The sequence below is a fragment of the Ovis canadensis genome, chromosome 11 (assembly GCF_042477335.2).
Source record: "Ovis canadensis isolate MfBH-ARS-UI-01 breed Bighorn chromosome 11, ARS-UI_OviCan_v2, whole genome shotgun sequence".
Classification (NCBI taxonomy): Eukaryota; Metazoa; Chordata; class Mammalia; order Artiodactyla; family Bovidae; genus Ovis; species Ovis canadensis.
Genome location: NC_091255.1, coordinates 12,048,523 through 12,120,611, shown reverse-complemented (window position 1 = coordinate 12,120,611; position 72,089 = coordinate 12,048,523).

The following is a 72,089-nucleotide window of genomic DNA, read 5'->3' as shown; positions in this document are numbered from 1 at the left end:
TCATTTTTAATATGGTTATTCAGTTCAGTTCAGTTCAGTCACTCAGTCGTGTCCGACTCTTTGCAACCCCATGAATCGCAGCACGCCAGGCCTCCCTGTCTATCACCAACTCCCGGAGTTCACTCAGATTCACGTCCACCGAGTCAGTGATGCCATCCAGCCATCTCATCCTCGGTCATCCCCTTCTCCTCCTGCCCCCAATCCCTCCCAGCATCACAGTCTTTTCCAATGAGTCAACTCTTCACATGAGGTGGCCAAAGTACTGGAGTTTCAGCTTTAGCATCATTCCTTCCAAAGAACACCCAGGGCTGATCTCCTTCAGAATTGGACTGGTTGGATCTCCTTGCAGTCCAAGGGACTCTCAAGAGTCTTCTCCAACACCACAGTTCAAAAGCATCAATTCTTCGGTGCTCAGCCATCTTCACAGTCCAACTCTCACATCCATACAGGACCACAGGAAAAACCATAGCCCTGACTAGACGGACCTTAGTCGACAAAGTAATGTCTCTGCTTTTGAATGTACTATCTAGGTTGGTCATAACTTTTCTTCCAAGAAGTAAGGATCTTTTAATTTCATGGCTGCAATCACCATCTGCAGTGATTTTGGAGCCCAGAAAAATAACGTCTGACACTGTTTCCACTGTTTCCCCATCTATTTCCCATGAAGTGATGGGACCAGATGCCATGATCTTCATTTTCTGAATGTTGAGCTTTAGGCCAACTTTTTCACTCTCCACTTTCACTTTCATCAAGAGGCTTTTTAGCTCCTCTTCACTTTCTGCCATAAGGGTGGTGTCATCTGCATATCTGAGGTTATTGATATTTCTCCCAGCAGTCTTGATTCCAGCTTGTGTTTCTTCCAGTCCAGTGTTTCTCATGATGTCCTCTGCATGTAAGTTAAATAAGCAGAGAGACAATATAAAGCCTTGACATACTGCTTTTCATATTTGGAACCAGTCTGTTGTTCCATGTCCAGTTCTAACTGTTGCTTCCTGACCTGCATACAGATTTCTCAAGAGGCATGTCAGGTGGTCTGGTATTCCCATCTCTTTCAGAATTTTCCACAGTTTATTGCAATTCACACATTCAAAGGCTTTGGCATAGATTAGGAAATTTAAAATTATACATTTGGTTTCTCTTCTATTCTATTCATTGGGAAAACTCTACTCTAGACCTTAGGGGAGCAGCACGTGGGGCCTCTAGATCTGTAAACTAAATTTTGAGCATTTTGACTAACCTACTGCCTAGGGGTCATGGCCTGCTTTACAGTTTGTCAATTCAAGAGAAAGTCAGAGAAGGTATCATGAGAAACCATGAGACAGTTAGCATGCTCCTCTTGGGAAGGGATCTTTAACAGAGCAAAGAGAAATGTAGCAGGTAAACTGCTACAAGCAAGACTCCCCTTGCTTCTTCTTGCAAACCTCCTTGTCTATTTATTAGGAGACAGGAGATCATACTGAGCTAATGCAACCTTACTTTATAGCAAATTTGAAATTGGGTTCATCTTCCTAGGTCCAGGGAGTGGTGTGGCGCTCAAAGCACTGATACGTGTTACAATAGACCATTTAGTTTTGAAAAACCTATTTCTTTTATTATTAAGTTCCCAGGAAAAAAAATAAAATGAAACATAAAATTTAATTATTTTTTTATACTTTTGAATTTGTAATAACTAAAGTAAAAATTCTTCTATTGCCTTTTCTTGTTTTGCATGCTCTTATTTGGGTGTCACTTACTTAGCTCAGACAGCTGATTGCATTTTAAATTTCTTCTAGAACAAATGCTACCTGGCTAATATTAAATTGTATTACTTTTCCCTTCCTTATTCTAGGAGTGGGGCTTCCTGGTAGCTCAGATGGCAAAAAAATCTGCCTGCAAGGCAGGAGACTTGGGTTTGATTGCTGAGTGGGGAAGATCCCCTGGAGAAGGGAATAGCTACCAATACCAGTATTCTTGCCTAGACAATTCCATGGACAGAGGAGACTGGTGGGCTACAGTCCATGGGGTCATAGAGTCAGACACAATTGAGCAAATAACACATATACTAGGATTAGGCTTCTCTGTTCATAATCATGATGCATTCTGTGTATTTGATGTGTACATGATGTGTATTTGCATGTGTATTCTGTGAGCAGATTATATATCCCACCTTCACTGACTTTAGGTTTTATGGTAACAAATGAAATGGTCAATGGAATCTGAGAAAATATAATGCTTTTCATGACCACGTAGCAGTTTAAGGGTGATGGTACGGTCAAGTTAAGCCCATTTCTGTTCTTGAACACTGGCATGTGAATGGTATACTCCAGTTAGAAGCCAATCAGGTTGACCTTAGAATGAAAATAAATGTCTTGTTTGAATGGAACAGAGGCAAGCAGAGTTACAGCGTATAAACAGGAGAGAAGATTATTTATTGCTGTCAACCATCGATTGTTTGTTACCACTGCAATTTTGGCTCAAGCAACAGCTGTAAACTGGTGTGTTGTTTATGTTGCATAATTATGGATTTAATGATAATTAGGAAAAACTGTGATTCTAAAGCGCAGGGCACAGGACAATGCAAATGCGTCTACTCTTACCAAACTAAGACCATTGTAGAGGCTTGATGGCATGTAATGAGGAAGAGGAGGTGGTTAAAAAAAAAAAAAAGATGAATTTTGAGAAAAGTATCTCTTTCTCATTCTCTCAGTTTGCCAATCACTTTGTGTCAACTGTTGAGAACTCCTCCTCCATAGGAGGAACGGAGATGTGAAATGAAGAGGTGAATCTGTAACTTTCCCCTTCTGGTCCTCTTTCTTCCTAGAGACTGGAACAGTAGTGTTCCCTCTGAGGAAATCTGTGCTTGGATAGATATCATTTATCTATTACCAAAAAAGTTAGTTTGACTAAATTGTGAAATCAAAGTCAAGATATACATAACTCTTAATTAGATGATTAGTTTTCATTGAAATGCAGCTTGTCATCCCTGTTATATTTGATTGTCAAGTTTTCAGCCATGTTTTCTATACTTTGTTATGGACAGATTTTGTGTCATGACATTAAAAGAAAGCACGAAGTTATAAGTAACACGAGTTCTGTATGGTATCGATGTGTGTGCATGCTCAGTCGCTCAGTCGTGTCCGACTCTTTGTGATGTTGGACACAAAGAGTGTTTCCCACCACTATGGACCATAGCCTGTCAGGCTCCTCTCTCTGTTCATGGGATTTTCCAGGCAAGAATACTGGAGCAGCTCGCCATTTCCTTCTCCTGGGGATCTTCCTGACTCAGGGATTAAACTGCCATCTCTCACATTTGCTGAATTGGCAGGCAGATTCTTTAACACTAGTGCCCATGATATGTACATGTGTGCATGCACGCTAAGTTGCTTCACTCATGTCTGACTCTTTGTGACCCTATGACTGAAGCCCACCAGGCTCCTCTGTCCATGGGGATTCTCCAAGCAAAAATTCTGGAGTAGGTTACTGTGCCTCCTTCAACAGATCTTCCCAACCCAGGGATCGGACCTGAGTCTTATGTCTCTTGCATTGGCAGGCAGGTTCTTTATCAAGCACTTGGTAATTACCAGTTTACTTTAAAATGCGTGATTACATGACTTTGTTTCACACTATATATGAAAAGTTACAGATGCCAATTATTATCATATCAGTTTTAAGTTTGAGGAAAGAGACTCAAGGAGACGTGAGAGTTCTGCTAGGATTATGTAAGTTTCTGGAAAGTTTCTGATTTATACCTAGATTTCTTGGCTTCTGTGTTTTATTTGGTGCTTTCCATAACATGCTGTTTACAACAAAGAAAATTGTTGTCTACAAAAATTTTCCCTAATCCCCAGCCACTTATATACACATGTAAAATCTGAGCTAAGGGTGTATTGTTCTGGACTTCTCTTTATTATCATAACAATTCCAGTACTTGAATGGGGATCCCCCCTGCCCCCTGCCAAGTTTCACAAGTCCTGAGAATAACACCTTATTATTAGTATTTGTTTGCTGCAGCCTCACTTATTTTATTGTCCCCTACAGACTGCCTTTTAATTGAGCTACTAGAAAGTTAATGTTTTAATAATATGAAAGCATGTCTCTTCTAGAAAGGTAAGGACAACTTTAATTCATCATATTGATTGAACCAAGTAAATAATTATTATCTTATCTCAGGCAAAAAGATCGCTCTCAAAAAGATCATGACTGGTCTTGCACACCCTATAGCCCCAATTTCATACACACAGACACCTCTTTATAGCAAGCTGTTTATCACCTTTGTCATGATGGTAGTCTTTTCTAAGATAAATCCAGATGATATGACTTGATCATACAGCTTGTCAAGGGGAAATAAATGATACAGATATTGGCTCTAAAATAGTAATTCTTAATCTTCACTATATATTAGAATCTCCTGGGAGAAAATTCTTAAATAGCAATTTCATAGACCTTCTATTTTAATTAGTCTGGAGTGGGGCCTGAACATCAGTATTCAGGAACAAAAAAAACTTCTGAAATTTAATGTATAATCAAGATTTAGACTCTGAAATTCTTAAAATTATGCTGTATCAGTCCCTAATACACTTCCCAGGCAGCTCAAATGGCAAAGAATCTGCCTGGGATGTGGGAGACCTGGGTTCGATTCCTGTATTGGGAAGATCCCCTGGAGGAGGGCATGTCAACCCACTCCAGTGTTCTTGCCTAGATAATCCCATGGACAGAGGAGCCTGGTGGGCTACAGTCCAGGGGGTCGCAGAGTCAGACACAACTAAGTGACTAACACTTACACTTTCAGTCCCTAATAAGTCTTACATTTACACATTTCAGGAAATTCACTAGATGGCAGCACGCAGAACTCTGGCTGCAGTGCTCAGTTTCATTCAAGAATTGCATGCATAAAGAGGGATGCATTACCTTACTGGACAATATGCCAGACAGAGAAGGGGATCAGGCTTTGGTTAAATTTCATTGTTACTTAAACATTAGTAACACATCCATTTACCTATCAGAAACTCTTCCTGTATTAGTTACTTATATTGACACATATATATGGAATCTAGGAAAATGGTGCTGATGAACCTATTTGCAGGACAGGAATAGAGACCCAGACGCAGAGAATGAATCTGTGGACGTGATGGGGGATGGAGAGAGTGAGATGAATTGAGAGAACAGCATTGACATAAACACAAGACCACATGAAGAATAGATAGCTAGAGTGAAATTGCTCTATAACAGAGGGAGTCCAGCTTGGCACTCTGTGTTGACCTAGAGAAGTGGGATGGGAGGCGGGGCTCAATAGGGAGGGGATATGCGTGTACTTAGTGGCTTATTTATGTTGCTGTGTGGCAAAAATCTACATAATATTATAAAGCAATTTTCCTCAAATTAAAACAACAACAACAACAACAACAACAGAATTCTATCAAGTTATGCAGCCTACTTTGTCCAGCTCAGGGTACCAAAAGCTTTCAACTGTAATACACACTCTTGGCTAGGAGTGCAGATCATGAAGCAATTGCTGGATGCTGCAGGCATGCAAGCTTACCCTGACTCAGGATGTTAAGCCAAAGAGTTCGAAAGACTCCAAATGAGCATAGTTGTGACATTTAGGAGAGGTATGATTATATCTCAATTAATCGTTGCCAAATAAACAGAAAAAGGATAAAAATAGACAAGAAAAATCATTTCCTTGGACAATAAAACTTTTTATGCTGTAACCTTATCAGATTGTAACTTGCTTTATAACACTTTCTAAAACATGAACTTTCTAAATTAGCAAAATGAAGAAAATTCCAACTTTCTTTGTACAGATTTTGATAATATAAACAGATAATTATTAAAATATCTGATCCATCTTAGTTACATATATAACATCTTTTGCAAATGTATCATCTGAATATTGAAGGCAGAAGGAGGAGGAGATGACAGAGGATGAGATGGTTGGAGCATCACTGATTCAATAGACATGAGTTTGAGTCAGTTCTGGGAGTTGGTGAAGGACAGGGAAACCTGGCATGCTGCAGTCCTTGGGGTCACAAAGAGTCAGATATGACTGAGCGGCTAAACAACATCAGAATAGAAACAAGAGGAATTTGTTAACTTTAGTAATTAAGCACAAGGAAAATAGTATTCTAAGTCAGTTGTCCCATTTGAAGGACACACAAGGCTCAGAGGTTAAAGCATCTGCCTCCAATGCGGGAGACCCGGGTTCGATCCCTGGGTCAGGAAGATCCCCTGGAGAAGGAAATGGCAATCCACTCCAGTATTCTTGCCTGGAGAACCCCATGGATGGAGAAGCCTAATAGATTACAGTCTACGGGTTCACAAAGAGTCGGACACAACTGAGCGACTTCACCTCACCTCACCTTACCTCATGTTAATGAAACTGAGCAGGACCCTATGGGGCCCCCCTGAGTATGAATCCTTTCCACGTTTCCAATTTCTTGTTAATAGGAAATAGGCTTCATTCACCCTCCTTGATACTTCAGTTTGTAAAGAATCCATCTGCAATTCAGGAGACCCCAGTTCAATTCCTGAGTCAAGAAGATCTGCTGGAGAAGGGATAGGTTACCCACTCCAGTATTCTTGGGCTTCTCTTGTGGTAAATTATTCACCTGCAATAATTTACCTGGGAGGAGACCTGGGTTTGATCCCTGGCTTGGGTAGATCCCATGGAGAAGGAAAAGGCTATCCATTCCAGTATTTTAGCCTGGAGAATTCCATGGGTTTGGAAAGAGTTGGACATGGGCTCCAAAATCACTGCATATGGTAATTGCAGACATGAAGTTAAAAGACGCTTACTCCTTGGAAGGAAGGTTATGACCAAACTAGATAGTATATTGAAAAGCAGAGACATTACTTTGCTAACAAAGGTCCGTCTAGTCAAGGCTATAGTTTTCCAGTGGCCATGTATGGATATGAGAGTTGGACTGTGAAGAAAGCAGAGTGCTGAAGAATTGCTGCTTTTGAACTGTGGTGTTGGGGAAGACTCTTGAGAGTCCCTTGAACTGCAAGGAGATCTAACCAGTCCCTTCTAAAAGAGATCAGTCCTGGATGTTCTTTGGAAGGATTGATGTTAAAGCTGAAACTCCAATACTTGGGACACCTCATGCGAAGAGTTGACTGTGGAAAAACTCTAATGCTGGGAAGGATTGGGGGCAGGAGGAGAAGCAGACGATAGAGGATGAGATGGCTGGATGGCATCACCGATTCGTCAGACATGAGTTTGGGTGAAGTCCAGGAGTTGGTCATGGACAGGGCGGCCTGGCGTGCCGCCAGGGAGTGGCAAGGAGTCAGACACGACTGAGTGACTGAAGTGAACTGAACTGAACTGAAGCTATTTTCACTTTTCACTTTTTCTTTTTCACCCTTCTTGACTGTCCCTGAGATCAAAAGTGCAGATTCAAACAATTGCTAGTCAGGGGAGGGAAGGAATGCAGAAATAAAGAAGGAGAAATCAGGGAAAAATAGTGTAGAATGGGACAGAGGCTTGGTTCCTGCTCAGGGAATATACTTAATAATATCTTTGAGTTCTTCAGCAGGAAATAAGGTAGGTAACAAGGTGGAAAATGGTAACTTCATGCTGAGCACAGGATTCCTAGGACACTACCCTGTGGCCTTACCTCTAACCAGTCAGCAGAAAGTCTACACACAATGGAAGATAATAAACACTCTGATTTCCTCCTAGAATGATACTCTCTTAAAGCACTTCATGGTAGAGCAGAATCTTGGAGTTGTTTCTTGGACACAAGTCTACCTTCTCTTCAGGTTGCCAGCCTCCTGAATAAAGCAATCTCTCCTGCCCCACCAACACTAATTTCTCAAATATTCACTTTTGAGCAGTAAACAGCTAAATGTGAATTCTATAACAGTAAAATTGAAAGAAAAAAAAACTTAAAAAGAAGATAAAGTTGTAATTAGATTCAAAAGACCCATCTATGAACAATATCAAATAAGAAAGATTGTTTCAGTAAAAAGTAAAATGACTGAGGAAAAATAGCACATTGATTGCTGCCAAAAAAAAAAGAAGAAGAAGAAGATAAGTATATAATACACTGAAAAAGCAAGTCAAGAAAATGTTCTCACATTCAGAAACAAAGAAAGAGATAAGAAAGTGGAAGACAAAGCCAGATGATGCAGAATTAGAGAAGAGAGCTGACTGAAAGTGACACAATAAAGAAAAGAATGAACACAAACATGGCAAAACCCATGGAGATAAAACAAAAATATTCTAAGATATTCTAATGATTTACATTTTTCATTGCCATCCTTACAGACTGTGGTTTATGTCTGCACAGGTTTGAAAGCTAATATAGCTCTGCCATGTATTGTTCTTCTCTTTTCTGTCCTAATATATTTTGCTCACACACACACACACACACACATATAAAACATATATATATATATTTTATATATATATATATATATATATATATATATATATGTTTTCTTGAGAAGTTAGGAAGAGATGAGTTTCAGTGAATAACGGGTACTATTACCAAGCGAGACACTGTGGGGCTCATGTGCACAGAACGTTTCTGTGTCCCCCATTTCTTTAATTACTAGAAATAATTCTCATTCAGCTCCATGACCTTCCCTGAGTTCCAAGGTCTTATTCAAGAAGTTGTCATATCCGCATCCACAAGGGAAATGTGAAACAAGGGAGAAATAGTCAAGAGGAACAAAACTGAAGCTTTAAGGCAAGGTCCTGATTCCTCACCAAACACTTTGCTACCCTATGGACTGCAGCATGCCAGGTTTTCCCGTCTTTCACTATCTCTTGGAGTTTACTCAAACTTATGTCCATTGAGTTGGTGATGCCATCCAACCATCTAATCCTCTGTTGCCCCTTTCAACTCTTGCCCTCAATCTTTCCCAGCATAAGGGACTTTTTCAATGAGTTGACTTTTCACATCAGGTGACCAAAGATTTGGAACTTCAGTATCAGCCCTTCCAGTGGATAGTCAGGATTGATTTCCTAAAGGGCTGACGAGTTTGATCTCCCTGTTGTACAAGGGACTTTCAAGAGCCTTCTCCAGCAACACAGCTCAAAAATATCAAATCTTTGGTGCTCAGACTTCTTTATGGTCTGACTCTCATGTCCATACATGACTACCAGAAAAACCATCACTTTGACTATGTGGACCTTTGTCAGCAAAGTGAATTTTCTGCTTTATAATATGCTGTCTAGGATTGTCATAACTTTTATTTCAAGAAGCAAGCATGTTTTAATTCATGGTTGCAGTCACTGTCTACAGTGATTTTGGAGCCCAGGAAAATAAAATTTGTCACTGTTTCAATTTTTGCCATGGATTGATGGGAGCAGTTGCTATGATGCTCCTTTTTTGAATGTTGAGATTTAAGCCAGGCTTTTCACTCTCTTCTTTCACTTTCATCAAGAGGCTCTTTAGTTCTTATTTGCTTTGTACAATTAGAATGCTATCACCTGTATATCAAAGACTGTTGCAATCTTGATTTCAGCTTGTGATTCATACAGTCTGGCATTTCACATGATGTACTCTCAGAGTACTGAAGAATGGATGCTTTTGAACTGTGGTGTTCGAGAAAACTCTTGAGAGTCCCTTGGACAGCAAGAGAATCAAACAAGCCAGTCCTAAAGGAAACCAACCCTGAATATTCACAGGAAGGACTGATGCTGAACTGAAGCTCCAAAACCTTGACGACCAGATGGGAAGAACTGACTCATTGGAAAAGACCCTGTTGCTAGAAGAAATTATGGGCAGGAGGAGAAGGGAGGAAAAGAGATTGTTGGATAGCTGGCAACTCAATGGACATGAGTTTGAGCAAGCTCCAGTAGTTGTTGATGGACAGGGAAGCCTGGCACGCTGCAGTCCATGGAGTCACAAAGATGGGGCACAATTTAGTGACTGAACGACAACCATAACAAATTAGTATATAAGTTAAACAAGCAGGGTGAAAATATACAGCCTTGCATACTCATTTCCCAAATTTTAACCAATCCATTGTTTCATGTTTCAGCCTTGTCTAACTCAGTGAAATTATGAGCCATGCCATGTAGGGCCAACCAAGATGGACAGGTCATGGTGTAGAGTTCTGACAAAATATGGTCCACTGAAGAAGGGAATGACAAGCTACTTCAGTATTCTTGCCTTGAGAACCCCATGAACAGTATGAAAGGCAAAAAGATAGGACACTGAAAGATGAACTCCCAGGTCAGTAGGTGCCCAATATGCTACTGTAGAAAAGTGGGAAAATAACTCCCAAAAGAAGGAAGAGATGGAGACAAGACAAAAACAACACCCAGCTGTGGATGTGACTGTTGATAGAAGCAAGGACTGATGCTGTAAAGAGCAATATTGCATAGGATCCTGGAGTGTTAGGTCCAAGAAACAAGGTAAAATGGAAGTGGTCAAACAGGAGATGGCTAGAGTGAACATTGATATTTTAGGAATCAGTGAACTAAAATGGACAGGAAAAGACAAATTTAATTCAGATGACCATTATCTCTACTTCTGTGGGCAGGATCCCTTAGAAGAAATGGAGTAGCCATAACAGTTAATAGAGAGTCTAAAATGAAGCACTTGGGTTCAATCTCAAAAAAGACAGAATGATCTCTATTCATTCCAAGGCAAACCATTCAAAATCACAATAATTCAAGTTGATGTCCCAACCACTAATTCTGAAGAAGCCAAGTTGAATGGTTCTATGAAGACCTATATGACCTTCTAGAGCTAACATTCAAAAAAGATGTCCTTTTCATTATAGGAGATTGGAATTCAAAAGTAGGAAGTCAAGAAACACCTGGAGTAACAAGCAAATTTGGCCTTGGAGTACAAAATGAATCAGGGCAAAAGTTAATAGAGTTTTGCCAAGAGAACTCACTGGTCATAGAAAACACCCTCTTCCAACACAAGAGACGACTCTACACATGGACATCACCAGATGGTAAATACCTAAATCAGATTGATTATATTATTTGTAGCCAAAGTTGGAGAAGCTCTATACAGTCAGTAAAAAAAAAAAAAAAAAAAAAAAAAATGACTGGGAGCTGACTGCCGCTCAAATCATGAACTTTGCATTGCCAAATTCAGACTTTAACTGAAGAATGTAGGGAAAACCACTAAGCCATTCAGGTATGACCTAAATCAAATCCCTTATGATTTATACAGTGGAAATCACAAATAGATTCAAGAAATTAGGTCTGATAGACACAGTGCCTGAAAAACTATGAGAGATTCATGACATTGTACAGGAGGCAGTGATCAAGACCATCCCTAAGAAAAAGAAATGCAAAAAGGCAAAGTGATTGTCACCAGAGGCCTTAAAATAGCTGAGAAAAGAAGTGAAAAGCAAAAGAGCAAAGGAAATATATATCCATCAGAATGCAGAGTTCCAAAGAATAGCAAGGAGAGATAAGAAAGCCTTCCTCAGTGATCAGTGCAAGGAAATAGAGGAAAATAATAGAATAGGAAAGACCAGAGATCTCTTCAAGAAAATTAGAGATACCAAGGGAACATTTCATGCAAAGGTGGGCACAATAAAGGACAGAAATAGTATGGACCTAACAGATGCAGAAAATATTAAGAAGAGGTGGCAAGAATACATAGAAGAACTATACGAAAAGATCTTAATGACCCACATAATGATGTTGGTGTGATCACTCACTTAAAGCCAGACATCCTGCACCCCAAAGCCAAGTGGGCCTTAGGAAGTATCACTACAAATAAAGCTAGTGGAAGTGATGGAATTCCAGGTGAGCTATTTCAAATCCTAAAAGATGATGTTGTTAAAGTGCTGCACTCTATATGCCAGCAAATTTGGAAAACTCAGCGGTGGCCACAGGACTGGAAAAGGTCAGTTTTCATTCCAATTCCCAAAGAAAGGCAATGCCAAAGAATGCTTAAACTACAGCACAGTTACACTCATCACATGTTAGCAAGGTAGTGCTCAAAATTCTCCAAGCCAGGCTTTAAAAGTACATAAACTGTGAATACATTCAAGCTGGATTGAGAAAAGGAAGAGGAATCAGAGATCAAATTGCCAGCATCTGTTGGATCATAAATAAGCAAGAGAGTTCCAGAAAAACATCTGCTTCTGCTTTATTGACTATAGCAAAGCCTTTGACTTTGTGGATCACAACAAACTCTGATAAAGTCTTAAAGAGATAGGGATACAGACCACCTGACCTGCTGCATAAGAAATCTGTATGCAGGTCAAGAAGAAACAGTTAGAACTGGACAAGGAACAATGGACTGGTTCCAAACTGGGAAAAGAGAACATCAAGACTTTATATTGTCACCCTGCTTATTTAACTTATATGCAGAGTCCATCATATGAAATGCCAGGCTGGATGAAACACAAGCTGGAGTCAAGACTGCAGGGAGAAATATCAGTAACCTCAGATAAGAAGATGACACCAACCTTATGGCAGAAATTGAAGAGCAACTAAGTGCCGGCGAAGGAATGACACACCAACACTGCAGAGTGGTTTAAATCTTTATATTTTAACACTTGCTTCTTACAGCTGCTTTATTTTATATCCCTTGCACAACCCCCTACAGGGCAAGCTGCCAAGCACTATGATTTAGAGACTATACAGTGCGCAGGCGCAGGGCGAGATAACCTTTACCTTGGCTTATTTACTGCAGCTAAGACTTTGTTTTGGGGAACTTCTTTATCAACTTAGAATCCGTTTTGTCCTAAGGTCTGTTCCTTTTGAGGAATCAGAGAAACATCCTTGTGTGCAAGCAATGTTCTTTTCCCATGGGAACAAACTAGGATTTTTAGCTGAACATCTCGTTTGCAAGAATGCTCAGCCCTGGTTGACAGTCTCGTTAGCAAGCACTTCTCAATCTTTCTTAAACCTAGTTCCCTACACTGGGCAGAACATCTCGTTTGCAAGAATGTCTAGCCCTGGTTGAGAGTCTCATTTGCAAGCACTTTTCAACCTTTTTTAAACCTAGTTCTCTACACTGGGCAGAACACCTCGTTTGTAAGAATGTTCAGCCCTGGTTGAGAGTCTCGTTTGCAAGCACTTCTCAACCTTTTTTAAACCTAGTTCCCGACAACTAAGGAGCTGCTTGACGAATATGAAAGTGGAGAGTAAAAAAGCTGGCTTAAAACTCAGCTTTCAAAAAATGAAGATCATGGCATCTGTTTCCATCCTTTCACTGCAAATAGATGTGGAACCAGTAATAGAATTTATTTTGTGGGGCTCCAAAATCGCTGCAGATGGTGCCTGCAGTCATGAAATTAAAAGACACTTGCTCCTTGGAAGAGAAACTATGACCAACCTAGACAGCATATTAAAAAGCAGAGACATTACTTTGTTGACAAAATTCTGTCTAGTCAAAGCTATGGCTTTTCCAGTAGTCATGTATGGGTGTGAGAAATATATAGCCTTTGCCAGCAATGTGACATAAAGAAGAAATTAACAGAGGAAATAGCTAGTCTTATGGTATCTACTCCCAAGCCCTGAAGTGAAGTGTTAGTTGCTCAGTTGCACCCAACTCTTGGTGATTCCATGGAATGCAGGCCACCAGGTCCTCTGTCCATGAGATTTTTCAGGCAAGAATACTGGAGTGGGTTGCATTTACTTCTCTAAGGGGTCTTCCTGACCCAAGGATCAAACCCAGGTCTCCTGCACTGCAGGCAGATTCTTTATCAACTGAACTATGAGGGAAGCCCTATGGATGTGAGAACTGGACCATAAAGAAAGCTGAGCACCAAAGAATTGATACTTTTGAACTGTGTTGTTGGAGAGTCCCTTGGACTGCAAGGAGATCAAGCTATTCAATCCTAAATAAATCAATCCTGAATATTCATTGGAAGGACTGATGTTGAAGCTGAAGCTCAAGTCTTTGGCTACCTGATGCAAAGAGCTGACTCATTGGAAAAGACCCTGATTCTGGGAAGGATTGAAGGCAGGTGGAGATGGGGATAACAGAGGATAAGATGTTTGGATGGCATCACTGACTCATTGGACTTGAGTTTGATCAAGCTCCGGGTATTGGTGGTGGACAGGGAAGCCTGGCATGCTGCAGTCCATGGGGTTGCAAAGAATTGGACATGACTGAGTGACTGAACTGAACTGAACTGAATTGTTTCATGTCTGGTTCTAATTGTTGCTTCTTGACCTGCATGCTGGTTTCTCAGGAGGCAGATCAGGTGATCTAGTATTCCATCTCTTTAAGAATTTGTGACAGTTTGTTGTGATCCACACAGTCAAAGTTTTATGTATAGACAGTGAAACAGAAGTAGATATTTTTCTGGAATTCCTTTGCTTTTTCTATGATGAAAGAGATGCTGGCAATTTGATCTCTGGTTCCCCTGCCTTCTTCCCACTGTCTTTTCTAAATCCTATCTGTACATCTCTGAGTTCTCAGTTCTCATACTGTTGAGGCATATGGTGAAGGATTTCAAGATCACCTTACCAGCATATGAAATAAGCGCAATTTTCCAGTTTTATGGCCACTGCTGAGTTTTCCAAATTTACTGAGATACTGAGTGCAGCACTTTATCAGCATCATATTTTAGTATTTGAAGTGGCTTGGCTGAAATTTCATTACTTCCACTAGTTTTTTTCATAGCAAAGTTTCTTAAGGCCCACTTGACTTCACACTCCAGGGTGTCTGGCCCTAGGTGAGTGAGCCCAGCATTGTGATTATCCCAGTCATTAAAACCTTTTTTTTTGTATAGTCCTTCTGTGTATTCTTGCCACTTCCTCTTAACCTCTTCTGCTTCTGTTAGGGGCTTGCCATTTTTGTCTCTTTTTTGTGCCCATCTTTGCATGACATACTTCATGGGTATCTCCAAATTTCTTGAAAAGATCTCTAGGTTTTCCCATTCTATTGTTTTTCCTCCTTTTTTTTTTCTTTTGCATTGTTCACTTAAGAAGGCTTTCTTATTTTCTCCTTGCTATTCTCCAGAACTCTGCATTCAGTTAGATATATCTTTACCTTTCTTCCTTGCCTTTCACTTCTCTTCCTTTCTCAGCTATTGGTAAAGCCTCCTCAGACAATCACCTTGCCTTTTTCTGTTTCTATTTCTTTGGGATGGTTTTGGTCACTGCCTCCTATACAGTGTTAGGTGCCTCCATCCATAGTTCTTCAGGCACTCTGTCTAGGAGAGCTAATTCTTTGAATCTATTAATCACGTCCACTGTGTAATCATGAGGGATTTGATTTAGGTCATACCTGAATGGTCTAGTTGGTTTTCCCTCATTTTTTTTCAATTAAAGAATGAATTTTTCAATAAAGAGCTCATGGTCTGAGCCACAGTCAGCTCTAGTTCTTGTTTTTACTGACTATATAGAGCTTCTCCATCTTCTTTTACAAAGAATATAATCAATTTGATTTTGGTATGAATGATCTGGTGATGTCCATCACCAGATTTGTCTCTTGTGTTGTTGGAAGAATGTGTTTGCTATGACCAGTGGATTCTCTTGGCAAAATTCTGTTAGCCACTGCCCTGCTTCTTTTTGTACTTCAAGGACAAACTTGCCTGTTACCCATTTATTTCTTGACTTCTTATTTTTCCATTTCAGCCCCCTATGATGAACAGAGCATCTTTTTTTTTTTTTTTTTTTCTGGTATCAGTTCTAGAAGGTCTTGTATGTCTTCATAGAACTTGTAACTTTAGATGCTTCAGCATCAGTGAATGGGATATAGACTTGGATTACTGTGATGTTGAGTGGTTTGGCTTGGAATAGAGCCAAGAATATTTTTTTCATTTTTGAGATTTCACCCAAGTACTCAATTTCAGACTTTTTAAAATAAGGGCTATTCAATTTCTTCTAGGGATTCTTGTCCATAGTAGTAGACATAATGATCATCTAAAAGAATTTCATCCATTCTTACCCATTTTAGTTCACTGATTTCTAAAATGTTGATCTTCACTCTTGCCATCTTCTAATTAACCATGTCACATTTACCTTGGTTCATGGAATTAGCATTCCAGGTTCCTATGCAATATTGTTCTTTACAATATCAGACGTTACCCACCAGATGCAACCACAGTTTAGCATCAATTCTGCTTTTGCCTAGTCCCTTTATTTTTTCTGAGACTATTTCTCCACTCTTCCCTTGTAGCATATTGGATGCCTACTGTCCTGGAGGGATCATTTTCCCACGTGATATCTCTTTGCCTTCTCATACTGTCCAGGGTGTTCTCAAGGCAAGAATACTGGAGTGGTTCACCATTCCCTTCTGCAGTGGACCGCATTTCACCAGAATTCTTCACCATGGCCTGTCTATCCTGAATGGTCTTGCACAGCATGGTTCATAGCTTCATTGAGTTATGTAGGGCCCTTTGCTACAACCAGATTGGGATCCATGTGATCATTTTGGTTAACTTTCTCTGTGGTTTTTGTTCTATAGGCTGTGGGATTGTAGTTCTTGATTCTCTGTCTGCCCTCTGATGGATGAGTATTAGAGGCTTTTGCAAGCTTTCTGAGGGGCTGGCTGTGGGGAAGACTGGGTCTTGCCTTTAGGTGGGGCCGTTCTCAGTAAATCTTTAATCCAATATTCTGCTGATGCATGGGGCTGTGCTCCCTTCCTATTAGTTGTTTGGCCTGAAGATACCCAGACCTGGGGTCTATAGGCTTTTTGGTGGGGCTAAAGGTGACCCTCCCAGAGAACTTTTGCCAACATGCACCTCCTAGGATTGCTGCTTCCAGTGTCCTTGTCCCTGCACCAGGCCACTACAGACACATGCCTCGGCAGAAGACCTGCAAACACAGGCAAATCTCCAATGGGTTCAAGGCTTCTTTCCTCTGGATCCTTGTATGCATAAGGTTTTATCTGTACCATCCAGGAGTCTCTTGTTTCCCGAGTCCTTTGGACATTCTGCAATAAAATCCTGTTGGCCTTCAAAGTCAGATCCTCTGGGGAATTACCAGTCCCTTTGCCAGATCCCCAGGTTGGGAAATCTAATGTGGGGTCTAGAACTTTTGCAACATAGGTGAACTTTTTTTTTTTTTCAATTTTTAAAGTCTTTATTGAATTTGTTACAATATTGCTTCTGTTTTGTTTTGTTTTGTTTTAATTTTTATTTTTACTTTATTTTACTTTACAATACTGTATTGGTTTTGCCATACATTGACATGAATCCACCATGGGTGTACATCGCATGAACTTCTTTTAATATTGTCCTCTTGCTATGTGAGATTTTGGTGTTTTTGCAGGAGAAGATGAGCACATGTCCTTCTACTCAGCCATCTTGCCATTCTTTGCCATCCTCATCATCATCGATACATACAACAATGAGCTGTTTAGCAGATACTGACGTCCCTTCCAGGTGGGAGGAGTTAACATTTAATGGTGGTATGCTGCCCACAAGCACATACACCCCAGACTCTTTGGAACTTGAAGGCTGATGATACAGACTCCTACTTACTTTACCACTAACCATCAGGAGAATGTCCATGAGCTGATCCTGCACTTTTAGAACCATTACTGTAAAACTTCTCATTATCTTCTCCAGGTTGGGACACACAGTTTTGAAGGTATTAGCCCACTGTGGCCTCCTTTGTCTGGTAAAGTAATAAAGATACTCTTTCCTACTTCACTAAAACCTCTGTCTCTCAGATTTAATGTGGTGTCAGAGTACAGAGGCTGGATTCAGCTTCAATACTGTGCATTAAAAGAGACTAGGTAAACATAGACATAGGCAGGTGAAATTTTTATTTTAAAGCAAAAATAAAAATTCTAAGCCTTATATGCATAAATGAAAAGTCTTAAAAGAGAAAAAAGGTATTAGCATCATGCTCTCCATCTTTATAGTGCTGAAAGCTAGACAACACAGGCACAATTTCTGGAGTTGCAGGCACAATTGAGAGGCGAAGCCTATGAATGGGGAGGGAAAAGACTTTTTGAAAGATACATTCTGTAAAAGTGATGGTGATAATAGAATATTTTTTGAAATATTTCCAAATCTTCCCCATAAAAGGTGGAATACCCAGATATATAGACTGTTTATCTTAAAAAAAAAGTGACAGTTTTTTTTTTTTAAATAAACCAAACAGTGTTCTCTCGTGCTCAGTAAAATCAGTCTACTAGGTTGTGGTAAAGGGAACTAACAGTATTTATTCCAAGGCCTCAGTGAAAACAACAGTTTGCTGACAAAGGTCCCTATAGTCAAAGCTATGGCTTTTCCAATAGTTAGATACAGATGTGAGAGCTGGCCCATACAAAAGGCTGAATGTCAAAGAACTGATGTTTTCCATTTGTTTTGCTGGAGAAGACTCTTGAGAGTCCCTTGGACTACAAGAGGATCAAACCAGTCAGTCCTAAAGGAAATCAACCCTGAATTGCAGTGACTGATGCTGAAGCTCCAAAATTTTGGCCACCTGATATGAAGAGCTGACTCATTGGAAAAGACCCTGATGCTGGGAAAGACTGAGGGCAAAAGAAGAAGTGGGCAGCAGAACATGAGATGTTTGGATGGCATCAGCAACTCAATGGGCATTAAGTTTGAGCAAACTCCAGGAGATAGTGAAGGACAGGGAAGCCTGATGTGCTGCAGTTCATGGGGTCACAAAGACCAGATATGGCTTAGTGACTGAACAACAGCCACAACCCAAGCTAGCAGTCCAGGAAAATGTTAATGCTCAAAAAGTATGAACTCCCTGATGAGCTTCTGGGAGGCATTTTTAATGCCAAGGTGAAGGAGAGGGATTGTAGGGTATGTGATCAGCTCCTGCACAATTCTTTGATTGGTTCATGGTGAAGTAATAAGATGATGTCACAATGGGCAACATTATCACTCTTTAGGCTCCAATAAGTCTAGGGTCATCGAATAGTTGACTTCTTCCATTTGGTGGGATTTTTCACATCTTTAAAACAATTAAGGAATGTACATCAGATACTTTTACCTAGATACTTCTGAGAGACATTAAAGGAGAGGAATTGGGGATAAGAGTCTGTCCTAGGAAGTTTCCCCCTCAGCCCCAAAGTGTGTGAGTGGAAGCAAAGCACCCATATTCACAAGTCCTTTATAGTTTAGAGGATCAATGGGGCATCTGAGAGATCTCAGAAGTTTATAACCGTCAAAGAGTCACCAGACTTTATGGGAATCACAGAGAGATGATTTGAGAAGAGCATTTAACATTGGCTTGTATCTTACATACTTTAACATTTTGTTTATGTAAGTGATCCCTAATGATCTCTCAAAACTGACCACAGGGATCTCTCTTCCATTGGAGATAAATTGTTGAAGTTGTAGAAATCAAGGAGAATAGTGAAAGCTGGTAGAAAATAAATTTTAAAATGCAGACAATACAGAAAACAGAGAAGAGAGAAGGGGTACAGAACCAGGAGATCACAGAAAATGTAAGGTAATATTTCCAAACTCATCACAGAAACTAGAGAAGGGTCACTAGAGCAGAAGAGCTAGAAAATATCTTATTATCTCACATCTTAGAAAGCTGATATAAATAAGTGTAATGGAGGTGTCAAGAAAGAGGCAGGGGCACACTTTTCTGGAACCTGTTTTATGCAAGATTAATGACCAGCTGTTTTGAGTTTTTTTTTTTTTTTTTTTAATTCCTTTTACTTTGCTCCTGATTGTTTCATCCTTTTAATAGGAAGAGATTTATTAGCTGGATTAAGGGTCATTGTTTCTTAAGGGGCAAGAGAAAAGAACAAATAAAATCTGAAATTAAGACGGAAGCATTAGTAGACCCTAGAATGTGGAATATCAAGTTCCTAGACTTGGCCAAAGATATCCAGTCAATGACTATCAAGTGAAAAGGGTTATAGAGTGTCTATATGGTTCAAACTTCTTAAACTTAGAGATTTCCAAAAGCATAAATAGATTACCTAAATGGGAGGACATTGGTCTGACTAAACTAAACATAGTTAATATTTGGAGCCTGATGGGAATTGTGGGATGAGGTCATCACCCTTAATTAAGGAAAAGTAAAACATTTCAGTATAGATAAGTGGGTATGTCAGTTCTTCAATATCATTTAGGTAGCTACCCAATTCTTTGAAAAACAAAAACAAAACTGTCTTTGTTTTACAAATGTAGCCTTTAAAGAAGATATGGCTATAAAAATCATCTAAAGTCCACAAATTCTTTTACTACTTCCCAAACCATCCCTATGTATCTTAGTGAAAGTGTTATTTGCTCAGTCAAGTCTGACTATTTGCAATCCCATGGACTATAGCCTGCCAGGCTCCTCTTTCCATGGAATTCTCCAGGCAAAAATACTGGAGTGGGCTGCCATTCCTTTCTCCAGGGTATCTTCCCTACTCTGGAATTGAATCTTTGTCTCCCACATTGCAGGCAGGTTCTCTTTTATCTGAGTCACCAGGGAAGCCATTTATTTTAAGAGGCTTCTAAATATTAAACAAAGGGGAAACAAAGTCATCCTAGGAGGAACTCACCTGTATCTTTGAAATGCAAATGTCATATATGGTCCTTTCAGGAATCCTTATCTCTGCCATCTTTTAAAAATGAAAATTTTGAAAAGAGGGTAAAACAATTTAGAAGTTGACTTGATAAGAATAAATACAAATCCTAAGAGTCTTTTCTGTAAACATTTAGCAAAAAGATTTAGCCATCTGGACAAGTAAGCTTGATTTGTTCCATCCTCTGGAAACCCAATTTTAATCCAGCCTCTTTTGTAAATTAAGGGTTTTACATTGCGGTCTGGGACTCAGGGCTGAAATTTTATAGTGGGAACTATGACACCCCTGTGTTTCTGTGTATCTATATGTGTAATGTAGATGTATAGTATTGCCAAAAATAAATTCATAAAAGAGCTCTATGTAATTTCCTTAAAGAAAATTAAGTGCAGATATAAACACTCAGAAAATAACCTGGCCAGAATGAATTTCAGGTTCATGTCATCTGGAAAACATTCAGTACTAATATTTGGTACTGATGCTAGCTTAAGCTTGTTGGTCTGATTAATATAGACATGTCTTTAGAATCATCAATGTTAAGTATAATACATCTGTTTTAGCTAGGTTTACCAGACCTTATTATATCTATTTCAAATTTGTCAGCAAGAAAAGTAACTCAATGTGGGGAAACAAAACAAAACAAAACAAAACTTTTAAGGAAACAAGATATATATTTTCAGTAAAAGAAAGTGTGAGAAATGAAATACTGAAAAAAGTTTTACATGATCAAGATTTTCTATGATTGGTTTAAATTTAGTTGGGTAAATGGGTTTTGTTGGGAGTGGACTAGAAGAAGACTGGGTTTGCTTTCTCCCTTCAAAAATTCTTGAAATGTGGCTTTTGACAACAAATTGTGTGAGTTCCTCTGCCTATAAGTGATTTCTACTTGCTTTTCAGAACTTTTGTAACTTTGGTTAAGGAATAAATTTTTTCTCACAGTGACCTATGACTTTATTTGACAATTTTAAACCTTTTGACAAGCTTCCAAAATTCCAAATTTTAAAGTTCTTTTGATTTCTGGCTAACTTTGGGCTATTTTAGAAGACCCTTGAGGTATCTCAAAGAGAAATTATTTAATTAAGATTATTTGGTATGTTAATCATTCATAATTGTGGTTATTGCAACCAAGTTTCTTTATCAGCTGCAAAGCAATCAGATGTTTAACCATGACTTTTAAGTCTTTTGTCGTTTACAGGTAGTTATTTTTGTACTCTAATGCTGTTACAAGAAGGGCTTCATCGTCAAGAAGATTTGTAGGAAGGCTAAGGAAATAGTTACCACAGTTCCACATCAAGATGATGACTATGGGGGGATTCCAGCCCAAGAACCTGCTTCCAATGAAGGAGACATATGAGATGCAGGTTTAATCCCTTGGTTGGGAAGATATCCTGAAGTAGGGCATGGCAACCCCCTCCAGTTTTCTTGACTGGAGAATCCCATGGACAGAGGAGCCGGGCAGGCTACAGTCCATGGGGTAACAAAGAGTCAGACATGACTGAAGCAACTTAGCATGCACACTAACCTATGAAATTACCCAGCCAAAAGAAGCTAACCATACCATATTTTGAGTCTATTGTCTCCTTCTGAGGTGGCCCACACTCTGGATGGTATTTCTGTCCAAATAAATCCACTTCTTACCTATCACTTTGTCTCTCACTGATTTTTTTCTGTGGTAAGACATCAAGAATCTGAGCTTCATTAAGTGCTGAAGCAGGGGTATGATCTCATTTGGAATATCATGAGTTGTGGCAAAATTTGAGGCCTGATGTTTGGGTTCAAGCCCCAATTTGAGCCGCACGGTTTCATAAGCAACATTGTTATTACACCAAAGAAAGAATAGGGAATAGAATATTGTCCCTATAGACAGTGAGATCACACAAAAAATATATGCATATAATATATATATATAAATATAAAGTTCTAGCCTAACATCCTTCCTGCCCCACCTCCTCCCCCCCCTTTTTTTTTTCACTCTACTGGATCCTTTTTGCTGTGTGGGTTTTTCTCTAGTTGCATCAAGCAGAGGTTAGTCTCTCTAGTTGCATGCTTGGCTTTCTCACCATGGTGGCTTCTCCTGTTGCACAGCACAGGCTCTAGGACATGCGGGCATCAGTAGGCATGGCACATGAACTCTAGAGCACAGGCTCAGCAGTTGTAACACACAGGCTAAACCGATACAGACCATGTGGGGTCTTCTTGGACCAGGGATTGAACTTATGTCTCCTGCCTTGGCAAGTATTCTTTACCACTGAGCCGCCAGGGAAACCTCTGACCTAGTATTTCAAAAACAAGTCAAAAGTGATCCAAAGCATGAATAATCATAGAATTAGGAAAACTCATAAAGTGAAAGAATTCAAGAAAGACAAATAAAAATTCATTTCAGAAATACGCAGTAAACTAAAAGAAACATAAGAGTGAATGCTTTAAGATAAAAAGAGAGACAATTTAAATACAAAAAAAAAGAAGGTAAATAAAGAAGAAAATTAAAGTAAATTGAGCATGTATATGCATTGCCAAAGAAGGAAGTGAAATAAATGAAACAGAACAAATACTACAACATGCATTCAGCAAAATATTACCAAAATTTAAAAAATTTTTAAAAAAAGTCTGAAAATTACATTTTGAAAGGACAGTATCTCTTAGGGAAAATAATGCCAGAATCTTTTCTCTGAAATGAAGCCTTGAAAGAAAAATAAACAGCAGCAACAACAACAACAACAACAAAAATGGACAAAATAGCAAAATAGTTAAGTCATTTAAAGGACAAAGAAAATAAGATGGTGGTCGTATTTTAACTGATAATAACACAATGCTAGGGGAAAATAAATATTTTTTATAATCAGGGAGAGAAAAATGTGAGTCAAATGTCATATATCCATTTAAATGCATGGATAAGTTTCACACACAAGCTATTATAAACTTGCAAAATTGCTTTATAAAATACGTCTGAAATAATAGGGTAAGGGCCTTCTAAAATCCATAAAAGCAGCATTAACACAAGCAAAAAATTGTCAAAATCATTTTTTTTTTTTTTTCAGAAATCTGCAAAGTAACCAAAGGTTTGCAACAATATGGTGATTGCAGCGATGAAATTGAAAAACGCTTACTCCTTGGAAGGAAAGTTATGACAAACCTAGAGAGCATATTCAAAAGCAGAGACATTACTTTGCCAACAAAGGTCCATCTAGTAAAGGCTATGGTTTTTCCAGTGGTCATGTATGGATGTGAGAGTTGGACTGTGAAGAAAGCTGAGTGCCAAAGAATTGATGCTTTTGAACTGTGGTGTTGGAGAAGACTCTTGAGAGTCCCTTGGACTGCAAGGGGATCCAAGCAGTCCATCCTAAAGGAGATCAGTCTTGGGTGTTCATTGGAAGAACTGATGCTGAAGCTGAAACTCCAGTACTTTGGCCACCTCATGCGAAGAGTTGACTCTTTGGAAAAGACCCTGATTCTGGGAGGGATTAGGGGCAGGGAGAGAAGGGGATGACAGAGGATGAGACAACTGGATAGCATCACCAAGTCGATGGACATGAGTTTGAGTAAACTCCGGGAGTTGGTGATGGATACAGAGGCCTGGTGTGCTTCGATACATGGGGTCGCAAAGAGTCGGGCACGACTGAGTGACTGAACTGAAGAAGTGTTTACTCAAGAAAACTAGCTGAATCTCATTAAGAACAGCAAGCTTTATGGAATCTTAATTGGCTTTATACACAACATCCTCTCCCATACTCTGCAAGTAGCTTTGAAAAAGCAAAAGGCACACAATGTCATGATAACTGTGAAAATCAGAAGGCCAGCAGCTGCTGGAGAGGACAGCACAGAATAGAACAAAAGTCCCATCCTCAGGAACTGTCACTTATTATCCAATGCTGAAGCTCCCTGGAAAAAAGCTTGCTCTCAGGATTTGTCTTTCTCTAACTTGACTCAGAGCTTGCTTTATAGAAACAGCTCTATCCTCAGGGCATTCATTCAAAGTCATCATAGGAATTATTTATGATCACAGTTGCCTGAAGCAGCAATATCATTTGTGGCAATTAAGAGGCTGATTAGAACATCTAAAAGGAAAAACTAGGAAATAAGAACTATTAGGAGGGCCAAAAAGCTCTAGAATATTCTTGGTGATCCAGAAGACCACAAACATGAGCAAGACTCTGTATATGCCCAGGAAATGTCCGAGAACTTTCTGGTATCTCAACTCTACCAGACTTTGCAGCTGGTGCAAGGAGGTAGTGAAGGTTAAGGCAGCAATTTTGGGAGTTGGAGGCATCCCAACATGCACACGTGCCTCTCTGCAAGGACTGAGAGACTTACCATTCAAGGCATTTAAAGAAAGCTCTGTCTGGTCCTTCGCTGACTACTAAATTAACCAAACACAGACTTCAGTGACTATACAAAACAAGAGCATATAATTTACCAAATTAACCCAGAAAAGACATTTACAGATGGCAATAATAGCTACTACTGCGGCTGCATTGCCTCAGTCATGTCCGACTCTGTGCGACCCCATAGACAGCAGCCCACCAGGCTCTGCTGTCCCTGGGATTCTCCAGGCAAGAACACTGGAGTGGGTTGCCATTTCCTTCTCCAATGCATGAAAGTGAAAAGTGAAAGTGAAGTCGTTCAGTCGTGTCCGACTCAGCGTCCCTGACTCTTAGCCTCCCCATGGACTGCAACCTACTAGGCTCCTCTGGCCATGGGATTTTCCAGGCAAGAGTACCAGAGTGGGTTGCCATTGCCTTCTCCGAATAATAGCAAAAACAATCAAATAAATGACAACAAAGAGAGCCACAATAACAAAGCTCAGAAAGGAAAATCTGACTCTCAAATTTGCCACAGTGTAATATTCAAAATGTCCTGTCTTCAACAACAAAAATTTATATTGAAAATATTTTTCAAGCAACAACAAAATTATAAAGAAACAAGAATATGACACCACACAGAAAAGAAAACAAAAAAAGAAATGAATAAAAATGTTCTTGGAGAAGCCCAGACATTTGGTTTATTAGCCAAAGACTATTTCTTTTCACTTTAATATTTTTATATTTAGAATGGTAATTTTTAAACTAATTTTTTAAAATTGAAAGATAATTGCTTTGCAGTCTGCATTGGTTTCTAGCAGGCATCAACATGAATCAGCCATATCTTTACATGTCCCCTTCCACTTGAACATTTCCCCCACCTCCCTCCCCTCCTACCCCTCTAGGTTGTCAGGGAGCCCCAGGCTGAGTTCCCTGAGTTATACAGCAAATTCCGATTTACTAGACAAAGACTGTAAACCAACTATTTTGTATATGCTGAAGAGCTTAAGGAAAACATGTGCAAATAAACCATGCAAATGATGTCTCACCAAATAAGGCATGCCAATAAAGAGATAGGCATTATGAAAAGGAAACAGCAATTCTGCAGTTGAAAATTTTCTAGACGGGTTCAACATCAAATTTGAGCAGAAAGAAGAATCAGTGCACTTGAAAGTGGCAATTGAAATTATTTAGCTTGAGAAATACAACAAATGATGAAGAAAAAATTAGTAAGGCCTTAGAGGAGAAGGCAATGGCACCCCACTCCAGTACTCTTGCCTGGAAAATCCCATGGATGGAGGAACCTGGTAGGCTGCAGTCCATGGGGTCGCGAAGAGTCGGACACGACTGAGTGACTTCACTTTCACTTTTCTCTTTCATGCATTGGAGAAGGAAATGGAAACCCACTCCAGTGTTCTTGCCTGGAGAATCCCAGGGACGGCTGAGCCTGGTGGGCTCCCATCTATGGGGTCCCACAGAGTTGGACACAACTGAAGTGACTTAGCAGCAGCAGAGGATAGGGAGGTCTGGTGTACTGCAGTTCATGGGGTCGCAAAGAGTCGGACATGACTGAATGACTGAACTGACTGACTGAAAAGAAGCCTGTGGGACTCCTCCTAGCAAACTGACATACACATTTTAGGAGTTACAGAAATGACAAGAGACAGAGAAAAGAACAGGAATAATATTTGAACCAGTTGTGATCAAAAACCATTATAACATTAATCTGACATCTCAAAAAGATCCACATTAAGACACTTATGGTCAAAAGACCAAAAGGCAAAGAATCTTGAAAAGAGCAAAAGAAAATTGACTCATCGCATACAAGGGAGCTTCAATAACTGACTAATAATGCTTCATTGTCTTAAACCATGAATGCTAGAACACAGTGGGATGACATATACAAAGTACTAAAAATCACAGGCTATCAACAAATAATTCTATGAAGCAAAACTATCCTTCAAAAATGAAGGACAAACTAAGATATTCCCAAGATAAACAAAAACCAAGACTATTTATTTCTAGCAAAGTACCCTTACAAAAATATGAACGGAGGTCCTTCAGACTGAAATGCAACAAGTAAAGAGCACTGGTAAAATGAACTAAACGAGTGGGATGAGGAGATGGGAGGGAGTCTACAGAGGGAGGAATATATGTACACATTTGGAAAATTCACCTTATTGTACAACAGAAACTAATTGTAAAACAATTACACTCCAATTAAAAAACACAGTGCAGATGCATTTTTCATTTGTAACACTTTTTTCTACCTAATTTAAATAACAATAACAGAAAGCAATTATTTTAAAGTGTGGGATGGGCGCACAGTATATAAAGATGTACCTTGTATGATAAATATAACATAAGGGAGGAGGGAAAGTGTGAGATTATAGAGGAGCAAAGATTGTATATGTTATTGAAATTAGGATGATTTTTATCTGAACTAAACTGTCAGTTAGTATGCTAACTGTAACTCCCAGGGAAAGCACTAAGGACACGACTCAAAAACAAACAAACAAACAAACAAAACCACAAAGGAATTAAAATAGTATGCTAGAAAAAAACTACACATATATAATACAAAAGGAGGAATAGAGGCTAAAAAAAGCCATAATACATAAAGAAAACAAATAGCAAAATGAAGGTTATTGGGCTAAATGGACATTTACCCTAGCAATTGAATCGAAAAACAGCTTTTTAAACACACATGATTTTTATTAAGGTTCTGAGAAAGTAAGAATTTGCATGACCTTCCAAAAAATAGCAATTTCTTTCCATTAATGTCTGTTATTTTTTGTTTTAATTAATTTATCTTAATTGGAGGATAATTACTTTACAATAGTGTGATGGTTTTTTGCCATACATTGACATGAATCAGCCACTGGTGTACATGTGTCCTCCCATCCTGAACACCCCAACCACCTCCCTCCCCACCCCTTGCCTCTGACTTGCCCCAGTGCATCAGCTTTGAGTGGCCTGCTTCATGCATTGAACTTGTACTGGTCATCTATTTCACATATGATAATATACATATTTCAATGCTATTCTCTCAAATCTTTCCACCCTCACCTTTTCCCACAGAGTACCAAAAGTCTGGTCTCTGTTGCTGCCTTGTATATAGGATCATTGTTCCCATCTTTCTAAATTCCATATATATGTATTAATATACAGTATTAGTGTTTCTCTTTCTGACTTACTTCATTCTGTATAATAAGCTTCAGTTTCATCCGCCTCATTAGAACTGACTCAAATGCGTTCCTTTTTATAGCTGAGTAATATTACATTGTATATATGTAACACAGCTTCCTTATCCATTCATCTACGGAAGGGCATCTTGGTTGCTTCCATTTCGTATCTATCATAAACCATGCTGCAATGAATATTGGGGTACATGGGACTCTTTCAATTATAGTTTCCTAGGTGTGTATCCAGTAATCATGTATGGATGTGAGAGCTGGTCTATAAAGAAAACTGAATGCTGAAGAATTGATGGTGAACTGTGGTGTTGGAGAAGACTCTTGAGAGAGTCCCTTAGAGTGCAAGCAGATCCAGCCCATACATCCTAAAGGAAATCAGTCTTGAATATTCATTAGAAAGACTGATGCTAAGCCCAAACTCCAATACTTTGGCCACCAGATAGGAATAACTGACTCATTTGAAAAGACCCTGATGCTGGGAAAGACTGAAGGTGGGAGGAGAAGGGGACGACAGAGGATGAGATGGTTGCATGGCATCACTGACTCAATGCACATGAGTTTGAGTAAATTCCGGGCATTGGTGATGGACAGCAAAGCCTGGAGTGTTGCAGTCCATGGGGTCACAAAGAGCCAGACTGAGTGACTAAACTGAACTGAGGTGTGTATGCCAGGCAGTGGTATCGCTAGGTCTCATGGCAGTTCTATTTCCAGTTTTTTAAAAATAATCGCCACACTGTTCTGCGAAGTGGCTGTACCAGTTTGCATTTCCACCAACACTCTAAGAGGGTTCCCTTTCCTCCACATTTGCTCCAGCATCTATTGTTTGCAGACTTTTTGATGGCACCCATTCTGACCAGCATGAGTTGGTACCTCATTGAGATTTTGATTTGCATATATCTGCAGGTCAGGAAGCAACAGTTAGAACTGGACATGGAACAACAGACTGGTTCCAAATAAGAAAAGGAGTATGTCAAGGCTGTATATTGTTGCTCTGCTTATTTAACTTGTATGAAGAGTACATCATTAGAAACGCTGGGCTGGAAGAAGCACAAGCTGGAATCAAGATTGCCAGGAGAAATATCAATAACCTCAGATATGCAGATGACACCACTCTTATGGCAGAAAGTGAAGAGGAATTAACAAGCCTCTTGATGAAAGTGAAAAAGGAGAGTGAAAAATTCTTAAAGCTGAACATTCAGAAAACGAAGATCATGGCATCTGGTCCCATCACCTGGGAAATAGATGGGGAAACAGTGGAAACAGTGTCAGACTTTATTTTTGGGGGGGCTCCAAAATCACTGCAGTCAGTGACTGCAGCCATGAAATTAAAAGACTCTTATTCCTTGGAAGGAAAGTTATGACCAATCTAGAGAGCATATTTAAAAGCAGAGACATTACTTTGCCAACAAAGGTCCATCTAGTCAAGGCTATGGTTTTTCCAGTGGTCATGTATGGATGTGAGAGTTGGACTGTGAAGAAAGCTGAGTGCTGAAGAATTGATGCTTTTGAACTGTGGTGTTGGAGAAGATTATTGAGAGTCCCTTAGACTGCAAGGGGATCCAAGCAGTCCATCCTAAAGGAGAGCAGTTCTCGGTGTTCATTGGAAGGACCAGTGCTGAAGCTGAAACTCCAATACTTTGGCCACCTCATGCGAAGAGTTGACTCATTGGAAAAGACTCTGATGCTGTGAGGGATTAGGGGCAGGAGGAGAAGGCTATGGCAGAGGATGAGATGGCTGAATGGCATCACCGACTTGATGGACATGAGTTTGAGTAAACTCCGGGAGTTGGCAAAGGACAGGGAGGCTTGGCGTGCTGTGATTCATGACGTCGCAAAGAGTCAGACACGACTGAGCAACTGAACTGAATGATGAGTGATGTTGAGCATTTTTCATGTGTTTATTAGCCATCTGTATCTCTTTTTTGGAGAAATGTCTGTTTAGCTCTTTTACCCACTTTTTGATTGGGCTATTTGTTTTTCTGGTATTGAGTTGCATGAGTTGCTTGTATAGTTTGGAGATTAATTCTTTGTCAGTTGATTCATTTGCTACCATTTTCTCCCATTCTGTAGGCAGCCTTTTGACTTTGCTTATAGTTTCTTTCATTGTGCAAAACTTTTAAGTTTAATTAGGTCCCATTTGTTAATTTTTGTCTTCATTTCCATTATTCTAGGAGATGGGTCAAAAAGAATCTTGCTGTGATTTATGTCAGAGTGTTCTGCCGAAGTTTTCCTCTAGGAGTTTTATAGTTTCTGGTCTTACATTTAGATCTTTAACCCATTTTGAGCTGACTTTTGTGTATGGTGTTAGCAAGTGTTCTAGTTTTATTCTCTTACACATGGTTGGTCAGTTTTCCCAGCACCACTTGTTAAAGAGATTGTCTTTTCTCCCTTGTCTATTTTTGCCTCCTTTGTGAAACATAAGGTGTCCATAGGTGCATGGATTTATCTTTGGCTTTTTATTTTGTTCCATTGATCTATATTTCTGTCTTGTTCCCATACCATACTGTCTGAATTGAACTCCTGTTGTTTGGTCACTCAGTCATGTCTGTGTCTTTGCGGCCCCATGCATTTTAAGAGAGATGTTGCTAATAACCAATAAAGTATCATTCAAGTCTGTGCAGTCTTACCTTCTCCTCTTTGTCAACTACAGTGCTGGAGGAGTTAGAAACTATTGGTGCAGAGTAAGGCCTGTTGGGAAAATAGCAAATTTAAAGGACAGTAAAATACAAATATAAAGACATTTATGATTATATTCCATAATTTATACTTGTTCAGGTAAACATTATTTACTGGGAAATGAGTAGGATTTTTGGAAAAACACATAAATTCCTGTTAAACTTAGATTTTATACAAATAATGCATAAATTTTAAGTTGTGTTAAAATATTGTATGGAATATCAGTATATTAAAATATTCACTATTTATCTAAAATTACAATTTAACTGAGACTTCAGTATTTTCACTTGCTAAATCTGTCAGTTTTGCATTCTTTGTACTACTTGATGATTTTTTGCACTTAAAATATTGCTTTATATCAGGAGCATTTACCTTGCTTTCTTTTTATCTTTTTCCTGGTATAGTTTCCCATTCATTTCCCAACTTTATCCATTCTGGATTATCATATTTTTAGATGCATTTCATATATATAGTAAATAATTGGGTTTTGATTTGTGTGTTCTAATCACACAAATCTTTCCTACTGAGTTAAAATCATTTAAATTCATTATTATATGATTACTCTGTTTGCTCTCAATTCTGCCATATCATGTTTTCATTATGTGCTGATATAAAGTTGTTACACACTGTTGATCTTTAATTTTTTTTTTCTCAGCAAAGAGAAAGGACTACATTTTTATTCAAAAACACCTTAATGTTGTTTATTCTTTGATTTACTCTCTGAGACATTGCCATGAGCTTTCTGCTGCTCCTAACCGTTAGCTAATACCAGGTGGCTCACTCCACATGATTGTCTCTGGTTCCAGGTTTTCATAACTGCTGCTTCACTTCACGTGAGGTAAGGTAATAGCACATTGCTATTATTAGCGTCAGTTGTTGTTCAGTTGCTCAATCAAGTCCAACTTTTTGTGACCCCATGGAATGCAGCATGTTAGGTTTCCCTGTCCTCACTATCTCCTGGAGTTTTCCCAAGCTCATGTCCATTGAGTTCATGATGCCATCCAATCATCTTATCCTCTGTCACCGCATTCTTCTCCTGCACTCAGTCTTTCCGAGCATCAAGGTCTTTCCCAGTGAATTGGCTCTTTGCATCAGGTGATCAGAGTATTGGAGCCTCAGCTTCAGCATCAATCCTTCCAATGAATATTTAGTGCTAATTTCCTTTAGGATTGGCTGGTTTAATTACTTTGTCCAAGGGGCTCACTAGAGTCTTCTCCAGCACCACAGTTTGAAAGTCGCTCAGTGCTCAGTCATCTTTATGGTCCAACTCTCACAACCATACATGACTACTGGAAAAACCATAGCTTTGACTAATCCACTTTTCTGTATTATTTCCTTATACCCAGATCAAACATGTGCCCCTTTTAAAAATTTTTTCCTAAAACACACCAGATTTGAGAATGCCATACCTTTCCTGCCAACATTGACTGATACACAACAATGTAATTCATTAAACACACACACACAGTATAACTCATTATAGTGGGTGACTACAAAGAGAAAGTAGATTATTAAATATAGAAGAGAATTCTGAAATACTTCCCAAAACTCAAAGGAAGAGATAGAGATAAAAATAAGAAAAGGTAAAATATAGGGTATGTAGATAACAGAAATATGTTTTGTATAAAAATCTCTAATTTTAAATGAAAAACAGATGAAAAAAATCATTCATAAAAGAAACAATAGAAATGCTGATTTGAAACAAGACATTGCAAATTGAAATGGATTTTGCTTAACTTGTACCGTAAAATACTCAGCAGCCACTAGACATATTATAGTGACTGACCATGGAATTCTTTTCCCAACAAATTCAATCCCATGATGCTTCAACACACCTCAAGTCATTAGAAATCCATCAGATTTGGAAGATTAGACGGAATCTTCTTGTCAGCATAGAATTTAACATAAGCTTTAAGGATTAAAAGATGAGAAAATACTATTTCTTCAACTACGTAGGCTGGAAAAAATGAAGCTGCCTATAAAAGGTAGACTCTGGAGACCTGGGTTCTATCCCTGGGTTGGGGAAATCCCCTGGATAAGGGAAAGGCTGCCCACTCCACTTTTCTGGCCTGGAGAATTCCATAGTCCCTGGGGTCACAAAGAGTCAGACATGACTGAGTGACTCTCACTTTCACTCAGTACGTGACAAAATGTCTGTAGGGGTAATAACCCTGCCACTTTGGCTATAATTTGCCAGCACCAAGCACCCTGTGAATGCTCAATAAGTGTTCACTGGGGGAAGGGAATGAAATAAATCAAGCTGTCCTCAGAAATCCCAGTGACATTAAAATATCAGAAGACCATTGAGTAACATTTACAGAGGAAAAAGAAACATGACCTAGCCACTCTGTAGATAAAATATTTTTCAGACATGGCAGATTTAGAAAATGCCGTATCTAAATGCACTTCCTAAAGAAAACAATCATAAAAATAATTTATGCAGACAAAAAATGATTCAGGTTAAAAATACATGTGTCAGCTCAGAGTATTATATGTTATGATAGTGGTAGAATTATTGATCAGATTAATACACACAAAAAATTATCCTAACAAAGATTCAGTAGTGTGCATGATGTTCAAGAAAGTAATAATCAGTATGTAGAAAAAAATAAGAACAATGACTAAAGAGTCTATTAATAACCCATGGCATACTTATATAATAAATAAATATGAAGTCATTAAAATTGTATTTTTAGAGACTAATTAGTTGTCTTTAAAAAATGTTATAGTTTGATATTAAGTGAAATGAGGATACCAAAATACTAAGTAAATTTTGGTTTCAGACTCAGAAGCTTACCATGTTTATGTTTCAAGATATTTATATTTTCACATTTTAATATCCTACAAGAGGCACCCATTTTTCAGTTAATGGGGTCTTATAATGGTTTAAATATAATGATCTATTTATGACAAAATGAAAATCATAATATTTGTTTAGTTAAAGACATTGATAAGATCTTACTAATCTTTGCAACCTTTCTTCCACACACATGAAATGCCATTAAATTTATAGTGTTCAGTATATAATTTTGTTAGTGAATGACTGAAACAAATTGTGAATGGATATGCATGCCATCATATCTTTATGCTTCAGCATCCTAACACATTTTTTCACAATCAAAAATAAGATAATTTTAATGATAAAAATTACTAACATGTTGAGGAAAAAAATAAGGAAATTGAAACCAAATCGTATGATTTCCTGGAGAGAATACTGCAAGCAGTGCATTTAAAAATGTAAGTGAACTGATCTAGTGAGGTGGATGACCCAAAGACCATTAAAGAGTGAAGTAAGTCAGAAAGAGAAAAACAAATATCATATATTACTGCATATACACGGAATCTAGAAAAATAGTACTAATGAACCTATTTGTAGGGTAGCAGTAGAGATCCAGACATAGAGAACAATCTTGTGCACACAGCAGGGGAGGGAGAGGGTAGGATGAATTGAGAGTAGCACTGAAGCATATATAATACCATATGTAAAAATAGGTAGTAAGAATTTGCAGTTTTGACACAGGAGCTCAAATCTGTGCTCTCTGACAACCTAGAGGGATGAAGATGGGGTGGGAGGTGTGAGGGAGGTTCAAGAAGGAGCAGACATATGTATTGTTGTTGAGTTGTTCAGTTGAGACCGACTCTTTGCGACCTCATGGACTGCAACATGCCAGACATCCCTGTCCTTCAGTATCTCCCAGAGCTTGCTCAAACTCATGCACATTGAGTCAGTGATGCCATCCAACCACCTCATCCTCTGTCGTCCCCTTCTCCTCCTGTCTTCAATCTTTCCCAGCATCAGGGTCTTTTCTAATGAGTCAGGCTCTTTGCATCAGGTGGCTGAAGCATTGGAATTTTAGCTCAGCATCAGTCCTTCTAATGAATATTCAGGATTGATTTCCTTTAATATATATATGTATATATATATATATATACATACATACATACCTATGGCTTCAGCAATACGTGAACTATGAACTTCCAGATGTTCAAGCTGGTTTTAAAAAGAGCAGAGGAACCAGAGATCAAATTGCTAACATCCACTGGATCATCAAAAAAGCAAGAGAGTTACAGAAAAACATCTGCTTCTGCTTTATTGACTATGCCAAAGCCTTTGACTGTGTGGATCACAATAAACTGTGGAAAATTCTGAAAGAGATGGGAATACCAGGCCACCTAACCTGCCACTCGAGAAACCTTTATGCAGGTCAGGAAGCAACATTTAGAACTGGGCATGGAACAACAGACTGGTTCCAAATAGGAAAAGGAGTACATCAAGCCTGTATATCTTCACCCTGCTTATTTAACTTCTACACAAAGTACATCATGAGAAACGCTGGGCTGCAAGAAGCACAAGCTGGAATCAAGATTGCTGAGAGAAATATCAATAACCTCAGATATGCAGATGACACCACCCTTGTGGCAGAAAGTGAAGAGGAACTAAAAAGCCTCTTGATAAAAGTAAAAGAGGAGAGTGAAAAAGTTGGCTTAAAGCTGAACATTCAGAAAATGAAGATCATGGCATCTGGTCCCATCACTCCATGGGAAATAGATGGGGAAACAGTGAAAACAGTGTCAGACTTTATTTTGGGGGGCTCCCAAATCACTGCAGATGGTGATTGCAGCCATGAAATTAAAAGACACTTACTCCTTGGAAGAAAAGTTATGATCAACCTAGATAGCATACTGAAAAGCAGAGACATTATTTTGCCAACAAAGGTCCATCTAGTCAAGGCTATTGTTTTTCCAGTAGTTCATGTATGGATGTGAGAGTTGGACTGTGAAGAAAGCTGAGCACTGAAAAATTGATGCTTTTGAACTGTGGTGTTGGAGAGGAGTCTTGAGAGTCCCTTGGACTGCAAGGAGATCCAACCAGTCCATCCTAAATGAGATCAGTCCTGGGTGTTCTTTGGAAGGACTGATGCTAAAGCTGAAACTCCAATACTCTGACCACTTGATGCGAAGAGTTGACTCATTAGAAAAGACCCTGATGCTGCAAGGGATTGGGGACTTGCGGAGAACGGAACGACAGAGGATGAGATGGCTGGACGGCATCACCGACTCGATGCACATGAGTTTGAGTGTACTCCAGGAGTTGGTGATGGACAGGGAGGCCTAGCATGCTGCAGTTCATGGGGTCTCAAAGAGTCGGACATGACTGAGTGACTGAACTGAACTGATGGATGATTCATGTTGGTGTATGGCAGAAGGCAACACAACAATTACCCTCCAATTAAAAAAAAATGTAAGTGAATTGAAAAAGACTCTGTTCTTCCATTGGACTCCACATTTCACTGTTTTTATATTTAGTTGGAGAAATAAACCCAAATCCTTCAGAGACTATCAGTATTATTAATTCTCATGTTGTTACTGCCGATTTTCCTGCAGTATGCTGCGTTTACAACTATTGATTAGCAGAACTATAGGGAAGATTAAAAAGAATTCTTAAAACCTAAATCTTGTGCTGTTTTGAAGAGAGCTTGTGTCTTTGAAGTTTAAAAGAATCCTAGTACAAAGTAATGTCTTTTTATACTAAATCACATTTTTAAACTATGCTTTTAAATCTGGAAGCAATGTTATAGCCATGTATCTTAGAATATATTATATCCTCCCTATTTAGTTGTGGGAACCAGTGAGCCAGTAAAGTTGCTCAGTCATGTCCAACTCTTTGTGCTTCCATGGACTATAGTTTGCCAAGTTCCTCCATCCGTGGAATTTTCCAGGCAAGAGTACTGGAGTGGGTTGCCATTTCCTTCTCCAGGGGATCTTCCCAACCCAGTGACCAAACCCAGTTCTCTTTTATTGCAGGCAGACACTTTACTGTCTGAGCCCCAGGGAAACCCTTAATTGCAGGAGTAGCCATGAATACCCTCAGCTATGAAGTCACATATAATTTTGATCAAAATTTTGAGTAGGAACTTCTGGACCTACTTAGTTTGCCCTAATTGCCTCAAAAGGTGATTAAACATATAACATAATAATCAATATTAGCATCTTGACATCTAACCACCAATGTGTCAGATTTAATTTGAATTTATATCAAAAACATATTGACAAGAATGGTTTGTTTAAATGGGGCTAAAAGAATATTATCTTCACCCTTCTGTTTGAAACTACATGATGATAAATTATGTTTGATATGGAGTGGGTAGTAAATTTTCTATATTGTGTATACTACATTATCTAAAGTAAGACTGCAATATTAAAGCTAATCATAGCTCATATAATTGTTTTCATGTTTAAGATATATAAAATTATCCAAATGCAGGACTTAACTTCTTAAGGCCCAGATATGCCAACATGCTATGATTACAGAGGACATTCTGATTGAAGAAAAATAACAAGAGTTTCAAAGTTGCTCAGATATGAGGTATGTGCAATCACTTTCAGGCTTGATTTCCTCATTTGCCATCTAAAGATGTTTATACCTTCTCATAGATCAAGGGTTGAAAATTAAATAAAACCACATAGGTAAAATGCTCTATAACATGCTAGTCATATAGTGCATGCTTAAACACCTTTATATTTCTGTGTGTGTGTGTGTGTGTGAATACAGAACCATTCAATTTGTAATAAAATTTCCATAGGTTGTGGCCTTTCCTTCAGAAACAAATTGTTTACATTTTATCTATATATTTAGGAGAAAGTTACAAATTCAAGCACAGTCTACTCAATGAACATGAACAGCTTAGAAAGCTCAGATTAAATCTGACAGATTTTCTTGCAGTTACAAAGTTTTTGCACCACAAATGAATACCTTGGTGCTCCACAAAATGAACATTTAAACTAGAAATGATTGACAAAATTGTAAAGCCAAGGTTTGCCTTTAGTCTGGCAGTTATCTTTTTTAATGCCCTTAGAAATTTGGTCAGAAATGTGCCATTACTTTGAATAGCAGCTTTGTTGTATGATCTCAATTTGACCAAAGGGCTTTGATATGGATCTCTGTTTCTGATAAGAGATGGTACAGCTTCCTTGGTTCCTAAGGGCCTTCTGAGAAATGGAGCTCTGCCTGGCTTTTGCCAGTCTTTTCCCTGAATCCCAGCCTGATGGATACTGGAGTGGCGATACCTTCTGACAGAATTCACCAATTTTAGTTAACAAATTATCTGCTTATCTTTTCCACTGTCAAGCTCCTCATCACAATCAAATTCAACATTGGAAAAAACAAGTGATCATCTTGGGCCTGAATTCTTTACTCTTGCTGCAAACTGAAGTTCCTACTGTTTTGGTATAGCTGACACCCTGTCACTCAATTGTCAGACAACTATAATTCCAAAGTTAATACAAAAGATTTCCTGATAGCTTCAGCAAATGTTATGAAAAATATATATATTTAAAATTTTTACTTTAATTTAGAACTATAGTTGACTAACAATGTTGTGATTGTTTCAAGTGTACATAAAAGTGATTCATATATGTGCTTGTGTGTGTGTGTATATATATATATATATATATATATACACACACACACACATAAAGAATACACCTATTCTTTTTCAAGTTATTTTCACATTTAGGTTGTTGCATAATATTAAGCAGACTTCCTGTTCTATATAATAGGTTCTGATTGGTTACCAGCTTTAATTGTAGCAGTGTGTACATCAATCCTAAAATCCCTAACTATCCCTTTCCCCCAGCCTTTCCCCAAGTAACCATAAGTTCCTTATCTAAGTCTGTGAGTCTTTTTGTTTATGAACTTACATAAGTAAGTTCATCTATGTCATTTCCTTTTAGATTCTGCTTATAAGTGTTATCATACAATATTTCTATTTCTCTGACTTACTTGAAACGGAATGACAATCTTTAGGTCTATCTATGTTGCTGCAAATGGCATTATTTCATTGGTTTTTAATGGCCAGGAAATATTCCACTGTATGTATGTGGCACATCTTTTTTAGCCATTTCTGTTAATGAGCATTTAGATTGCCTCCATGTCTTGGCTATTGTAAACAGTGGTACAATAAACATTGGGATGCATGCGTGCTTTCAAACCATGTTTTTCTCTGGATATATGCCCAGGGGTTGATGCTTTCTAACTGTGGAATTGGAGAAGACTCCTGAGAGTATCTTGGACACCAAGGAGATCAAACCAGTCAATCTTAAGGGAAATCAACTCTGAATACTCATTGGAAGGACAAATGCTGAAGCTGAAACTCTAGTATTTTGGATATAGCAATTGTTACATCTTCTTCTTGGATTGATCCCGTGATCACCATGTCTTTGTCTCTTAAAACAGTCTTTCTTTATTTTAAATTCTAATTTGTCTGATATGAGTACTGGTACTCCAGCTTTCTTTTGATTTTCATTTTCATAGAATACCGTCTTCCATCCCTTGATTTCAGTCTATATGTGTCCCTAGGTCTGAAGTAGGTCTCTTTTAGGCAGCTTATAGATTGGTCTTTTTTTGGTGACTATTCAGTCAGTTCATCTTTGTATCATTTATTCCATCTACACTTAAGGTAATTATTGATATGTATGATTCTATTGACATTTTCTTAATTGATTTGGATTTGTTTTTGTGGGTCTTTTTTTTGTTTTGTTTTTCCTCTTGTGATTTGATGACCTTCTTTTGTGTTGTGTTTAGGTTGTTTTCTTTCCTTTCTGTGTGTGTGTATATGTTGTGTTTTTGGGTTTTCATTTCCCAAGAGGTTTTAAAACAGCAGTCTATATGTATACAAGGTTGTTTTAAATTGTTGGTTTCTTCCTGCAAAGCTTGTCTGGTGGTGCTACATTCTATTAGGCATTGTCCCTGCACTGAGGCATAGCCAACACCTCCCATCTCTTCAAGAACCCTACTAATACTAGAAGGTAGGTATGAGTCAGTCTCTTATGAGGTTGGTGTTTTTTCTCCCTTCTTTGTGTCCTAATGTACACAAGAATTTTTGTGTTCCCTGTAAAAGTGGAATTTTTGTTTCTCCATACTTGTAAAAGTCCAGCAATCAAATCCTGCTGGGCTTCAAAGACAGATACTCTGGGGACTCCTCCTCCCATTGCTGAACTTCCAGGCTGAGAAGCCCAGCACAGGGCTCACAACATTCACTCCAGTGGGATAATTCTGTTGTATAATTATTTTCCAAGTCTGTGGGCACTCATGTGGCAGGCATGGGATTTGATTCTATAATTGTTGTATCCTTCCTACAATTTCACTGTGGTTTCTCCTTTGCTTTAGGTGAAGTGTATCATTTTTGGTGCATTCCAGTGTTTCTCTGTCAATTATTACCCAGTAGCTAATTGTAATTCTGGTGCTTTCTCAAGAAAGGATACACGTACATCCTTCTACTCTGTTATCTTAAGCTAATCTACTCCACACTAGAAAAATATTAATGCAACAAATCTCACATGATTTATAAAAATGTATAGTCACAAAGGAAAATTACAAATTGAGGGAAGATACAGATTCCAGGAAAGAATGGAAAGTCTTAAAAATTGACAAACTATCTTATAAATAAAATAGATTAGTGAATATTAAAGTATGTTTAGTTTATTTTTACATTTTTAAAAAGAAAAGTCTTTAAAACTTGATTGAAAAATATTGAATGAGTAATGGTAACCCATGGACGGAGGAGCCTGGTGGGCTATAGTCCATGGGGTCGCAAAGAGTTGGACACGACTGAGCGACTTAAATTTCTAACTTTCTTAAAGTATGTTAAGGTTCTTCGTGTGTTTGAATGAAAGATAGAAATATTGAGTCTTTTAAACACTTCCAGAATATATATGTATAGATATAGATACAGATATATCTTCCAAGGGAAAGAATCTGAATATATTGATTCTAATATGTCATAAAAAAAGATTTAACAAAATTATTTTAGTTCAACAGACCAGAAGTAAGAGAATAATAAAAATAGAGCTAAGAAAAACATATGCGTATTCATTAAGTACTTTATTCTACAATGGTAAAAAAAAAAGTCTAAATACAGTATCATTTTAAAAAGAAGTGTGTTTACTACAAAAACACTCAGAAAGGTTGGCAGTAAAGAGATAGAATACATTGAACTGGTAGTCAAAATCTTGTGATCTGAGACATCTCAGGTCCTGCTGCTTTCACAGGCAGTTTAAATCAAATGAAATCAAGCTTCGTAGAACTGACAATCTTTATTTATAAAAGTATTTCAGAGAAATAACCCATCTTCTTTTTTGAAAGTACAATATATACTATATTAATCATAAGAATTTTGAAGTTTCTTTAGTCACTACATGATAAAGTTACTGTCTTAACTCATTGCTCTTCAGCATCACTTCATGGGAAATAGATGGGGAAACAGTGAAAACAGTGTCAGACTTTATTTTGGGGGGGCTCCAAAATCACTGCAGATGGTGATTGCAGCCATGAAATTAAAAGACACTTACTCCTTGGAAGAAAAGTTATGACCAACCTAGACAGCATGTTGAAAAGCAGAGACATTACTTTGTCAACAAAAGTCTGTCTAGTCAAGGCTATAGTTTTGCCAATAGTCATGTACGGATGTGAGAGTTGGACTATAAATAAAGCTGAGCACAGAAGAATTGATGCTTTTGAACTGTGGTGTTGGAGAAGATTCTTGAGAGTTCCTTGGACTGCAAAGAGATCCAACCAGTCCATCCTAAAGGAGATCAGTCCTGGGTGTTCATTGGAAGGACTGATGATGAAGCTGAAACTCCAATACTTTGGCCATGTGATGTGGAGAGCTAATTCATTTGAGAAGACTCTGAAGCTGAGAAAGATTGAGGGCAAAGGAGAAGGGGACGACAGAGGATGAGATGGTTGGATGGCATCACCGACACAATGGACATAGGTTTGGGTGGACTCCATGAGTTGGTGATGGACAGGGAGGCCCAGTGTGCTGTGTTTCATGGGGTTGCAAAGAATCGGACAGGAATGAGTTACTGAACTGAACTGAAAGAACCTAAAGAACTTGAAAATTTAGTAAATGATTCATTCCCCTCAAAAGTCATCAAATAAGGATGATTTCAACAGAAAATCATATCGAATAGATCATTCTGTTATCAAAATTCTTTGGGAATTCTGAGAAAGATAAACATCTTAACAATTCGGTACAGGTGTAGGGTACTTCAGTACATTATCCTCCCAGAGTAACAGAGGTTCTACCGACCTGTGTTTTCCAGTTTTACAATCTACTCACCTCAGAACCATCTGATAGTTTATTTCTATAATTCATATTTGTAGACTGTGGCTCACTTCTGCAAAATCAGAATCTTTGAAATGAGTGAGAGAGTGTATGTGGGCATGTAGGTGGCTAGGTAGGCTATGCTCTTCTCAGTAGGCTTACTATGTGATTCTGATGCATGCATATTGAAGTTTAGAACCTAGCCATAAACCACTTTAAGTAATGAATATACCAATACATATTTTATAAAATGTAAGAAAATAAACTATGGAATAGAAGCAGTTCTGAAAGAATACATGAAAACAAACAATGATTATCTTTGGACAGTATTTTGATGAATTCCGCCCCTCTCCACCCAAAATAAAAAGCTCTAAGAAATCATCCATGCCTTACATGAAGTACAATATTAATATATTCACAATTCTTGGAAAATGCATTTTTATATTGTTTCTTTTCATCAACAAGCTGAGGTTATATAGGAGAGCAAAAAAAATTGGCATTACACACCTTAAAATATACCAGATATAATTTTTTCATGTCTATTTTGTAGAACTAGAATCAGTAATGATCTATGTAGACTGAATTAAGTCAATTCCAGAGCAAGAGAATAACTAAAAAGACATTTAAATGCCTCTTCCATTTCCAATTTAAAAAATTTCCCATTATGCTTAAAATCTTAATAGCAAATGAGAAATCTGTATATATTATTGATCAAATTGTATTTTTTTGTAATGAAGTGAAACATTTTTCATTCTCAAATACTGTGAAGTACTATAAATTAACTATTCTGAACATTTCACTGACTAATAATTTCAAATTCTGCTTCGTATATCTCCAATGTGGATTTTATGTGTGAATATGCTTATATAATTCAGACAATAGTTGAAGCTGTTATAACAAGAATTGTTGATGTTCTCTAAAGTATCTGCAATACACCATTTATAGCAGCTGGGCATGTGTGCTAAGTCTCTTCAGTCATGTCTGACTCTTTAAGACCCTGTGGACTGTAGCCCACCAGGCTCCTCTGTCCATGGGATTCTCTAGGCGAGAATACTGGGGTGTGTTGCCATTTCCTTCTCCAGGATATCTTCCCGACCCAGGTATGGAACCTTTGTCTTTTTTGTCTCCCTCCTGCACTGGCAGGAAGGTTCTTTACCACTAGCCCCACTTGTGAAGCCCCAACTAAGCACAAATTAGCCAAAATTGTATGCACTTTTCTCATTATCTCATTATTCTTTGTTAATGGAGTGACATGTTTTATTGAAACATTTGCATGCTTTTCTAATATATTTGTCTTAGTTTCCTCCCCTCCTCCCCCAGAGGGCTTCCCAGGTGGCATAGTGGCAAACAATCTGCCTGCCCATGCAGAAGATACAAGAGACACAGATTTGATCCCTGGGTCGGGAAGATCTGCAGTAGGAAATGGCAACCACCTCCAGTATACTTGCCTAGAAAATTGCATGGACAGAGAAGTCTGGCAGGACATGTCTTTTGGGTGACAAAGAGTTGGACATGACTGAGGACACAGAGCCAGCCAGTCAGCATCTTGACAGTAAGGGCTAATAAAACTTGTAATTTGTGTGAGGTCAGTTTACTCTGGGGAAGTTTGCTCTGGAGGGCATGACTTGGTATTATCTTTATAAGCAGAGACAAGATTACATAACCCTGTATACTGATGAAAGATTTACAGAGAAAAATCTCTAGAATATACATAAGCTACCTCATTCTTTCTTACACTGGGCTGAATGTGCTTATCTGTATAATTCTCTCCTTTCTTTCTCTCAAGTATCTAATACAGTCTTCACGTACAATGCCATGAAGCCACTAAGGATAGGCAAATGTCAAAACAGAAAGTGAGGATTGACAAACCAACAAGGATGCTCATCTAACAAGATGGTAGGTGACAATGTAACATAACTACATATATGGCATCGTTTGAACTAATAAATTAACAGTATTCACAATGGAGTAAATTACTATAAACCAGAAGGCAATGGCACCCCATTCCAGTACTCTTGCCTGGAAAATCACACGGATGGAGGAACTTGGTAGGGTGCAGTCCATGGGGTCGCTAAGAGTCACACATGACTGAGCAACTTCCCTTTCACTTTTCCCTTTCATGCATTGGAGAAGGAAACGGCAACCCACTCCAGTGTTCTTGCCTGGAGAATCCCAGGGACGGGGGAGCCTGGTGGGCTGCCACCTATGGGGTCACACAGAGTCAGACATGACTGAAGCAACTTAGCAGCAGCTGCAGCAGCAGCAGCAAGCATTTTACATAAATTTTCTTTGATTCTTATAACAATGCTAAAATGTAGAAATTGTTTTCCAAATTCTATACATATGATCAGAGAGGGTAAGTAACTTTTATAAAGTCACGCAGACAGTAAGTGCTAGGGTTCAAATTCATATCTGTCTTTTATCAACATCTGTGTTTGTTCCATTTCTCCAAATTGGCTCACCACATTAAGCAAATTATTACATTAATCACATATTTAGTATTTAAGCTTCCTGGTATTTAATAAAATTATCAACTGCCAGTAATATCATTTAATTCTAATATAACAACTCTCATATATTTCAGCATCTGAAATGAACTTCCACAGAATTATTAGGACCACTTAAAGCAACTTACTTAAAGCATTTCAAAATATACACAAGATGGTTCATAATTCAAACTAATGCTTTTCCATTAAAAAACTATTATAGGCAATAAAAAAATCAACATTGGTCTTTCAAAGTTCACATGTATAAATACAAAATAAGCATCATAAGACTACTGTCATTTGGAGAATACAACCTTAGTGAATATAACTGAAAACCAGAGTAATGTTTAAACAACATATGATCTTATAAATCAGTTAATTTCATGATATTCCTAATGCTTTAATTATACTCATGTAGCCAGTCACACAAGCCACTACCCTGATTTTCAACCCCTTTCCATCTATACTATTAAACTCCAATCTTGATAATTAAAATTAGGCCTTCATTAATACTCAATTCCCTGGTGACTCAGTCAGTAAAGTATCTGCCTGCAGTGCAGGAGACCCAGATTCAGGAAGAATCCCTGGAGAAGGAAATAGCAACCCCTTCCAGTATTCTTGCCTGGGAAATCCCATGGACAGAGGAATCTGGCAGGCTACAGTCCATGGGGTCACAAAGAGTTGAACAGGACTTAGCAACTAAACCGTTATTAATACTCAATTCATATTTGAGAATGCAAATGCTCTTTGATTGTTTCCTTGTATTACCATATGTGTCTAGGCATTAAACTAATTGAGCTGGGGGAGATGTGTGAGATTGGTTATCAACAGAAATGATCTCCCAGATATCTGTTTAAATTTAAGTTCAAAGAAATGTTTTGAACTGGTTTTAATCATCTGTTTTCCTGATTATAATTTTTTTTCATTTTTCTACAAAATAAGAAAGAAAACAAAAAAATAATTACAAAAGATTAGATAATGGGATTGTATCTCAGTCAGTGCAGATGAAAACAGTATGAATAGATATGGGTTTATTGTTGGAGTAAAAAGGCAAGATTTACTCATGATTGGAGGATAAGGGAAAAAAAATGAATCAAGTATATCCTCCAGGTTTCTGCTTTAACTAAGGCATGTTTATTGTACCATCACTTACGAGGACAGGAAGTCTGAATGAAGTGGTAAAAATTAAATGCTAGAATAGAAATTTAGATATTAAATCTAAAAAGTGAAAGATATATAATAGGAAATATGTTTGGGGCTCAGAGTAAAGAAATGGCTTCAAGATGTAAATTTGGTAGTCACCTGCATTTGAATGACATGAAATTGTGAAAAATGAATGATATTAACTTGAGTAAATGTAGAGAAAAGATGAAGCTAAATTGGTTTAAAAAAGCTGATAAAGATGGGCTGGGGATAAAGAATAAAAATTGAAAGAGAATATGTTCACTAAAGCAAGGAAAGGAGTGTTTCAAGCAGGAACAAAAGAAGGCCAAAGCCCTCTTGGGTTGTACAATGCAGAGCAGAGTAATCCTGATCAGATATAACATCACAGTGCTTGTAAGTAACATTCTAATGCATGCAGTCTCAGGGTGATGAACTCTACTTTAGTATAACTGAAGAATGGATGAACAATTTTAGTTTTAGCTGTATCCTAAACTAGATAGGCCCAAAATATTCCGTCTCCTGAGGCCTGTGAAGGAAAGGCTTCCATCTAGAGGTGAACACAAGGGCCCTGCTGCATGGGATGCTGTGGTCCTGGCTTGGGGTGTATAGAGTAGCTTAGTCTTCATGCAGTTTTATCAGCTGAGGTCAGTATTGGTAAAGACTGCAGAAATCTTCAATTGCCAAGGCTATGCAAAAGGACTATTGAATTTGTTGGTGGCATATGCTGAGGTTCTCCTGATCTCTTTTCCTCCCTGCAAGCCGCCTAGGAAAATTTGTAGCTGAGACTCCCTCTGTGCGCTGGAATGGCTCACAGACACTAGAGGTGGCTGTGGCATGAGTGTCTGATGCATAGACGTCCACGGAGCGGCCACAGAGCAAGGGTCTGGAGTGAGGATGGGTGCCTGCAGAGCGTCTGCGGAGCCGCGGTCCGGCGTTCAGGTAATCGTGGAGCTACATGGCCTGCAGTCCAGGCAGGTGGTGTGACCACGGTCATCACTGTGACCACGGTGATGACCCCGCTGACCTGCAGAGGCGCTCAAGGTCTGCTGCGGAGCCTGAATCCGCAGGTCATGCATGCCCCATCAGGATTCCCAAAATCATATTTGTAAGATCTATATGCTATGTAATACCCCAATTTTGAGGACTAAGAAGGATATGAACATCTTCAGAGGGCCATTAATCTGTCTTTCAAGCTATTAATATTTGATTTAGTTGCATATTTATATTCATCAGTTATCTATGGTTTTATTTTTCTTGCTGATTGTCTGATTTAGGTTTTGCCTTTACAGTATCCTCATGCAATAAGTTAGACAATCTTCTCATTTTCTGTTATGTAGATGATGGATACATTAAAATGATCTGTTTCTTTAAGGTTTCTGCAAAATAAAAACCGCTTGTAAAATTGTCTCATTGTGATGTTACTTTTTAAAAATACCTTTTATTTTCTCCTACTTCAGGCTTTATATTTATTCTGCCTCTGTATTTTTTCTTGAGTTAATTACAGTAAGTAAAAATTTTCTAAGAATTCATACTTTTATCTAAATTTTACAACTTGTGTAAAAGTTGTTCAAAACTGGTCAACTTAATACTACACTGGCATATTTTAACTCATGTGCTCTATGACACCATTATTTATTCATAGTTCTTTGCTTTTATTCTTAATAAATTTTATCACTGTTTCACTTATTTTATTACTCTTTCAAATAATCACTTCTAAAATTTTGTACATTCTCTGTATTTTATGCATTTTTTGTGTTCTTCAATTCTGCCCACAGCTATAATGTATTTCTACTTCTGATTTCTGAGGGATTGCTCTGTATTTTTCCTAAAGTCTTAGTCTAGACATTTCACTTATTCATTTTCTGTGTCTTTTTAACTTAAAATATTTTGTTATGAGTTTCCTTCTAAGTTACACTTAAATTACATATTATAATTATTTCATTTACCTTAAAATGATAAGCATTATTTTTAAAATATAACTTTGCTAGGTTAAGTATTCCAGATTAATAGTGACTTTCTCTCATAACTTTGAGGATTGGATTTTAATGCTTGTTTCTTTTTTTCTACCAAAAAGTATATTTGTCAGTCTAATCTTTGTTTTGTAGGTAATCTAAATTTTTGTTATTTATCCCTCTGCCTGTCTGGCTTCAAAGTTACATTTTATCTCTGTCACATTGCAGTTTTAATAAAATATTTTTGAACTGATTTTTCTATGTGTTCTTATCTATGTTATATAATTATATAGTATATTATATATTTATCTTCTGATAGAGGTACTTCACTAGTTTTAAACAAAAAATATTCAACATTTCTTCATATATTGCTACTATATTATGTTTTTCTGAGATTTCATGAGGATGATTGGAACTTTTATTCTTAATCTTTTAAATTTATTTTTATATTTTACATCTTTATGTAGAGGTGGAAATGGCAACCCACTCCAATATTCTTGTCTGGAAATCTGATGGACAGAGGATCCTGACAGGCTACAGTCTGTGGGGTTGCAAGAGTCAGACATGATTTAGCAACTAAAATACTACTACATCTTTTTCACTCTAACTCTTTTGGCTTTAATTTTCTGTAGTCTAGTTCACTAATTCTCTTTGTTGTTGTTGTTGTTTAGTCCCAAAGTTGTGTCTGACTCTTTGAGACTCCATGGACTGGAGCATGCCAGGCTTCCCTGTCCCTCACTATCCCTGGGAGGTTGCTCAAATTCATGTGCACTGAGTTGATGATTTTATCTAACCATCTCAATCTCTGCCACCCTCTTCTCCTTTTGCCTTCAATCTTTCCCAGCCTCAGAGTCTTTTCCAGTGAACTAGCTTTTCACATCAGGTGGCCAAAATGTTAGAGCTTCAGCTTCAGCATCAATCTTTCCAATGAATATTCAGGGTTGATTTTCCTTAGGAGAAATTGGTTTGATCTTGCAGTCCAAGGAACTTTCAAGAGTCTTCTCCAACACTACAATTAAAAAGCATCAGCAATTTGGCTTTCAGCCTTCTTTATGGTCTAATTCACATCTGTAGATGACTACTGGAAAAACCACAGCTTTGACTATAGGGACCTTTGTCAGCAAACTGATGTCCTTGCTTTCTAATATGCTGTCTTGGTTTGTCACAACTTTCCTTCCAAGGAGCAAGTGTATTTTAATTTTCATGGCTTCATTTACCTTTTGCAGTGACTTTGGGGCCCAATAAAATAAAATCTGTCACTGCTTCTACTTTTTCCCCTTCTATTTCACATGAAGTGATGGGACTACATGCCATGATCTTAGTTTTTGGAATGCTGAGTTTTAAGACATCTTTTTCACTCTCACTCTTATCAAGAGGCTCTTTAGTTCCTCTTTGCCTCCTGACATAAGGGTGGTGTCATCTGTATATCTGAGGTTGTTAATATTTCTCCCAGCAATCTTGATTCCAGCTTGTGCTTCATCCAGCTTAGCATTTCACATGATGTACTCTGCATATAAGTTAAATAAACATGGTGACAATCTACACCCATGCAGTACTCCTTTCCCAATTTTGAACCAGTCCCTTGTTTCATGTAAGCTTCTAACTGTTGCTTCTTGACCTGCATATATGTTTCTCAGGAGACAGGTAAGGTGGTCTGTACTTCCATCTCTTGAAGAATTTTCCACAGCTTTTTGTGATCCATGCATTCAAAGGCTTTCACTTATCTGTTTTTAACCCATCCATTTAATTTCTCATATTAAAATTTATATATTATTTCCAAAGTTTTATTTGATTATTTTTCAAATATCTTTGGTCATTTGTTATAAACTCTTGCTGCTTCATCAGTTTTGGTATTTCTCCTTTTATATTGAAAATAACTCAATCCATTTATTTTATGTTTTAATATGAAATCTGTTATATTTTAAGTGAATTATATCCTAACTTTGTATTTTCTTGCTGAATCTTTCAATCATTTCTCTATTTTTTCCTAATTTTTTTTAAATTGATAGCATTAATTTGGTTCATTAAACTCATCAGAATCCCTGAGGTCTAAATAATGCTCTTGCCCCTTTGGTTCTTCTGGGATGTATGGTGCTGCTACTAAAGTGGGAGCCCTTTTAGTACCCTTTTAGCATCCCCAGTTAAGTGGAGGAAGAAAAGTTCTAATTATGCCATTTTGTCACTGACTTAGAGGTCAGTCTTTGAATAACAGTCGGTATTACATAAGAGTCGATACACAACAGTCGGTATTTGTCCTCAGAATCACTAAATTGCATGCTTTTAATGCTTCGTGATCAGATACCATTCCCAAACTCTTTGGGAAAAGAAAGTTGATACTTTTCTTTCCTCCCTCAAGCCATAATATGTATAATAATAAAACTATGCTTCATATAGGGTCTAAATTCATATTTGAAGTAAAAGAGACTTGAAGGGAGCCATATAATCAGAATCGCACAATTTAAAAGAATAATTGTATTTCAGTATTTATTCATTTTTGGCTGTGCTGAGTTCTGTTGCTGAGCCTGTTGCTGCATAGGGTTTTCTGTAGTTGCGGTGAGTGGGGGCTACTTTTCAGTTGTGCTGCGGGGCTTCTCATCTTGTGGCTTCTTTTGTTGCAGAGCATGGGCTCTCTGGTGTGTGGGCTCAGTAGTTGCGTCTCCTGGACTCTCGATCACAGGCTCAGTGGTGGTGGTGCATTGGTTTAGTTGCTCCGTGGCATGTAGAATCTTCCAAGACCAGGGATTGAATCTATGTCTCCTTCATTGGCAGGTAGCTTTTTCAGCACTGAGCCATCAGGGAAACCCCACAAATTTTTTTTAAAGATTTTTCACTTTTTAGAGAATCCACTGTTTTTTATTAATATACCTAAATAATACGACTATTTAGATTATACCTCTCTTTTCAAAATCTTTGTCACAAGATATCTTAAGTTTTAGATATAACATTTGCATCAAAGATGTTTTAATTGATATTTCAGCTATGAAACCACAGAATTCACTTTTTTAAAGGCCCACTTACTGATACTGAAAATTTTTTTAAGAATTGTGTTTCACTTAATTATATTTTATATTGTCTTTGGCTAAGGCAAATTGATTTTTATTTTTAAGGTAATATAAATAGTTGTAACTATTTGTTCTCCACCATGTTAAAACTATTGAAATGGAAGAAAATTAGGCTTTATGGCTAGGTGTTATGTTTTAAAGGGTAACAGAGAAGTTAAATATCATATAAAATTGAGACTGTCTTTTCTTCAGTTCAGTGTCCATGGACTTGCTGGTATAAAATTTCATGGAGAGACATATTTTGCAGATTTTATATTTCCTTTTTAAAGTCCTCTTCATACATCTGAAAGTATGTGCATTAGCGCCTACAAAGAGCAAAATCAATGTAGACCATATAAATTATAGCACATGAGAATAGCCTGATTTGTTGGTACTCTGTCATTCTCTTATCTTATTCTACCTTTGAGGAAAATAAATTATTTTGGGTGCTGAAATATTTGATCATAGCTAAATCTGCTTTTCTTGTGTAAAGTGTGCAGCACTTACACTGTGCCTACGACTAAATATCTGTGCACTAAAAATAAAAACACCATGCCCCAAATACGTGTGTGTGTGTGCATGTTCAGTCATGTCTGACTCTTTGCGACACCATGGACTGTAGTCCACCAGGCTCCTCTCTTCATGGGATTTTCAGGCAAGCATATTGGAGTGAATTGCCATTTCCTCTTCCAGGGGACCTTCCCAACCCAGGGAACAAACCCCAGGTCTCCTGCTTTTCCTGGCATTAACAGGCAGATTCTTTACCACTGAGCCACTTGGGAAGCCCAGGATACTTTTAAATACACAGTTTTTGGAGATTTTAGCCTCATTAAAATTTCAAAATTACTGTTTTTCTTTCATTTGGGGCATTTTTCAGTTGTTAACCCTATCATTTAATACAGTTTCAGACTATGAGAATAACTTGATATCAGGATAACTTCCATTTGGAGAAGGCAATGACACCCCACTCCAGTATTCTTGCCTGGAAAATCCCGTGGATTGAGGAGCCTGGTAGGCTGCAGTCTATGCTAAGGGTTGGACACGACTGAGCGACTTCTCTTTCACTTTTCACTTTCATGCATTGGAGAAGGAAATGGCAACCCACTCCAGTGTTCTTGCCTGGAGAATCCCAGGGACGGGGGAGCCTGGTGGGTTGCCGTCTATGGGGTCGCACAGAGTCGGACACGACTGAAGTGACGTAGCAGCAATATTAAGATTCTGAATCATGACAAAAAGTAGCTTCTTTTAGAATTCACTTTAAATAAAAATATTTAGGAAGAATGTTTTAATCACACAGAAACTATACTGATCCATTATTTTCTAAAGCAAATAGCACCAAACACTGTTTCTGGTGACTTAGATGGTAAAGAATCTGCCTGTGATGCAGGAGACCAGGGTGTGATCTCCGGGGCAGAAAGATTGCCTGAGAAAGGAAGTATCTACTAACCCACTCCAGTCTTCTTGCCTGAAAAATTCCATGGAGAGAAGAGCTTGGAGGGTTACAGTCCATAAGGTGTCAAAGAGTTGGACATGACTGAGTGGCTAACACTTTCATTCACTAATATTAAGATTTTGAGTCATGACATAATTACTTTTGATAAAAATGTTGAATAAGAATGTCTTGATCACACAGAAACTATACTGATTCATTATTTTGTAAAGCAAGCATAACCAAACACTGTTTCTAAAGTGATTTCATAGCATATGAAAAACAAAACAAACAAATTGAAAAACAACTGCCTTAAGTGTTTACCACTTGAAAAGAAGTGAAAGTGTTAGTCACTCAGTTGCGTTGATTCTTGGGACCCCATGGTTCACATGTAGCTGTCAGGCTTCTCTGTCCATGGGATTCTCCAGGCAAGACAATACTAGAGAGGGTAGTATTCTCAAGGGGATCCTCTTGACCCAGGGATTGAACCCAGGTCTCTCAAAGAACATTTAAACTGAAAACTCTAATAAATTTCTAAATTATTAAGAAAATTAAGAAGAAATTTGAATTATAAGAAGTCCTATCAAATCCATGTCAACTGAAGGGATGAATTATAAGAGATTATTCAAGATAGTTGATTTATATTTTTGAGCTACACAGTTTCTTAAGGAACTTACAAGTTAAATAGAGATCTTTCCTTATATATAATAGATTTTCAATATTCCTTTGAATACAAATAATTAGTATGCTAAAATTCTTAAAGGCATTATACATGGAAGTAGTATTTTCTTACATAAATTAGTTTACCCTATTAATTTGCTTAATTCTTATTCCAAAGATAAGGATAAAAAATGCATGTGTGTGTGTGTGTAAAGTTTTGTTCAGTCTTAGTCAAACAATTATAGTTGCTAAAACTAGGGAGTTTGAATCAATATACTATATAATATTTTTATTGGTGTCTTTTCCTAATAACCTGGGCTTCCCTAGGGACTCAGTGGGTAAAGAATCCATCCACAGTGCAGGATACATAGGAGACAGAGAAGATCCAGGAGACATGCATTTGACCCCTGGGTTGGGAAGATTCCCTGGGAGGAAATGGCAACCCACTCTATTCTTGCCTGAGAAATCCCATGGGCAGACGAGCCTGGCAGGCTACAGTCCATGGGTCACAAAGAAAAAATGTTGGACAGGACTGAGTGACTAAATACACATACACAATGAGAACCTACCCGTGAGGCTGTAGACTGATAAGAGGTGTAGGAAACAGGAAGAAGAAAAGAAAAGCAGGCCCCAGAAAGGGCCGCAAAAGAAATTTATAATTATTGATCAACTGGATGTTATAAGGCATGAGACTCTTGGAACAAGTCTAGAGGGAACAGTTCATAGCCTTGAAAACAAGATGTTATCCTAGGGTCAGAAAACCTGCCCCAGACTGTTTCTCAACTGGCATCTCAGAGTCACATGTTTTACGTTTCTGGTGGAAAATCTATAGATAGGAATATTAGTAGTAGTTACTGATTTGTTATTGATTACTGTTTCTTAGTTACTCAATGGTTAATGATCATTTTGTTCTTTGGCCCTGAAGGCTACATGAGTTATAGCTTAACTCCCCACATATTCTTTCCTTCAAGGCTGAAAATCTTTGGCTGGCTTGGATTCAGTTTTGGCACCTTCACCTTGGAGCGGTGTTGGTCCCGTGATCCTCGCTTTTCTCTGAATTCTTGTGTCTCCTTTCTCATTCTTTCACCATATCATGCTTTCAGAAACCCTGCTTGTAGAGCTGGTCTCGACAAAAAGGTGTTTCTAAACTTGTTACAGTGGTATTTATTACACCAAAGTTAATATAAAAGTTGTACTGAAATAATGTTTATTGCCTATTGAAAGCCTGCAAATTCACAGAATTTATATCTAAAATTTAAACTAGCTGACTTGCAGGATTTTTTAAAAAGGTATATCTTTAAATTCAATACACAAAAAAAATTTGGTCTGAATGAAATCTCTTATATCTTGCAACAAAAGAAATAAAATCATTACACTTACGTGGCTATTCTCTATATCCAAAATTGTTCTTAGTTTCTTATTAGTAGAGAGGATTTGCTTCTGTATAAATACTATTGCAAACATACACTAGCATGTATAGATATTTCATGTTCTTTTCTCATGGGACAAAGGGGAAAAAAGATGAAATTTATTTTTAAATTGTATTTTGTTTCACAGTTAGTAATTAACAGTGGATAGAATTTGGGAATTTTGATTTCTCAAATCCTCTGATTGTAGATTCAGGTATTCCATGCACTTCAACTCCTGCTCAGATAGAACTGCCATTCAAATTCAGAGGCTCTGGGCTTGTCTTCTATTGTATCTGTAGGCTGGAGAGAAAAAAAAAATGCCCAAAATGAAAATTTGCAGTATTGTACTCTATTACTTTGCTATTATTATTATCATATTATCAGGGAATGTGGGATTCTCTGGTAACTCAGCTGGTAAAGATTCTGCCTGCAAAGCAGGAGACCCCAGTTTGATTTCCAGGGCCAGGAAGATCCTCTGGAGGAGGGATAGGCTACCCACTCCAGCACTCTTGGGCTTCCCTAGTATCTACAGTGTTCCTAGGTTCTTCAAACAATTTTCTTTGATGATTTTCTCTTTTTACATTTTTTCTTATTCTTTGCAAAAATTCACACGTATATTGTTTATATATTTGAAACTATTCAGAGAAATTTGAATAAACATTTTAATAATGGTTTTGCTTGAATCTAATGTAAGTATATTTCAAAACAGGTATTTTCACTTTTTCAGTTTGTTTAGAGAAGCTTCTCACTGACCTGTACACTCTGTTATGTTTGATTACCTGTCTGTGCCATTGCTCAAATGAATCTCTCCTTTCTCTCATCAAGATCTTATGTAAGCGCTGCAATGTTTAAAAGATTGAACCCAGTACTCATCTCTGAGCTTTTAGGGTTTTTTTTTATTACTCTCATTTTTAGAGAACAATAGACTAATAAGGAAGGGTCAGCAAATTGAGAGGAACGTGGTTTCTAGGTCTGGGAGTATTATCATGCCTGAGTATTACTCAGGTGAGAAGAACCAGCCAGCTTCTAAGGTCCCTGTCAGCATGAAAATTCTGTGATGGCAAAGTAAAACTAAGACTACTATGAATGTGTAGTCCTTAACCCTACATCAACCACAGGAAGAACAAACCACTTGTATAAGAATGAATTTTCCAAAAAGAGGAAAAATGAGGCACTCTACAATCAATATTTTAGAGCTCCTGGGGCCATGGTTCTCTTCCAAACCCCATGTCAGAGTTTTTCTTCTAGTAAGAGACAATGACTTGGGCCCTAAGTGTAGCATTAGTAAGCAACACTTTTTAAAGATTAGAGAGGGCCACAAAAGTCAGAGGATAAATGCCTCATTTAGAGATTTTTCTTGTTCAAAAATTATTGACAGTACAAGTCATTTTTGCATGAAAGCATTCTCTAGTTCATGAGGTCAGATAAATCTGTATACTCTCTACTGGCTTGCTTACAGAGAATCTTTCCCCTTTGACCTTGATTCATCAGGAGAAAATATGATACCCTAGAGGAGTCAAACATTGCTTCTGTTGATCTTGGCAGTTCTTTCTTTCTGATCCACCCTCACTAGCTTATACCTTCTATCATCATGCACAACTCATCTCCTGCATAACCTAAATTAACTGTTCTTTTTCCTTATCAAATGGCCCAACAGTTCCAGGTATAGAGATCACTTAATGAATAGGCTCACTATAATCCTAAAAATACCAGAATTAGATTTTCCAAATATTTAGCAGTCAATTGTTATTCAGTCACTCAGCCATGCCTGACTCTTTGTGACCCCATGGACTGTAGCACTCCAGGCTTCCCTGTCCTTTATCATCTCCCAGAGCTTGTTCAAACTCATGTCCATTGAGTCAGTGATGCCATCCAACAATTTCATCCTCTGAAGCCTCATTTTCACCTTGTCTTCAATCTTTCCCAGCATCAGGGTTTTTCCAGTGAGTTGACTCTTTGCATCAGGTGGCCAAAATACTGGAGCTTCAGCTTCAGAATTAGTCCTTCCAACAAATATTTAGGGTTGATTTCTTGAGGATTGACTGGTTTGATCGTGCTATCCAAGGGATTCTCAAGAGTCTTATCCAACTGAGTTCAAAAGCCTCAGTTCTTCAGTGCTCAGCCTTCTTTATAGTCCAAGGCTCACATCCATACATAACCACTAGAAAAAACATAGCTTTGACTATACAGACCTTTGTCAGCAAAGTGGTGTCTCTGCTTTTTTATACACTATCTAGATTTGTCATAAATTTTCTTCCAAAGAGCACTCAGTGCTTTGAGGAAAATCTTTCACATTACTAAATGATGCTTTTTTTTATTTTTAAAAGCTCTTTGTCTCTGTCATTATAATTCATACAATTTTCTCAAATGTTACATGTTAGAAGTTTCTTTAATAGTTACCATACACCTATATCACTAGTGAGAAGTTAAAAAATATCAACATAAATGACATGGAATAAATGTACTTCTTGCAATGCCAATACCACAATTTTGAGTGCATCTGCATTATTAAAAGTTGCTTACTTTAACATATCAGCTCCTTATATCTGATCTGTTTGTTGATGATTAAATACAGTATATTCATTAGCGCTTGCACAAAAGCTCCTGTAGCGCTTAATACGTTTTCTAAGTAAACTTTAATTACAAATTCTCGCACTGTGTAAGATAATCCAGTTTTGTGAAAGCACAGGAGATTTAAAAATGTTTAGGATGATGAAAAGGAAGGCTCTTTAAAAGCTTGCAAGACAGCTGATAAGTTCAATTATATAACAGCTAGTGAGCTCAGCAGTATCTCTTTATATACAGAACTGCTTACAGAAATGTCATAATTTATATATTTTACTAAAAATACATTACAGTGCATATTTGAAACCTTCACACAAGATTAAAATACACCAAGTTTATTTTAAAAGATTAACCTAGCAAGGAGTGTTGTCATTGTGAAAGATAAGTGGAACTAAAACCTATTTTAAAGTTTTATGAAAACATAATTAAAAATTTCCTCATTAATTCCATTCTCTGTCAGGTCTCTAACTCAGCTGAAATACATTAAAGTTACTTTAAAATCAATAAAGTATTTTAAAAGTGTTTGCATTTTTTTTTCCTGGCACAAAGTGAAAGTGGGATATATTTACTTTAACCTCCCTTAAACACCAATACCTAATATATTTCTTGGGCCCATGTACTCCCCCCCAGTTCAGTTCAGTAACTCAGTCATGCCCAACTCTTTGCGAGCCCATGGACTGCAGCACACCAGGCTTCCCTGTCCTTCAACAACTTCCAGAACTTGCTCAAACTCATTTCCATCAAGTCAGTGATGCCATCCAACCATTCATCCTCTGTCATACCCTTCTCCTTCTGCCTTCAATCTTTCCCAGCATCATTCTTTTCCAATGAGTTGGTTCTTTGCATCAGGTGGCCAAAGTATTGGAGCTTCAGCTTTAGCATCTGTCCTTCCGATGAATATTCAGGACTGATTTCGTTAAGAATTGACTAGTTCGACCTCCTTGCAGTCCAAGGGACTCTCAAGAGTTTGACCTCCTTGCAGCACCACAGTTCATCAATTCTTTGGTGCTCAGCTTTCTTTATAGTCTAACCCTCACATCCATAATGACTACAGGAAAAACCATAGCTTTGACTAGATGGACTTTGTTGTACTCCCCCCACCAAGTATTATTTTACTGAATAAATATTTCAAATTGTATGTTTCAACTATTTCCTTGACTCAATATGACAGTCTTGCTACTTGTTATTACTTGGGTTTATTTGGTACCATTTTGTATCTCAAAGATATGTATTTATTTTCATAACTGTTCTAAGGATGTATATGTACCGCAATGTTATCGTCACTGGAAAAGCACATAACCCACAAAATCGATAGGAATATGAAAGAAAAGTTTTGTATGATTTCATTCCTATAAAGTATCTAAAGTAGTCAAAATCATGGAAAAAGAAAGTAGGAAGGTAGTTGCCAAAGCCTTTGCAGCAGACGCATGATGTTTAATGAGTATAGAGTTTCAGTTTTGCAAGATGAAAAAGTCTCAGAGATACATTGCAAACAATGTAAAATACTTAACCATACTAAACTGTACACTTAAAAATGATTAAGATGGAAAATGTAATGTTACATGTGTTTTTTCCCCCTTGATTAAAGAAGAAAGGAAAGGAGGAAGAAGAAAGGGAGAGTGGAAAGAAAAGAAGAATAGAAGAAAGAGGGAAAGAAAGAAGAAAGAGAGAAAGGGTTCTCCTTGATGATTCTATTTTCTTCTCCTTGTCTACTGTCTTTTTTACTCTACCCTTCATATTAAGTAGTTCTCCATAATGTCTGTTTCCTCATTGCTTTATTTTATCACAACCATTAACAACTCCAATTAAATTCACTGTCCTCTCTGAAATTTTTACTTCACGTTGTTAATTTCTTAAATTTTTAAAAATTTCCCTAATATAATTCCAAGGAAAGAATATGGTTGTCTCAGCTCATTCTTTTCATTGTACACATCATATTTAGTTGGTTATTTATTGAGGAACTACACCTGGCTCACGTGGCCAACTCTGATTTAGTAAACAGTATTCAGGTGAAATGATATGAATAGTCATTGTAGGGTGTGTCTTAAGCAGTGAGTAAGCAAGGTTTCTCAGAATATATTGCATGCAGCTGCAATGACCTTATAATTGATAGATGGTATTCACCTGCTCTTTTCTAGTTGATCCTCTTGAAAGTGAAACTGAAACTCACTCAATTGTGTCCAACTGTTTGTGACCCCATGTATTATACAGTCCATGAAATTCTATAGGCCAGAATACTGGACTGGGTAGCCTTTCCCTTCTCCAGGGGATTTTCCCAACGCAGGGATCGAACCCGTGTCTCCTGCACTGCAGGTGGATTGTTTACCAGCTGAGCCACAAGGGAAGCCCAAGAATACTGGAGTGGGTAGCCTAAACTTTCTCCAGTGGATCTTTCCACTCAGGAATTGAACAGGGGTCTCCTACAATGCAGGCAGATTCTTTACCAACTGAACTATCAGGGAAGCCCTAGTCAATTTCATTTGTTTTTATCTCAAAATTTTTTATACCTCAATGCTTCCCACAAGAAAATATATTATTCCTCAATTATCCATTTTTCTTCTCCCTTTCATATACAGTGTACAAATATTCACATAAATATATAAGCCAAAGGTAAAAACATATTGATTTTTCACTTTAGTAATTATGGTGCCTAACCAGACACAGAAAAATGCTTGAATAATATCTTCTAACATCTATCCATTAGGCTTCCCAAATGGCTCAGTGATTAACAATCCATCAGCAAGGCAGGAGCGGCAGGAGATGCAGGTTTGATCCCTGAGTTGTGAACATCCCCTAGAGGAGGGCATGGCAATCCACTCCCATATTTTTGCCTGGAGAATCCCATGGACAGAGGAGCTGACAGGTTATAGTCTATAGGGTTGCAAGAGTCAGACATGACTAAAGTGACTTAGCATGCATGCATTCATCAGTCCATTGCAAAATCATTGAATGCAAATATAATTGGTAAGGGGAGCCTGTATATGAAAGAAATCATGATATCTGTTCAGCCTTGCCTATAATAATCGTTGTGATTTCTGGAATTTTAGCAGTTATACTGGGTCATAACTCACAAACAATATCTTTCAGAGAAGGCAATGGCACCCCACTCCAGTACTCTTGCCTGGAAAATCCCATGGATGGAGGAGCCTGGTAGGCTGTAGTCCATGGGTGTCACAAAGAGTCGGACACGACTGAGCGACTTCACTTTCACTTTTCACTTTTATGCATTGAAGAAGGAAATGGCAACCCACTCCAGTGCTGTTTTTGCCTGGAGAATCCCAGGGATGGCAGAGCCCGGTGGGCTGCCATCTATGGGGTTGCACAGAGTCGGACATGACTGAAGTGACTTAGCAGCAGCAGCAGCAGCACATCATAAGGCACAGGCTTTACAGCACACTATTCTAAATCTAGGACACAGTCTTTCCAGGACGCTGTTCTACTAAATCTACGTCATAAGACACAGACTTTATAGGAGACTGTTCTACTTAATCTACATCATAGGGCACAGCCTTTACAGTACACTCGTCTACTAAGTCTATGCCATAGTGCACAGCCTCTACAGTACACTCTCATACTAAATCTACATCAGAGGACACAGCCTTTACAGTACTCGTATACTAAATCTACGCCATAGCGCACAGCCTTTACAGTACTCGTATACTAAATCTACATCAGAGGACACAGCCTTTACAGTACTCGTATACTAAATCTATGTCATAGGGCACAGCCTTTACAGTACTCGTATACTAAATCTATGCTATAGTGCACAGCCTCTACAGTACACTCTTATACTAAACCTACATCAGAGGACACAGCCTCTACAGTACACTCTTATACTAAATCTACATCAGAGGACACAGCCTTTACAGTACTCTTATACTAAATCTATGTCATAGGGCACAGCCTCTACAGTACACTCTTATACTAAACCTACATCAGAGGACACAGCCTCTACAGTGCTCTCTTATACTAAATCTATGTCATAGGGCACAGCCTTTACAGTACACTCTTATACTAAACCTACATCAGAGGACACAGCCTCTACAGTGCACTCTTATACTAAATCTATGTCATAGAGCACAGCCTCTACAGTACACTCTTATACTAAATCTATGTCATAGCGCACAGCCTCTACAGTACACTCTTATACTAAACCTACATCATAGGACACAGCCTCTACAGTACACTCTTATACTAAATCTATGTCATAGGGCACAGCCTCTACAGTACACTCTTATACTAAATCTATGTCATAGGGCACAGCCTTTACAGTACACTCTTATACTAAATCTACATCAGAGGACACAGCCTCTACAGTACTCTTATACTAAACCTACATCAGAGGACACAGCCTCTACAGTACACTCTTATACTAAATCTATGTCATAGGGCACAGCCTTTACAGTACACTCTTTTACTAAATCTACATCATAGGGAACAGCCTTTACAGTACACTCATACTAAATCTACGTCATAGGGAACAGCCTTTACAGTACACAGTGCTGCTAATTCTACATCATAAGACAGCCTTTACAATACACCTCTGCACAAATCAGCCCATATTTGCATCTGTATAACCCAGATGGGGCTCATGCTAGCTCAGGTCCTCTTGGGAGTCTTCATGCTTTTAATCCTCTTTGCCTGTCTCCATCCACTTCTGTCAGTTAGAACGTGCAAAATTCCCCACAGGCACAGGGCCCACCTCTTCAAACAGGGGATTTTTGTAGCCTTCAAAGCTCACATCATGAGTCTGTATGTTCAGGGTCACAGCCCATATCAGGAGCTAGTGTAACTACCTGTATCTTTTGCTATGGGCACTTAAACTGCTGTTCTGGTCTCAGTTGCATAACAGGCCTTGCTCACAAGCAGGGACCTGCAGTCTCATAATGTTCTACAACCTTTGTCTCAGTGAGGAGTGAGTGGTTATAGATGCAAACCCTTCTATTTTATCCCTGGAACAAATGATGCCCTTCACCCCTGTGTCCCAGAGTAGCAAAAGCCATGCTGCCAACTGTTCCTCTTGCTTTTGCTGTAACTGCTTACCCAAGTCGACCAACTCTACCTGAATATATGGTCAATACGTTGTGAACTCAGTCACATTGTGGGCCCCCTGAAGATGTCCCCCCTGAGCCATAGACTGCTCATGTTTCACTTTCTGCTGTACAACAGGCCTCGCTGCCAAGCAGGGACCTGCAGTCTCACAATGTTCATTGTTATCATCTCTCATTACCCCATAGACTGAGGCACTGGGGCCGTATCTTGCTTCAGCATACATAGGCATGGTTCCAACTCTTCTTTTCATCTGTCTCTGCACTTCATGCGCTTGAGTAGCATCATGGAGAGCACTATTCATATTGGCCTTCAGAGGTTAGGAAAACCCATCTCATAGTGCCAATGGCGGTACATGGCATGCTGCTGCTGCTGCTGCTAAGTCGCTCCAGTCGTGTCCGACTCTGTGCGACCCCATAGACGGCAGCCCACCAGGCTCTGGGGTCCCTGGGATTCTCCAGGCAAGAACACTGGAGTGGGTTGCCATTTCCTTCTCCAATGCATGAAAGTAAAAAGTGAAAGTGAAGTCGCTCAGTCGTGCCCGACTCTTAGCGACCCCATGGACTGCAGCCTACCAGGCTCCTCCATCCATGGGATTTTCCAGGCAAGAGTACTGGAGTGGGTTGCCATTGCCTTCTCCGGGTACATGGCATAGTATCTGACAAATGGGAACTCACCTCCTGTAATGCCTTTTCAGTATTCCTGTGATCTGTCCATTATCTCCCAGTCTTCAACTGGGGCCCACACTGAAAGTACTGCGGCCACCAGGTCCCACATACTATGTGGTGTCCCCTGACTTCCTCCATCCACTGGAGCCTCAGGCTCCCCTACCTGCTGGGTATCCCATCAACTATGCTGATTATCTCGCTGTATCTCACTGTTCACTGAACCCAGTGTAGGTAATGTGTGAATGGGGAAACTGGAAGCAAATCTGAGGAGCCGTAGGAACTGCAGACATGGTTATTTGCAGCAGCAAGGCATGTACGCTTTACTCTTGTGGTTGACCTAGCAGACAAAGCCTTAATCCAGCCATAATGTAGCCATAACTCACACATAACAAGCCATACATGGCCTTAATGCAGCCTTAATATGACCTTAACACAGCCTTAACACAGACATAATACAGCCTCAAGGGCTTTCAGGTGTAGCTTATATAGGTTTAGAGAACAAAAGTGGCCCGTGGCCAAGTGGGTACATTGTGACACACATATGCAGTCCTATAAGTGATCTCAGTTGTTACATAACAATGTATTTACCAAATGTGGGGCAAAAGCAAGAGGCCTTGTAGTGAGAGAATCTGGCCACTGCCATCTTGGGTAATTTGCTCTTTCCCTACAGCGGGTGACTCCTTTGTTTATTTTGCATGTCATAATGATAGCTCTGAGTACATCATCAAGAATATGTAACTTGTTTATCTTTCATTTGCCAGTATTGCAGATTTTCTCCACCCATTTTTTTTTAATCTCTTCACAGACTCATGAAAACCTCCTGACTTTTTTTTTTTGGTATTTTATTTTATTTTATTTCTTTCTTTCTTTATTTTTTTAATTTTAAAATCTTTAATTCTTACATGCGTTCCCAAACATGAACCCCCCTCCCACCTCCCTCCCCATAACATCTCTCTGGGTCATCCCCATGCACCAGCCTGAAGCATGCTGCATCCCGCATCAGACATAGACTGGCGATTCAATTCTTACATGATAGTATACATGTTAGAATGCCATTCTCCCAAATCATCCCACCCTCTCCCTCTCCCTCTGAGTCCAAAAGTCCGTTATACACAACTGTGTCTTTTTTCCTGTCTTGCATACAGGGTCGACATTGCCATCTTCCTAAATTCCATATATATGTGTTAGTATACTGTATTGATGTTTTGCTTTCTGGCTTACTTCACTCTGTATAATCGGCTCCAGTTTCATCCATCTCATCAGAACTGATTGAAATGAATTCTTTTTAACAGCTGAGTAATACTCCATTGTGTATATGTACCACTGCATTCTTATTCATTCATCTGCTGATGGACATCTAGGTTGTTTCCATGTCCTAGCTATTATAAACAGTGCTGCGATGAACATTGGGGTACATGTGTCTCTTTCCATTCTGGTTTCCTCGGTGTGTATGCCCTGCAGTGGGATTGCTGGGTCATAAGGTAGTTCTATTTGCAATTTTTTAAGGAATCTCCACACTGTTCTCCATAGTGGCTGTACTAGTTTGCATTCCCACCAACAGTGTAGGAGGGTTCCCTTTTCTCCACACCCTCTCCAGCATTTATTGCTTGCAGATTTTTGGATCGCAGCCATTCTGACTGGTGTGAAGTGGTACCTCATTGTGGTTTTGATTTGCATTGCTCTAATAATGAGTGATGTTGAGCATCTTTTCATGTGTTTGTTAGCCATCCGTATGTCTTCTTTGGAGAAATGTCTATTTAGTTCTTTGGCCCATTTTTTGATTGGTTCGTTTATTTTTCTGGAATTGAGCTGCATAAGTTGCTTGTATATTTTTGAGATTAGTTGTTTGTCAGTTGCTTCATTTGCTATTATTTTCTCCCATTCAGAAGGCTGTCTTTTCACCTTGCTTATATTTTCCTTTGTTGTGCAGAAGCTTTTAATTTTAATTATATCCCATTTGTTTATTTTTGCTTTTATTTCCAGAATTCTGGGAGGTGGATCATAGAGGATCCTGCTGTGATTTATGTCTGAGAGTGTTTTGCCTATGTTCTCCTCTAGGAGTTTTATAGTTTCTGATCTTACATTTAGATCTTTAATCCATTTTGAGTTTATTTTTGTGTGCGGTGTTGACTTTTTATCCCATTAGATTTTATTTTACTCTCTGTGGTAACTAATAGCCACCTGTAAGTAAAGAGAGTTTTTTTTTTTTTTTTATTTTAACATGATAAATGTGTCTGCTTATAGTTTGAAAGTCCACTGTTGCAAATCCAGAGAAGTGAGATATTTTTTTCTTATTTTTATCGTAAAGCCAGTTACCAGTCCCTCCTCATCCCCAATTAGAAAAATACAGGCTATATTTACTGAATCTAAGTCCATATAAATGTACTTTTTATTTCATGCAAGTGTTTTCAAATTTTAATTAATCTAGATAAAAACTATAAGTTTCTAGTCTTCCTTCTACCATATTTAGACATGTAAACTTAAAATAGCTATTTCACTACTGTGCTCCCATTTATGCATTTGTAACTTTCCCTGTTGGCCTTTCCAAGTGAAAAACACAATTCTCTGACATTGACAACCCAATACTACTTTTGACCACAAATTATAGAATCTTCATCTACTTCATAAAGTCATCGTCATCAGTTTTCTGGGCCAAAAAGTTTGGGATAAAAAATTGGACACAGTTTTCACTGCAGACCAAGAGATATTTGCAGTTGAGAAGTATCTATGAGAAATTAAACCAAATTATTTCTCCTTTTGTGCTTGTACACTTTAATGGTTACAATATAAACTTGCCCAAGAGAGACCTATCTTCATTGGAATTCAATCTCTTTACGCAGCTCATTTTGTATTGATCTAATGTATACTTTGAAAAGATGTAGGACTGGTTTTCTATCAAACAAATCTTTTTGAGTTCTGTATCCTTTTAGATATTAATATTGACTCACTTGGCTAAGATGGGACTTAACCTGGCTTACTTTTGTAAGTGTATAACACACTTTCTCTTTCAAGAGAATATTTCTACTTGATCCCCTAAACAATGAAAACACTAAAGAGCATAACACAACATGTGCTTTGCTTACTAACAGTCCCTCAAAACTGAGTAAATGCAGCACACCTGGATAAGCTAAGTGCATTTTTTAACTTCTATGATGATCTGTCATTTTAAATATATTGTCTTTTAGTTGCCTTTATCTATAGTACCCCCCCTTCACTCAGTCTCTGTAAATGAGATTTATATTTCAGCATGCTCTCTGAAGCAATTTCCCATGGTTTCATACAGACCCTCAAGCTCCAAACATTATGAAGATTTTCCCATATACATTATAAACCTCTCTGCAGCACAGCTGTAAATCATCATAATTTTGTTATGTCACATCTGCAGGTGATAGAAACAATAAAAAAGAGACCAAGAAAAGGCTCATGCTACGTTTTAGCAAATTATTTCTGAACAGTTTGACAGCTCTGTAAAGTTTTAAGGAATGTGTTCATTCTCTTCTTCTCACACTCTTTTACCAGCACTTTATCTCACATAGCAAGTGGATACAGTGAAAAATCACCTGGAACCTCTACTCTCTTCCTATGCCTGTTTATGTCACTCTTATCAAACATAAAAATATAACAATGTTAGAAAAAACTTGGCAAATGAGAGGATCCTACATGATACCACAGCCCTAACACAATTATTGTTTGTATTTCTGTATCATTTCTCTTCTAGACTTTATGTGAATAACTGCTTTGTCAGTCACAAATTGAATGCTCATATGTTTTCTTTGACATCTTTACTGGACATTGCACTATATGCATGTTTTAAATGGTATTATATTCATAATTGGCCTTCTCAGGTGGTTCAGCGAGTAAAGAACCTGACTGCAATGCAGGAGACACCAGAGATATAGGTTTGATCCCTGAGTCAGGAAGATCCCCCTGGAGGAGGGCATAGAACCCACTCCAGTATTCTTGCCTGGAGAATCCCATGGACAGAGGAGACTTGCAGGCTACAGTCCATGGGGTCGCTAAGAGTTGGACACAACTGAGCATAGCACAGCACAGCACATATACATAATTAATTATCTTTTACAATAATTTTAACTTCTTTAATCATCATTTTAATGCAATACTAATAAAATGCTAGGCAAAACATATGACTTGTTTCACGGATTTTGAAATACATCCAAAAATGTCACAAGAATTTTTATTGCCTCATGTTGCGCTCTATAGGACAAATCAAATTCATGTATTCTCATGAGCACTAGAATTAACTTTTTCATATTTAGTGAGTATAAATTGTATCTCATTTAAATGCACACTTATTTCACAGTTTATCAAAAATTTCTATATATTCTCATCACTTTTTCCTTTTTTTGAAGATTTAAGTATTCATTTCTTAATATTATTCTGTAAAATTTTGTATATCTTTTATATAATGACTATGCTAAACTTTTGCCAATTTCTTGAAATAATTTTCCTAGACTGTCTGAATAATAGAACAATTATCTTTGAAGAATTTTAAATTTTAAGTAGTTGATCAGAAATTTTTCCTTTAATCTTTCAATGATTCTTAGAAACATAGTTCAATTTTATTTTGTCTATAAATTTTGCTAAATCTAAGATACTTTTAGGACAAATAGGTTATTGGAGGGTACTAGGATTTTGTATAACAAATATCTTAATATGTTACAAATATGCTGGAGCTAATGATATAATTGAATCCTTTAATTTGCTCTGTATTCTAAATTGCTACTTAGTCAAGGATGTTATTACTTCTTACTGAAATTCAAGAAATCATTTATGTAAATTAATACTTTCATAAGCCTGTGCTAATTAAAATTATTGGTTTACACCAAAGAATCCCTGCCTAATGAGTGCCATTGTTTGGTAAAGAATCTGGCTGCTGATGCAGAAGATTCAAGAGAGGTGGGTTCCATCCCTGGGTCGGGAATATCCCCTGGAGTAGAAAATGGCAACCCACTCCAGTAATCTTGCCTGAAAAATTCCATGGACAGAGGAGCTTGGAGGACTATAGCATATAGGATCACAAACAGTCACACACGACTTAGTGACAGAGCATGCATGCACACATACAAAAACCTACAACCGTGCAGAAGGCTAGAAAACTCTATCCTATAGAATTTCCACCCCCCAGTTCCCACCTCCCTACCCAACCTCCCATTTCCCCAACATACACACCCCGTCAAAAGCCAGGTTCAGTTCAGTTCAGTTCAGTTGCTTAGTCGTGTCCAACTCTTTGCAACCCCATGAACTGCAGCATGCCAGGCCTCCCTGTACATCACCAACTCCCAGAGTTTACCCAAACTCATGTCCACTGAGTCAGTGATGTCATCCAACCATCTCATCCTCTGTGGTACCCTTTTCCTCCTGCCTTCATTTTCCTAACCTCAGGGTTGTTTCAAATGAGACAGCTCTTTGCATCATGTGGCCAAAGCGTTGGACTTTCAGCTTCAGCATCAGTCTTTCCAAATATCACTCAGGATTGATCTCCTTTAGGACGGACAGGATGGATTTCCTTGCAGTTCAAGGGACTCTCAAGAGTCGTCTCCAACACCACAGTTCAAAGCCTCAATTCTTCAGTCCTCAGCTTTCTTTATAGTCCAACTGTCACATTCATACATGACTACTGGAAAAACCATAGCCTTGACTAGATGGACTTTTGTTGGCAAAGTAATGTCTTTGCTTTTAAATATGCTATTCAGGTTGCTCATAGCTTTTCTTCCAAGGAGCAAGCGTCTTTTAATTTCATGCCTGCAGTCACCATCTGCAGTGATTTTGGAGCCCCTCAAAATTGTCACCATTGTTTCCATGTTTCCCCATCTACTTGCCCTGAAGTGATGGGACCAGATGCCATGATCTTAGCTTTCTTAATGTTGAGCTTTAAGCCAACTTTTTCACTCTCTACTTTCACTTTCATCAAGAGGCTCTTCAGTTCTTCACTTTCTGCCATAAGCGTGGTATCATCTGGCATATCTGAGGTTATTGATATTTCTCCCAGCAATCTTGATTCCAGCTTGGGTTTCATCCTGCTTGGCATTTCTCATGATGTACTCTGCATATAACTTAAATAAGAAGGGTGACAATATACAGCCTTGTCATATTCCTTTTCCTATTTGGAACCAGTCTGTTGTTCCATGTCCAGTTGTAACTGTTGCTTCCTGACCTGCATACAGATTTCTCAAGAGGCAGGTCAGGTGGTCTGTTATTCCCATCTCTTTCAGAATTTTCCACAGTTTATTGTGATACAAACAAAGGATTTCGTATAGTCAATAAAGCAGAAATAAATGTTTTTCTGGAACTCTCTTGCATTTTTGACGAACCAATGGATGTTGGCAAGTTGAGCTCTGTTTCCTCTGCCTTTTCTAAAACCAGTTTAAACATCTAGAAGTTCATGGTTCACGTACTGCTGAAGCCTGGCTTGGAGAATTTTGAGCATTATTTTACTAGCGTGTGAAATGAGTGCAGTCTCGCAGTTTGAGCATTCTTTGGCATTGTCTTTCTTTGGGATTGGAATGAAAATTGACTTTTCTAGTCCTGTGGCTACTGCTGAGTTTTCCACATTTGCTGGCATATTGAGTGCAGCAATTTCACAGCATCATCTTTCAGGATTTGAAATAGCTCAACTGGAATTCCATCACCTCCACTAGCTTTGTTTGTAGTGATGCTTTCTAAGGCCCACTTGACTTCACATTACAGGATGTCTGGCTCTAGGTGAGTGATCACACCATCATGATTATATGGGTTGTGAAGATCATTTTTGTACATTTCTTAGGTATATTCTTGCCACCTCTTCTTAATATCTTCTGCTTCTGTTAGGTCCATACCATTTCTGTCCTTTATTAAGTCCATCTTTGCATGAAATGTTCCCTTGGTATCTCTAATTTTCTTGAAGAGATCTCTCGTCTTTCCCATTCTATGTTTTCCTCTGTTTCTTTGAACTTATCACTGAGGAATGCTTTCTGGTCTCTCCTTGCTATTCTTTGGAACTCTGCATTCAGTTGGGTGTATCTTTCCTTGTTTCCTTTGCTTTTGGCTTCTCTTCTTTTCACAGCTATATGTAAGTCCTCCTCAGACAGACATTTTGATTTTTTGCATTTCTTTTTCTTGGGGATGGTCTTGATCTCTCTCTCCTGTACAATGTCATGGACCTCCGTCCATAGGTCATCAGGCATTCTATCATATCTAGTGCCTTAAATCTATTTCTCACTTCCACTATATAAACGTAAGGGATTTGATTTAGGTCATACCTGAATGCTCTAGTGGTTTCTCCTACTTTCTTCAACTTAAGTCTGACTTTGGCAATAAGGATTTCATGATCTGAGCCACAATCAGCTCCCAGTCTTGTTTTTCCTGACTGTATAGAGTTTCTCCATCTTTGACTGCAAAGAATATAATCAATCTGATTTTGGTGTTGACCATTTGGTGATATCCAAGTGTAGAGTCTTCCCTTGTGTTGTTGGAAGAGGGTGTTTGCCATGAACAGTGCGTTCTCTTGGCAAAACTCTATTAGCTTTCTCCCTGCTTCATTCTGTACTCCAAGACCAAATTTGCCTGTTATTCCAGGTGTTTCTTGATGTCCTACTTCTGCATTCTAGTCCCCAGTAATGAAAAGGACATCTTTTTTGGGTGTTAGTTCTAGATGGTCTTGTAGATCTTCATAGAAAAGTTCAACTTCAGCTTCTTCAGCATTACTGGTTGGGGCATAGACTTGGATTACTGTGATATTGAATGGTTTGTCTTGGAAATGAACAGAGATTATTCTGTCATTTTTGAGACTGCATCCAAGTACTGCATTTCGGACTCTTTTGTTGACTATGATGGCTATTCCATTTCTTCTAAAGGATTCTTGCCCACAGCAGTAGATATAAGGGTCATCTGAGTTAAATTCACCCATTCCAGTCCATTTTAGTTCTCTGATTTCTAACATGTTGACATTCACCCTTGCCATCTCCTGTTTGAACACTTCCAATTTGCCTTGATTCATGGATCTGACATTCCAGGTTCCTATGCAATATTGCTCTTTACAGCATCAGACCTTGCTTCTATGAACAGTCACATCCACAGCTGAGTGTTGTTTTTGCTTTGGTTCCATCTCTTCATTCTTTCTGCAGTTATTTCTCCACTGTTCTCCAGTAGCATATTGGGCACCTACTGACCTATGGAGTTCATCTTTCAGTGTTCTATCTTTTTTCCTTTTCATACTGTTCATGACATTCTCAAGGTAAGAATACTGAAGTGGTAAGAAGCGGTAAGAAGTCATTCCCTTCTTCAGTAACCACACTGTCAGAACTGTTTACCATGACCTCTCCATCTTGGGTGGCCCTATATGGCATGACTTATTTTCATTGAGTTAGACAAGGCTGTGGTCCATGTGATTAGCTTGGTTAGATTTCTGTGATTGTAGTTTCACTCTGTCTACCTCTGATGCCCTCTCTCAGTGCCTACCATCTTACTGGGGTTTCTTTTACCTTGGACATGGGGTATCTCCTCACGGCTACCACTACAGACCTAGGACATGAGGTTTCTCCTCTCAGCCACTTGCCGCTCCCTTTTCTTACTTTAGTAAAATTCTGCTACACAAAAGCTCTTGAGTGATCAAGCCTGGTCCCTGGTCCCGAAGCTAAATCCTCTTCTTCAGAGATCATGAATCCAACACTGTTCACCATAAACTATCTGGACCCTGACATAGAATAATACATGAAGATTGCAGCAGCCATTCAGAATGCAATCCAGTGATACTGTGTCATCTATGATAAACAAAGAAAAGAAAAAAAAGAAAGAAAAAAAAAAAAAACTACTGCTCAGACATCACTCGTTTATTTTTAAAGAGGTTAGGTAGAATTGAATCCAGCAAGGAACCAAGACCTGTGCTGTGAAGGTCAGGTGTGCATGAACTGCAGCTCGACCTCCATCTCCTGTTGCTGACAGTCCGGAGCTCTCCCATCTCCCACCTTCTCTCCCTCCTCCATAAGTAACTCTTCTTGGCTGTTCACTTCATGCCAGCCCCGATAGGCCAGCTATTGTACTGTACTACTGTATTTTCAAGGTACTGCACTGTAAAATTAAAAATATTTTATTTTCTGTTTGTTTTTTTATGTATTCCTTGTATGAAAAGTATTATAAACCTATTACAGTACTATATAGCTGATTGTGTTAATTGTGTTCCTAGGCTAACTACAAGATTTATAAACATATTGGACTCAGAAACATGCGCTTCAAAGAGAACTTATTTGTATATAAAGAATTTACTGTATCATTATTGTCAGATAAGCCTCTTTTCTGCTTACCCATCATAATGGCATTAATTAGCTTGCTTGTCTTGACATGAAAAGTTCTCCTTTAAAATCTATATCTCTCCCAACCTACACACGGACATATATGTACCTTCCAGTGATTTTTTTCTATTTCTTCCCTTTTTCCATATCCTGACTGTTCATCCCCAAGTAAACCCACTCTGCCCATCACAGAGAATCTTCAGCTTCTGCATCCTCCTCATCTTTATCTTACTTTCTTTCCTCAGAAGGGCTGGATTAGGAAATTCATATTGATTTGCAATCACAATAAATGCATGGAAGTCTCTGTCTTAGTGTGACCTGCTCTAACAATGTCATAGACTGGGTGTCTTAAATAGTAAGTATTAATTTCACATAGTTCTAGAGGCTAGAAGTCTGATATCAGACTGCCAGCATGTTTGGATTCTAGTGAGAGAGCCCTCTTCCTGTTTCACAAGTGGCCACCTTATTTTCTGTGCACTCATTTGACAGAAGAGGACATCATAATTCTTGTGCCTTTTCTTATAAGGGCACTGACCGCAATCATGATGTGATGGTCTGATTGATTTTCAAAGGCTTCACCTACAAATACCACCACATTGGGATTTGGAGATTCTACATATGAATTTTAGGGGGACCTGAAGCTGGTTTCAGAGAAGGCAGAGGAACCAGGGATCAAATTGCCAACATCCGCTGGATCATCAAAAAAGCAAGAGAGTTCCAGAAAATATCGATTTCTG